This window comes from Melospiza georgiana, chromosome W (genome assembly GCF_028018845.1).
Source record: "Melospiza georgiana isolate bMelGeo1 chromosome W, bMelGeo1.pri, whole genome shotgun sequence".
NCBI classification, from domain to species: domain Eukaryota; kingdom Metazoa; phylum Chordata; class Aves; order Passeriformes; family Passerellidae; genus Melospiza; species Melospiza georgiana.
Genome location: NC_080464.1, coordinates 3,668,386 through 3,740,044, shown reverse-complemented (window position 1 = coordinate 3,740,044; position 71,659 = coordinate 3,668,386). Strand labels below are relative to the sequence as shown.

The 71,659-nt window shown below is 44.8% G+C and overlaps 1 protein-coding gene across 2 annotated transcripts; it reads left to right on the top strand.

Annotated features, from left to right (window-relative positions):
• The first annotated feature begins 29,250 nt into the window (after positions 1–29,250).
• On the top strand, positions 29,251–58,928 carry LOC131095388 (zinc finger protein 131-like). Of its 2 annotated transcripts, XM_058043082.1 has the most exons (7): positions 29,254–29,377; positions 33,811–33,912; positions 35,559–35,703; positions 39,361–39,718; positions 39,821–40,043; positions 55,377–55,507; positions 58,266–58,928. In XM_058043082.1, the coding sequence occupies exons 1-7, from the start codon at positions 29,254–29,256 to the stop codon at positions 58,926–58,928; spliced, it is 1,746 nt and encodes a 581-aa protein (XP_057899065.1). The 2 variants fall into 2 exon arrangements, with proteins under 2 accessions (XP_057899066.1, XP_057899065.1); XM_058043083.1 differs by having other exon boundaries at positions 29,251–29,377; positions 39,361–40,043.
• The last annotated feature ends 12,731 nt before the right edge of the window (positions 58,929–71,659 follow it).

Genomic DNA, 71,659 nt, shown 5'->3' with positions numbered 1-71,659 from the left:
CCTTTGGCGGTTGGGTCTCACCCGTGCGGGTCTCTCGGGTGCTGCCTGACGGCTTGGTGGTCTGTCGCTTTCGTCTGGAACCAGGATGTACGCGTCACGAGGACGTCCCACGAGCAGGTCCTGTAAACAAAGACTCGCAATTCTCGTCAGTCTCATTCTGCTCGCTATGAAGGTCCGGTTTAATCGACTTAAGTGGACACCACCTGATTTTGCCGTCCTTTTTGACAGCTGCGTACCCTCTCCCCGTGAGCATCAGCCTCCAACCCCGTTCTCACTCGCCTAGCTCGTTTCTGATCACCACCTGTGGGCCCTCTTCTAGCGCTCGAGTGGCCCACTGTTTTTGGACGGGACTGTTTGTTTCGTCTCCCCTAGGGAATTGATTCAGTGCCAGCAAAGCGGTTGCCAGCATACGTGCCTGATCTCCTGGGGGAATGGCATTGGCAAAGCCCTCTTCATCAGTTCGCACCAGGTGAAGTCTGACTGCCAGATTTCTGAGGGCTTGAGACCTCTCGGGTTGACCCCGTAGGTCCAAAGGGGTGACTTCTGGCAGTAAGGGCAAGTGGCTACCACATGTTTCGCGTCCGCTGTCGGGATTCCGCATCTCTTCGCCAGTGCTTTGACTCCGATGTGGAGCGACTCGTGCAGTTGACGAGCTCTTTGCAGGGTCCAAACGCCTTTCGCTGCGGCGTCCGCTTTATCGTTGCTGGTCTGGAAGTAGCCTTTGACTGGGTCATGGCTGTTGATGTGGATGACTGACACGGTGCCCTGTCGCGAGGAAAGTGCTTCTTCCAGCATTAGGGCTGCTGCTGATGTCGACACTCCTGGTCCTGCCATGGACAGGCAGAGCCTTGCTACGAATATAGAGTCCGTTACGATGTTGAGGTGTTCGTCTTGGAAGAGTCCGCACGCCAAAACCACTGCTGCTGCCTCCAGCTGTTGCACTGACAGTGTGGGGTCACACGCTTTGACGCAGTGCCATTGCTCTCCTGCCTGCCACACTGCTGCTGCGGTTGAAGTCGTGGAGGAAGCGTCTGTGAAGACCGTTGGTCCTGGCTGCGGTCTGTCCTTGACCTTCGGTGGCACGTCCATGTCAACTACGGTCAGCAGCTTCGTACAGGGTGGCTTGGAGGAGTAGGAGATTTCTCCTCCGAAACCGGAGAGAGCAAGGGCCAGGTACTCTGATATTGTGGCTGACTCCGAGGTCGGCTGCTTGCGAAACGGAAGGTGGATGCTTGTCGGCTCTGTCCCTAGGTGTTTCAAGGCGAGTCTCCTGCCTTTCATGATGAGACTGGCGATGCATTCGATTCCTGGGGAAAATGCACGAGCGGGTCTTCCGAGGACCACCCATTGGATCGGTCGGGCCTTTTCAGTGAGTCCTTGAGCCAGTGCTCCCACTCCCCCCTTCGGTGTAAAGTGGACGTACAAGTCCAGTGGCATGGCTGGGTTCCACCTGGCAAGCGTGCCAGTGGACATCTGGTTTTCGATGAAGTCGAGGGAGCTCGTTGCTTGTGGTGTCAGCTCCTTGGGATCCCAGGGGTTCTTCCCTTTCAGGAGTTCGTACAGAGGGTCCATGACTTCGGGAGGAATCAGGACAACGTTGCGAAGCCACTGCAGCGATCCCACCAGGCGTTGCACGTCGTGGAGCGTCTTGACGTCTCGGTTGACTTTCATCTCGGGGGGTGTCACGTAGGAGCTTGTGATTCCTACTCCCAGGAAGGTCACGCAGGGTCCTCTCTTGATCTTTGCGCTCGCGATCTCGAAGCCGTTGGCCTGAAGGGTCTCTGTGATTGTGGTCACCAGGTCATCTACTTGGCTTGTTGATGGTGCTGCAACCAGGATGTCGTCCATGTACTGGATGATGGTTGCGGTGGGATTGGAGTGTCGGACCGGCGTCAGTGCTTTGTCCACGGTGATCTGGCATATGGTCGGGCTGTCGACTAGGCCTTGTGGAAGCACTCTCCATTGGAAGCGAAGGTTGGGCCGCTCGCCGTTCCGAAACGCCACGGAAAAGGCAAATCGTTCTCTGTCCTCAGGGTGCAGGGGTATTGAAAAGAAGCAGTCCTTGATATCCAGTACTGCGCACGGCTGCCCTTCGGGGATGGCTGAATTCGCGGGTAGCAGTGTCTGGACTGGACCCAGGGGTCGGATTGTCTTGTTCACCTCTCTCAGGTCGTGGACGAGACGATAGCCTTGTCCGGACCTCTTGGGGATCACGAATACAGGGGTGTTCCATGGGCTGGTGGAGGGTTCTATGTGACCCTTTTGCAGTTCGCGGTCGACCAGTTCCAGCAAGGCTGCCATTCGAGGCTCTATCAGGGGCCACTGCTCAACCCATACAGGGTCTGATGATTTCCAAGTCAATTTGATTGGCAGCAGAGGGTCTACGGCAGTGGCCTTCAGGATAGGTTTGTAATCCGAAATCCGAGCATGGAAAGGACGTCCCGTTTCCCCGGGGCCGGGATGCTTGGAGTGAGGGTGCTGGCAGGGAAAGCTGTGCCGGCTGGGGACAGCTCGCTGAGTTGCTGCCCTTCCCCGGAAGCCTGGACTAACGCGGTCGTCCTGCCATTCCTGCTTAAATACAGTCCGCCCCGACCCATCAAAAAGCATGCGGCTTATTTGCATAATATCAAAAGTGAGCAGATCGTTATTGCTAGAAAGGTCATCCTCAAGAGTGTGTACTACAGCTGAGTTGATCCCTATTTCTGAAATCGCTTTGGCTTCTTTTGGGTTAACCGGAGTATATGCCCTTTGTTGGTTCCCCCGCGCTCCGGCAACCCCCCCTGGGAAAGTGTGCATGGAGGCTGCCGGTGCCCGGTCCCCACAGGCTGCTTTTATTTTTCCCCAATCGCTGAGTTTGTGTTGCGATTGTTTCTCGATACTGTTTAAATCTTTATTCGGTTTCGCTCGAAACCGCATTAATTCTGCTCTCTCGGTTTCCGAGTCCCAGCCGGGCTCGGTCGGCTCTTCCGAGCTGTCTGAGCAGCTGTTACTTGACTCTGAGGCGGAAGCTGACTGCCGGTACACTTCCGGCGCTCCGTGCCGTTTTGTGCGGCTTCGACCTCGCTCCTCCCTTCGGGGGTGGTGTCGTTCCCTCCCCCTGGGGTCCCCCCGCCTCCTGCCGGGGGAGGTCCTTACCCTACAAGGACCTAATTTGAATAGAGCGCTCTGGTTGGTCTTACGCGCCTCCGCGGGGGCCGCCCCGTCTCCCCGCTCGCCCGCGCATGCGTTGTTAAGCAGGCTGACTCCGTTTCCGCCCCCCGCCTCCTCCCTTCCGCCCTCGCCATGTGGTTCGGCGCCATTTTTAAACGCACATGGCGGGGGCGAGTTTTTACCGATCCCGGTGGGGTCCGACAATCCGGCCTTGTTCCGCGCCTCCTCCGCGAGTCCCTGCCAGAAGCATCGCGCGCGCTGCTCTGCTTCTTGCGCTGGACCGGCGGCCGGCGGGGAAGAGACGGATAGAGAAACCGCGGCTTTTTCGGACGGTTCCGCGGGGGGGCTAGGACCCGGCGGGCTCCGCGGGAAGGTCGGGGGGTCCCCTGGGGGTTCCGGGGGGTCTCCTGGGGGCTCTGGGGGGTCTGGGCTCGGGCTCGGGAAGGGGTGGAACGCGCCCGGCCCCCGAGTATTCCTGCCTTCAATCCGATCGCTCTCAGAGGCGGTTTGCGTCGCGGCCCCCACCCCCGGCTTTGGTGTAGCTAATAAACGTATACGCGCGGCTTCCCGCGTCTCCTGTTCTTCTAACGTCTTGCGTGGGGCCTCTTCTACTTTCCCCCACGCTTTGAGGTTTTTACCACTGCCTGCGGACTTTGAGTCCTCTGCTGAGACGGCAGTGCACTTCTCCCGCGCTTCCCAATATAATATATTTACCGGACGTTCGATCGTCCCCAGCTCTAGGAGCCTTGCAATAGCAAGATTAGAGTTCCTGAGCTCACCTTTAATTCCCCATTGCTCATGAGCCTGACTTACGACCTTCGCTGTGGATTCCATGGTCCAAGCTGGTCCGGGAGGCGTCCCCCCCCCGCTGTGGTCAGTCCCGCTGCCACAGCCGCTGTCCTTTTTCCAGGAGTGTTCCCATTTCCCGGGCGCAAGCCGCTGTCCCGGGTTTCGGCACCAAATGTTGCCTTTTGGACCAAGGCAGGCGACCTGGTTCTGAGGTACAGCTCGACAGCCCTCTCTCTAGGGCCGTTCGGGCCAATGACATACGCAGACACCAATGTGGTGGACGGTCAAAGGCATTTATTACTTCTTCTCATGGGGTCTTATAGTCTTAGGGGTCTCTACGTCAAAAAGGGGTTTGTCCTTCTTACCTATGGTTAGTAGGGGATGGAAAAGTACTGGGTAAGGGATGGAAAGTTACTGGCTTCAGTGGGGCAACATTCCTATTGTTAGTGGGACCACATTCCTATGTTAATTTCTTATCTATGAGTACCTGAGGGTCTTATCTATGGGGAACCGAAGGTCCTAGCTTCCCGTGACATCGCGAAATCTTCCGCAGCGCCTCTTCCCTAGCTACCACAGTAATAGCAGTCAATTTTCTTGCATTGTCTGAGTGTACATATATTAAATGTAATTGCATAGAAAAGTTAGCACAAGGTAAAAAGGTACTTGTTTGATTCCATGTTAAGCATATAGGCAGTAGATCAGTAACAAAAGTAGTGTTAGTTCTATATGTATCTACAATATCCTGATCCAGGGGAGGAAGCCAAGTTCCTCTTACCCATTCCATTCTCATTGTTGGTGAGGGGTGGGTCTGGATCCCACCAAGTCAGAGGCTGAAACAGTGGAGGTTGAATGATGTGGGCCCAGTAGATTCTCCCTTCCACCATTTGATGACAGTACAGCAGAAGAAAGACAACAAGGTTCATTGTTGTCATCCTTGGCTGGGTTTGATGTATCTCGCTGGGCGCCAATATGGTCCTGTAGGTAACGAAACACATCCATAACCTCTCCTCCAAGCTAACAGTAGAACTGGACCTTTCCACTGACCACCATGTACATCCTTGTATGTAACTTCTGGGTAAACTCCTTCTCCATCAGCAGTCTGACCCAAGAGCCTTTTATGTGCAGTTAAGTCATCTCTACTGGAGAGACTAAAAAATTTAAAATACGCATTGCTTTGTCAAGCTGCTCTTGAGGGAGCATGCTTATTGGATTTCCTCTCTTTTGTTTTTGTAGCATGCTTTCCAACATGTAATGTGCCCTTTTAACTATAGCTTGCCCTGTTGGGAAATAGGCAATACCTGTGACGTGTTTGATACCCCAAGAGTGTAAGAATTCTTGTGTTTTATGAGATGTATATGAGGGTCCATTATCTGTTGGGACACTTCCATTGTGCTGAAGATACGGAGCCAATGTTGGGTGGCATCTCTTGATTTCTCACCCTTGTGTGTTGTTGCTACTATGAATCCTGAAAAGGTATCAATAGAAACATGGACATATTTAAAAGTCCCAAACCTCAATGTGTGTTATATCTGTTTGCCAAATGTCATTAGGTTTCAATCCTCATGGGTTTGTACCTAATGTTTGTGGCAAAGAAAGAGTCTGCTGACGTTGTGAGCAAGTATTCACTACATCCTGTGCTTGTGGCAAAGTCAGAGCAAATTGTTTTGCCAGTGCTCAGGCATTTTGATGGTAAAAATCATGAGAAAGTTTTTCCTGCCCTAACTTTTGTGGTATAGTGACTGTCATGGTGAGGGCATCTGCCCTTGCATTACCTTCCACTATAGGTCCAGGCAGAGTGGTGTGTGACCTAAGGTGCAGAATGTAATATTCATGAGACCTGTGAAGTAAAAAGTTGTACAGAGTGGTTAATAACACAAAAATACCTTTGTTAGAGACTTCCCTCAGGAATGAGTGCTCAATTCTCTCGACAATTCCTGTAACATAAAGAGAATCACAAACAATGTTGATAAGTTCCTGTGCAAAAAGGTGAAATGCTTCTACCACAGCTGCCAGTTCTACTACCTGGGTAGATCCAGGTTGAAAGGTTATCAAATGTTCCCACTATCCCTTATCATTTCTCCACAGGGTGACAGCTTTTTGTGTCTTTGCTGATCTCTCAGTGAAAATAGTTTTTGCATCAAGGATTGGAGTTTTCGCTTGCAGTCGTCATTGTTGAAAGTGGAGTTCCTTGAAGGATTGTAGCAGGGTATGTTGAGGCATTGCATGAAAAAATTGTCCATTATAGTCTGCAAGAGCAATTTGAAATGACAGTGAATCCCTGAAAAGATTCTCTAATTCTGCTGCAGTGATATGGAGATGTGTGACTGCAAAATCATATCCTGTTGGGTTCTGGCCACTTCCAGCTGCTGGGCTATTGCAGCAGCAATCAGTTCTGCTTTGAATTTTCCTGAGCCAATATCAGCACATTTTGATATAATGAGAAAGTTCCACATCAGCATGATTATGAATTGGATCCAGGGCTTTTTTACAGTCACTGTTAGCATTTTCATAAGCAAGAGATTTTAAGACAGCATAAGCTGCTTCCTGCATATCAATTTGCCATCTAACAGTAGATTGTAATCAATCAATAAAGGTAATATATAGTTCATGAGGCCCCTGCCTCACAGCAGCAAAACCAGACTCCAACTTTTTTTTTATCAGGTATCTTTTGTAGTGCCCTCACGGCAATAACAGTAGACTGATCCCACACTTGGGGGGAAAGTCTTAACTGAGCCTGAGCACTAGCAAATGCGTCTGTGCCAGAGAGTTGTGACACAGTGATATTAATGGATGGTCACTGATTACCATTATTCAATGCCTGAGTCTGAGCCAAATCTACAAATTCCGTCCACCAGACAGAGTATTGTCCTCATGTCAAAATTGTCTTATAAAGAGATTTCCAATCCACTGATAACATAGTATGTCCTTCTGCAATTGCCTCCAATAAATTCATAGTAAAAGAGGAATGAAAACCATTTTCTTTCACCGATCTCCTCAATTCCTTTACCATCTCATATAACAATTGTTTGTAATGTGGGTTTTGATTATGATATACAACAGGCATTGCTTGAAAAAATTCAATATCACCCTCCTCCAGCGCTCACCTCCAGCATCTTTGTATAAACCTTTCTGGTTTAGGTCCTATAGGTGGTATTCTTTCATCACCATAGTCACTAGAGGAATGAGGCAAGGTATAAGAAGGTGGTCAAATTTGTGAAATATTTACTGCAGCCTTTTTGCATGCTGTTTGTAGTATTTCTTCTGTGCCAGGAGCAGCTGCTGCCATAGCACATGCTGGGGCTAAAGGAGGATATAGATCTGGTTTTTGTCCACATTCAATAGGACCCAGATCAAACGAATTCTTTTTCTCTGGATCGTTATCCTCAGGTGATGTTTCATTAATAAAAATATCAGAATCTGACAGCGATGCAGGTGGAGCATCTGCAAGGACGCGACCCGCTTCCTTAAATTGTTGCAAAGCTGAGTATACCACGCGCCAAGTACTAATGTCACCAGGGTGGACATTGTGATGAGAAATTTGTCAGGTGTGTAAACTTTCGCCAACCTTTTGCCAGTAAGATCACAGGAACCATCTGATGGATACCAGGGACAAAGAAGTTTGACCCATATAAGTAATTGGATGAGGCTTTCGGGTTGGAGTTTATAACTCTGTCCCCTGGTGATGCGCAACAGACAGTCTTTATGCGGTTTTTGGAATTTCGTTGCACTTTGCCCCATTATAAAAATGCTGCCCGACCATTCGCAAAAAGCTAACCTGTTCTATAGCTAGCAATGAGAGGAGCTCCTTTGAGATCAGCTGAACACACACATGCCTAATTTGGTCAGGGTATGCCACCGGACTGGATCACATCAGTAGTAATGAAGGCCCTGTAGAATCAGGAGACATTTGTGGCATATGAATGCAAGACTCACAAGAAGAGAGCAAAATGAATCTGTTTATTGCAGAGTTAAGACAGTACTTATACACTTAGTACAAGAATCTTTGTTCAGTCCTTTGCACGCAACCCGGTTGCGGGCCTGTAATAAATCCATCAGCCTGACAGTTTGTTTTCTCAAGGTTTGCAGGCTTTCAAAGAAACAGGATGCCTTTCCTGTTCTCAGATAGTGTGTTATTGAAGTTCTTCCATGCTTCTCAGGAATTTTCCCAGGCTTTGCTGTTTCCTCACATCTCTCCTCTCATTCCTAACACTTACAGAATCCTTTCTTATTTTTCATATCCCTTGCCAAGTCCCATTCCATCCATGCTTTAGCTGTCCTGATCCCATCCCTATAAATGCAGACTGCTTTCCTGTACTCTTCCCAGGACACATGTTCCTGCTTCCACTGGCTGTTTATCTCCTTCTTACTCCTCAGTTTGAGGAGCAAGTCTTTGCTCAGCCATGCTGGTTTCCTGCCTGCCTTGCCTGATTTCTTACACACCAGGATGGAGAACTCTTGCAGTCTAGGAAAAGTATCCTTAAAGAGTTGCCAGTTCTAGTCAGCTCCTCTGTCCCTAAGGACAGTTTCCCAGGGCATCTCATTCACTAACTCATAAACATCTGGAAGGAGACTCTTCCAAAGTTCAGGGTCCTGACCTTGCTCTTTGCGAGGGTCCCATTCCTCAAGACCACAAACTCAAACAGGGCATCGTCACAACAGCCCAGGCTGCCTCCAATCTTAACCTCCTTAATGAGTTGTCCTAGGTTACAATATAAAGATGTATTCTATCGCCATCTTCAAGAGCTGTTGAAACCAGGAGGTGCGTTGTTTTTCCTTATCTCCTGTTGGACCTTGCCACATGACTCAGAGATAACTCCCTCCAGGAACCATTTCTGTTTAATGGGCAATCAAGGACCCACCGCATGACTCATAGAATGATATCCGCCCATTGTGAGATGCTCTGCCTGGGGGGAGCTAAGCATCTCCACCTGGATATAATCTGGGGTTTGGGACAGAGCAAGCTGCCCTTACCCACTGGTTTCCAGAGCAGAGGACAAGAGCTACCAGATCTTTTCTATGGGATCACCACTTCAACAAGACGATTTCATCTGGACTGCTACCACCACCCTATCTAGCAGGGTGTCAGGTTGTATTCTGACTTTGTCAGTGGTTTTTCTTTTGTATTAGTGCATGTATTTTGGTGGGGGTTTTTTCCCCCCTTTTCTTACTCTCACTGGTTTTGCTTTCAAACCAGAACACCCTTTCCTGGTGAGTTTGTGTGTGTGTACTTTCTAGGTGCAGGGAACAGTATTCCCTGTGAAACCTGGTGTTTGAGTATAACCAGTCTCTCGTCAACACTTTGTGTTTGGGTATTAACTGATGCTTTGCCTGCGAGACTTGGGAGGCAAGGGACAGACGCTGTAACACGGTGCCTTTGTGATCCTTCTCCTTGTGGAGCTTGCAAAGTTGCTCTGTTAGAGCTGTAATAGAGACATCTTGCTATAGTTGACTCTCATGAATTTGAGATGGGGGTGGGTCTGTGTTTGGGGGCATATCAGAGTTTTTACTGTAACAAGGACAGCCTTTTGCAAGGCAGCAAAGTGAGTGTCAGTGGAAACAATGCTTTAATTGAAGACTGGATTGTGCGGGAAGAGAACTGGAGAAGACTGAGATTTTATACAGCAGAGTTTAGGTGGAGGAGACCAAGACAGGCACTTTGCCATTTGTGTTATTCTAAGGAAACATAGGCTACTCAGAAAGCTATAAAGATTTTAGTAGCAACTGGTCACGAGAAGCAAAGAAGTAATAGGGTGTTTGAATTATTAGAAAAGAGAGTTTCAAGTAATTTAAGAAACCCAGCAGAAGTAATTAAAGCTGAGTGTGCTCAGCCTATTTTTTATACCTCAAGACTTTTGAATTAAGACAAAGAGTTGGGATGGAGTAGAAAAATGGGGACTAAGAAAATGGAATTTTTAGTAGACACAGGGGCAACATACTCAGTGTTAATCATCTGTTATAGCCATCAAGACTTTATGTTATGGTAAGGAGGCAACTAGCCAATCTGAAAAACATACTTTGCAAACCATCAAAATATTCAGAGGTTTTTGTATCTGCCCAACTCTACAAAGGCACTGTGGGGTAGGGATTTGTTGGAGCAGCTGGAAGCAAAGATCACATTTAAAGATGGGGAGATTATTTTGGAGGTAAAGGATCAAAACTATGTAGACATACTAAGCTTAATTGTGACAATTAGTGAGACCAAAATTGAAAATAAGAATGAAATTAATGGATCAAGTGTTTTCTGGGGTATGGGCCTCTAACATACCAGGGAGGGCAAAGAACGCACCTCCTGTGCAAGTTAAGGAAAACAACCAGTTAGGGTCAGACAGTAAAAGCCTGATCTGCACCCAGTGGTGGCAAATCCATGCACATTGCTAACATGTTTGACACCTGAACTAACCTGGTTTAACGTTTTAGATTTGAAGGATGCCTTCTTTTGCCTCCCTGTCCATGAAGCCAGACAGAAGATTTTTGCCTTCGAATGGGAGAATCCCAAGAGTGGGCATAAGACTCAGCTCACATAGATGGTATTGCCCCAAAGTTTAACAACAGCCCCAAGATATTCAGAGAACAACCTGCAAGAGATCTATAGTCCTGGGAAGCTCCATCAGAGGAAGGACACCTGCTGCAGTTACAGACAATGTCCTGATAACTACCTGAACCCAAGAGGCATGTGTGGATTAGACGGTAAGCCTCCTGAGCTTTTTTTGGGTTTACAAGGGTATAGAGTACCTCAGAAAAAGGCTCAGACAGTGAAGCCAACAATCACCTATCTGGGTTATGAGATCAATGCTAGGCAAAGGATTCTAAGGCAAGACCAAAATGAAGGACACAAGTTCACCCTAGGCCAGAAGATGACTCTGCTAGGGTCTGTCAGGGTCCGTCCTAGTGGACAGATGACCTGATGGTTCATAGGAATGATCTCAGAGTGCAAAAACCAACATGGTACAAGGGGGTTTGCAGTGATAATAAAATCAAATGCAGTTTTATTAAAATAATCACAGCAAAAATGTGATAGAGGGATTAAGGGAAAGGAAAAGAGAGAGAAAGAGAGAGAGAGAGAGAGGGAGAGGGGATATAGCTACCAACATAGTGACAAAGTCCTTTGGTGCAGTCCAGCCGAGGGTCCGCCTGCTACGCTGGGGAGATCTCAAAGGCTCTAGCTAACTCAGAGGTTTTTATTACTGAAAATTGTGGAGGGGGGGAAACAGATACAATAGGGAACAGATGTAACAGGTAGTCTATGTTCTCAGCAGTAAATGAGAGCCATTGTTTTCTCGGTCCAGTGGTCACAATCTACAGGCAAACATCTCGCTTTGGTCAGCTTGCCTTCCCCACACACCTCCCCCGGGCTGGGGGTTTCAGTCCCAGTCCTTGGAAGGAGCAGAGGGGCCTTTTAGGAGTTTCATGTCTCAGCCATTGATGGAGAATCTTCTTACATCTCAGTCTGTCTGTCACAGTGGTTGTAAAACAGATGAGGGTCTTCTGTGGGAGACCACCTGAAACTCAGGAGAAGTCCAGCCAGGCCAAGAGGTGGGACAGCTTCCAAAGCTGCTATTGTTGCAAACGGAGCATGGTGCCCTCTTCTTAGCATACAGCAAACACACTTTTGAAAACAATAGCTTAACACTGAGCTTTCAGGTCTCAGGGCCCATGGTGTGTGACTTTTCTCCTTCAGAGCCAGATATAGACAGGGGGGGTCTTCTCTTCAATGGTCTCCCAAGGATGATCATGAGGCAGATGAGGGAAAATTTGGACAGACTCTCACAGGGTCCCATACAGTGTCTGCAGTGCTGGAAGTAAAAGGCGGACACTGGCTTTCCCCACAAAGGTTCCTGAAGTACCAATGGTAGAACAAGATGATGTAGAGATTGTAGTCACTAACTTTGTGAACCCAACTTCTTTTCTCACTGGGATACAGGAGAACCAGTGATTCATGATTGCCTGGAAGCTATCAAGGCCGCCTAATCCAACCGTCTGGATTTGAAGGATACCCCCTTTGATAATGCAGAGACCTGGTTCACTGATGGGAGTAGTTATGTCATCAGCGGAAAGAGACATGCTAGGTATGCTGTCACCACTTGCAGAGAGGTAACAGAGTCTAGACTGCTATCAACAAACACCTCTGCACAAAAGACGGAGAACTGGCAAACTCAAAGTGTGCATTTGAGGTTGTACATGCACACGGAGCAATTTGGATGCACAAGAAAGAATGAAACTGTTAGAAGCTGTCCAGCTACCTGAGAATGCATATCAAGGCATACCAGAAAGTGATCTCGGAATTGGAGGAAGGAAATGGTCTGGTGGACAGAGAGGCAAAAGAAGCAGCAAAAGGTGAGATTTCCACTGAGGGAGCCCTAATTCCAGATGACCCTTGAAGGTAAGCTAGAATAAAAACAGAAAGTTAATCCAAGATCAAGAAGGGATAAATGACAAAGAGGGGTGGGCTACTATTAACAAGAAGCTAGTAATCCCTTCCCATTTGTTGTGGTCACTAAGAAGGGAGAAGCACCAGAAAGTACACTGGGGAGTTGATGCCCTGAACACCTATCTGATTGAAAGAAGTGTTACCAGGAATTTATATGCCACTATTACTCAAGTGACCCAACAGTGTGATCTTGGCCTCCAGACTAACCCCAAAAATACCCCCACGCCAAAACTTGGTCAGATTGGGAAGGGCCATGGACTGGGACAGCAGTGGCAAATTGACTTTCCAGAACTCTGAAGGAAAGGGGGGTATCGGTATTTATTGGAATTGACAGATACATTTTCAGGGTGGCCAGAAGCATTCCCCACCAGGACTACCAAGGCTCGGGAGGTGACCAGGGTATTATTACAAGAAATAATACCACACTTTGGAGTTCCAGCCATGATGTCCTCAGACAGAGGATCACCTTTTGTTTCCAGGGTAGTGTAACAAATTAGAAGGCATCTAGGCATGGATTGAGAACTTCAAACTCCATACCACCCCCAATCGAGTGGCCAGGTGGAAAAAATGAACCATTTGATAAAGCAAGAAATTGGCCCCAAGCTCTTCCACTGTCATTGCTGCAAATTCAAACTAAACCTAGAGCCAAAGAAAGGTTGAGTCCCTTTAAAATGCTTTATGGAAGACCATATGGTATACAAAAGGGGATGTCTACACACATCAAAAAGGTGACATTTGAGACAGAGTAAAGATCCATTCTGAATTAGGTGAAGTGTCTAAGAAAGGTGAAAAGTCTGTGAGGCCAAAGCTGAAGGAAGAACTCGCATGCCGAGACAGCAAGGAGACAGAGAAAGAAAAACAGAAAAGACCACAAGGTCGATTTGCCCCCGACTTAGAAATTCCTTTGATAAAGAAGAACTGGTGCTAAATGTCACGCGGAATGAATATGTATGAACTTATTGTGAGACTGTATGCATATGCATTTGGAAGGGGGATAAAAGAAGACCCGAGGTCTTCAGAAGTACGCATGCCTTGTTGGGGGACTTGCGTCCGGCGCGCGTCGTAAATAAACATACCGGGCTTTACAACTTTTATAAAGTTGTGAGGTTTCTTCTTTTCTCCGCAAAACACATTGGCCACATACATGGTGGCTTTAAGTAAAATTGAAAAACATGTGGCTGGAACTCGGAGCAGGGAGCTAGTATGTAACATAGAACCTGATGATTATGTATATGCTAAATTTCTAACAGAAAAGACTTTGGAACCACAGTGGGAAGGGCCATTCCAGGTGCTTCTCACCATTTTCACCACGATTAAGATCAAGGAGCAGACTGCCTGGATCCACTACTCTCGAGTGAAGAAGGCCCCAGAAGCCCCTTGGAAAGTGACGCTGGGAGACAATGTCCTGGGTTGACTATATGATGCTTGTATTCCCAATCGTCTCATTCTGTTTATGTTGAATAATAAGTTTTGTACCTTTAAGAGTGTTCCAGAGAGTGAAGGGGGGGAGAGAAGAAGCGTGCAGTTTGTTTTCAGACACTGCACTCCTCCTCCACATTCCTGCTCCTGGACTGTGTTGTCTGTGGATGAACAGACAGCGAGACAGAGCTCTTCTTTTGCTTTTTAGTTAGTTTTAGCTAGCTGAGGCAAAGAAGTTCCCTGGACTGTTTTTTTTCCTTTTTCTTTGGACCTCTTGAAACTGCTCTGGACTGAACACCCAGGAGAGCACCGGCAGCTGCAGCTGTGGCCCACCAGGCCGGGCCTGGCCTGCAACAATTCCAGCACCGGAGGGACTGATCAGAGACTGAGTGAGCTGAGCTTCAACTCGGGGTTTTCTCAGTTTGTCATCTCTTTTAGAGTGGCAAGGGGTCTCATTGTTTGATATTGTTTTGGTTTTATTGTTTAATAAACAGGTTTTTTCCACCTTTCTCCAAGGAGGTATTTTTTCCCTCCCGGACCAGTTGGGGGGAGGGGCCGATTGGATCTGCTTTTCCCACCGGAGCTCCTTTGGGGGATTCTTCCCCAAATTTGCTCTAAACCTGGACAAATACATAAGACTAAAACTTACTTGTGCAAAATGAGTATATTGCAGCCGGGAGTAGTTAGTAATTTCATTTGCAGAATTGTTCTGTGTGTAATTGCAATTGAAGTCTTAGAATTAGAAGGTACCTCTATCCAAAACAATGTTGAATAGTCTTGGTTCCAAGCTTTTATTTGGTACAGTAGATCCATGGGAAAACATTCTGATGTAAAAGATTTAAACCTATCAACTGTGGTAATGCATGGGAATCGGGTATATGGGAAGCAGGAGTAGCAAGAATGGAGACTGTGAACACTTCAAGGGGTCAAAGGAAAAGAAATCAGGGTAGGATGCCAGATGATCAATGGGACCATAAGAGAGCAAATCAAATTAGTGTTTCAGCTTTTCCTACATGCATACATAAACCAAGAGGTTTATAATGGCCCAAGTAAATCAGGCTGTTGGTATAATTTCACATTAATACAGCCTGTAGAGGTGACCTGCCTCTGGGCTCATAATATTATTGGGCTCTCGTTCAAATTTAAAATAGATGAGATTAAAAATAGATTAAGATCTCTTACAACAACAGAACCTCATATAACTCACACCAGTATTCAAGTAACTCAAATGTTGCCTTTTGGACCAAGGCAGGCGACCTGGTTCTGAGGTACAGCTCGACAGCCCTCTCTCTAGGGCCGTTCGGGCCAATGACATACGCAGACACCAATGTGGTGGACGGTCAAAAGGCGTTTATTACTTCTTCTCATGGGGTCTTATAGTCTTAGGGGTCTCTACGTCAAAAAGGGGTTTGTCCTTCTTACCTATGGTTAGTAGGGAATGGAAAAGTACTGGGTAAGGGATGGAAAGTTACTGGCTTCAGTGGGGCAACATTCCTATTGTTAGTGGGACCACATTCCTATGTTAATTTCTTATCTATGAGTACCTGAGGGTCTTATCTATGGGGAACCGAAGGTCCTAGCTTCCCGTGACATCGCGAAATCTTCCGCAGCGCCTCTTCCCTAGCTACCACACTCAAACCCAAAGCAAACTTGAAACTAAGGTCTATGAAATAGGCCCATACATAATAAAGAATATGGGTCAACAACAACTGTTGTTTAATCCAGAGTGGTCTCTCAAACATGTCGAATTACTGATACAAATCAACATATGAGAAATCCAACCATCCTGTTCCTCTTTCCTGAGGACATCCTTCGAGGGCTGGACAATGTGGTTACAAAGACAAATACCCCTCAAAAACAGAATAAGAAGGGATTTAACTGGGATATTAGAGACAGGATTGGGAGTTTTAAACAGAATTTACTCAGAAATATTAATGAACAAGCTGGCCACTGCAACAAGTGATCTAACAAAACTAAAACAGCCCCTGCAGTCATCTTTATTGGCATTAGGAACTAGTCAGTGGCAAATTTCAAAAGTGCTACTAAAATGAGAAAAGGATGGGGACCAAGACCACAAGTAGATAGTAGAGGTACTTAGTATAGTTCAAGTTAACGTGTCTTTAGCTTTCAGTTGTATACAAGCACAATTATGGATGCAGGCAACAGCAGCCTTGATCATACAGAAAGAGGGTGAAGGTAATTTTCCAGTTGAGATCTGAAATATTGTTTGGGATAATGTGATTAATTTTGAAAGAAAGTTCCAATCTTGGTAGACTATGGTAAATTTTACCTACGATTCTGCTTCTAATGTGGCCACTGCCTTTGTACTTACTCTACATAATGCCACTGTTTATGTTATTCACCCCATCGTTGCACTAGGATTAAACCATGCGAAAATGGTGATTTATAATTCGGAACATAGTGTGGGCACGAAAGATGAATAAGAAGTGGCAAACAGTAAACTTAGAATCTTGTGTTACCCGGGAACAACTAGGATTCATCTGTGAAAGCAACACTATTGATGCTCAAGATGTGTGTCTTGACACTGAACAAAGTATTTGCCACTTCAAGATTCATCCAGTCACTAATCAGAAAACTGTGTTTGTATACACTGGTAAAAGTTGTATATGCGTAAGGACTGCTTGTACTTTTGTAGCAATTGATAACAACAGTGTAGTTTTACCTAGTAAAAATAATTCTAGTTTTTGTATTTGTAATTTTGTTAAGATTATCGGGTGTGATTTTTCATATTTGGCACCAGTGAAATCCCACCAGCTGATCAGAAACAATTACACAATGTATCACAGGCTATCACCTACTCCTATTGGAATGGACCTTACATTAGTAAGACAATTAATTAAACACCAAGACCTAATTGAGATTTTGAAGAAGATCCAGAAAAGCAGAGAAAATACTCTAATTACGGTCCATCATAATGCAAAAGAAAAAAGCAGAATTCTGCAAAAAATAAAACAAGATGGAGATCATAATTGGTGGGATGTAATCTTTGGATGGTCATCAACTGCAACTGGGATTTTCAATACATTGTGCCACCCCATTGTAGTTTTATTGATATTAGCTGGGGTGAGTTTATAGTGCTAATTTGGAATTGGAGAATACTACAACAAATAGCGGTGTTGACCTCCTTATCAAATGCACATGGAAAAGCATTAAGAGACATCTATTATCGTAGAAATTTGTACTAAGTAAATTTTGGGGTTTTTTTGTTTAGTCTTTTACCTTGGGTGCTCACAAAAAGGCCTGCAGAGAGAACAAAGGAGATGCAAGGCTACTTGAAAGGAATGCAACCATCCAAGCTGAAGAGAGATAAGAAGGCCCACCCCCTTGCCTCTCGCTGACCTTGAGACTGAAGCAGACAGAAAAACTGAATCTGGGTTATAAACACCACATTACAACTACGTGACTGAAGAACTGCACAGGCTCATAAAATTTATAAGACAGTTTAATGCATATGCATATGTCTTTTATGCATATGCAACAGGTTAGAGGATAAAGTAGTGTCACAATCTGTCCTTACAAACAGGTTTCGTGATGGTTCGTGGGGTGATCTCAGGGTGCAAAACAACTGACACGGTACAAGGGGGTTTGCAGTGATAATCAAAACAAATGCACCTTTATTGAAATAACCACAGCAAAAATGTGTTGGGGAGGAATCAGGGAAAAAGGAAGAAAATAAGGGAAAAGAGGGAGGAAAAAGAACGGGTATATAGCTACCAAACGTAGTACGCTGGAGTCCTTCGGTGTTCAGCCAATGGAGTTCACCAGGCCACGTCCAGGGAGATCTCAGAGGCGCAGTTCATCTGGACCCCAATTATACTCTTTTTCGATGGGGGAAGGGGAAATGGATTTTGCAACCGAATTAAAGGTAGTTTATTGTATCTTCGGGGGGAAAGAATGGTGTTTGGAAAAGGGGTACACGCAGTCCATGTTTGGCAGTGGGTGAGAGCTTTAGGTCTGGGACTGTGCGAAATAACAGTCGGAGCCACTAGTTCCCGCAGCTACCCCACCCTGCGTGGGCACTGTGAAAAATGTTTTTGTGATTCGTGTCACTTGGCAATGGAATCAGCAAATGCTTGTATCTGTTGTGTCGAAAGTGGACACGGTCCCTGGGATAACTACAAAGAACAGTTTTGAAACTTTCTGACCGAATAGCCAAATAAAGCATTGAACAAAAAAAAAAAAAAAAAAAAAGTATAATAGAGTCAAGAGATGAGGTGGCAAAAATGACTGATGCTTAGAATAAAATAGAGGAAGTTGTGGTAAAGCTAAGGGATATTGCAACAAAGTGACTAAATGCTTATGTATAACAAAAAGCTTGATGCACTTGTACGAGACTAAAATTATTTAGCAGACACTGGTGAAGGGCCTCCCTCCAGACTACGAGCAGGACCAGAAGCCAACAACCACCTGGAAAGATTATGAAATTGCTGATCCCAGCTTATTGATATTTGCTGATTTGTGTTATGAACAAAAACTCGGTTAATATTTTTTATGAGAAAAAGTTTCAAAAAGGCAGCCAGACCACTGGCTCTGCCCAAGTTCTGTGTGTTTTGTTATTGTAATCACGGGTCGTTGTCGTTAATGGTTGTTTTTGTATTAGTAAAAGCCCTGGCTGGGGCGAGGTAATGGCCCTTCTCCTGGGTGGGGACCTTGCCCGAAGCTAAGTTGTACCTTTCCCAGAATAGTGAAGACACCTGAGAAGGTGGGGGGAGTTATGCAAAGTGACTCGCAAGACCAGAATGCTTTGTGGGAGCCCCATCTCCAAACTCATGGAGAAACCCCAAAAACAACGAGCCACCTAAGAGTTGAGAGACTAGAGTGATGTCTGGATGTGAGGAGCTGAGTGCTGAGCCTGCAGAGACGCGGAACACCTTCGGACCCTCTCGCCCTGACCATGGGAGTTGACCCCGGAGCTGAGACCAGGCCGACTGAGTGGGAGAAACCAACATCTGACACCATCTTATGGGATCAGGAGACCCAAAAAGGCTCCCAGAGAGGATCTGATCCCCAGCTCTGCCCCTGGTGGACAGAGCTGCGCATATCCTCCTCCTCTGAGTCGCCCTGGGAGACGACGGACGCTGCAGACCCGTCGAGCCGCCCAATCCTGAGCTGATCACTTTTTAATAAAGGCATTACACAGGAGAAGAAGTCTCCTGGCCCTGTTTATTTCAGCTGGGGGCTCTCGTCCGGGATAGCCACGCCGCAAGAGGACTCAGGACTGGCCATCTTGGATCTTCAGAGGACAGCTGGCTACCAGGACCAGAGGGACCGGCTCAGGACAGCGACGCAGAGGAGCACCGGAGCACCGGACTGGTGAGAAACTCGGTGGCGGGAGCGGGAGACGTGCGCATGTGTGTGTGAGTGAGACGAGGGCCGGCAGCCGGACCTTCGAAGCGAGAGTGGACCCCTTAGTACTGCGGTTCCGTTTTTTCGCGAGAAAAGCGGCCAGGAACAGGGGGACGCGAGTGGAATTAGTGTGAGTGAGTCGTCTCCCAAGGGGGAATAAAGGGCCCCCCCCACTCCGGGCGTGCGGAGTGAATTACTGTGTATGAGTGGCACGCACCCCAAAGTCCTGACAAAGCGAGGTCAGGCACTTTTGTAAGTCTCGAGAAGGATTCGAGTAAGATTTGTCAGTCCCGAGAAGGATTTGGGTGGTTCACAAGCCCTGCAGGCAAAGTAAGTCCTGACGAAGGGAGGTCAGGCACTTTTGTAAGTCTCGAGAAGGATTCGAGTAAGATTTGTCAGTCCCGAGAAGGATTCGGGTGGTTCACAAGCCCTGCAGGCAAAGTAAGTCCTGACAAAGGAGTCAGGCACAAACCCCAGCGAAGGAGGCTGCGGTTTGCTTTTAAGTCCTGATACGGTGAAGCCTAAAAATTGGCAGGTTAGGCAAACTAAAAATCAGGCAGTTGTTTCTCCTGACTGAGGGTGTCAGGCACGACCCGGATTCTTGGCCGTGGCTTCGTGTGTTTAAGTCCCGATAGATGTAAGACCTGACGCTGGGAAGTTGGGCAATCAAGAGATTGGGCAGTTGTTTCAGTATAAAGTCCTGAGCATCAGGCAGTAAATTTGAAGTTCAGTAGAGGAGGCTGGAGCTCCTCAAGGAAGGTTTTTTTTTGAAATTCCCAGTCAGTAGAGGCACCTTCGAGATATTTTTTATTGAGACTTGAAAAATGGGATGTTGTAGTAGTAAAAAGACCGGCAAGAGACTGAGGTATATACATCCCAATAGTCCCTTAGGAGAACTGTTAGTAAAATGGGATTCTATAGAGGCCACGGAGGGATTAGATAAAGTGAAAATGATCCATTATTGTATAGAAGTCTGGCCAGAATTAGAGGTGCAAGGAGGATGGCCTTGGTGTGGGACAAAGGATAAGTGGATGTGCCAACAATTAAATAATTATCTGACAGCTCGAGGGGATACTGATCCTGAGCAATTATTGTATGTAGCTTGCTGGTTAAAGAGTGCTGTTAGGGATGAAGGGGTGCGAATTTGTAAGGTACAGAGGAAGAAAGAGGGGAATGAAGGAGGGGATGATAGGACTAGTAAAAGATGGGACCCCCTGGATTATTTGCCTCCTTCTGCCCCTCCACCTTATAATCCTCTTCTTCAAGCACCTCAAATGGCAGGTCCGGTTCCTCCCCCGGCTGCCATCTCATTACCACCTGCTCAAATTCCTCCTTCTACCTCTTCAGCTTCAGCTATGATAAACCCAGTATCTCCTCCAGTTCCTTCTGCACCACCACAAGTGCCTACTCCACCTGCTGCATTCTCCACGCCTTCTCCAGCTCCACTTAATATCTACTCAGGCTCTTCTCCCCCTCCTATTGCTGTCCCTTTACCTCCTTCTACCTGGGACACAAATGCCTCCTCGCCCGATAGACAGCTATCAGCAAATACACCTGCTGATGGGCAGAACATTCAGGGTAACCCAGAAAACCCACAAAGTAGTTTGGCATCTGAAGATGGGCCGTACTGTAGCACCAGATCCAAGACCTCCAAGGCAGAGAGACTCTTTCCCCTCAGAGAGGTTCCTATGGGAGGAGTGGCGGGAGGTGTTGGCTTTGTGAATGCTCCCCTAACTGCTTCTGAGGTGAGGGGATTCAAGAAAGAGTTGGGGCATTTAGTTGAGGACCCAGTGGGCATAGCCAAACAAGTGGATCAATTTCTAGGTCCAAATATCTACACTTGGGGGGAAATGAATTCCATCCTGAGTATATTATTTTCCCCAGAAGAGGTCCAGATGATAAGGGCGGCTGGCATAAAAATTTGGGAGAAAGATAACAGTCCAGGACCCCAGGTGCCATCAGGTGAACAGAAATTGCCACTAACGGAGCCCAACTGGAACCCTAACCAGGAGGAGGGGAGGAAGGCCATGAGGGAATATAGGTCTTTGATAATACGGGGGATCAAAGAAGAGAAGGACATTAATGAGTTATTAAAAGAGGCACTGAAGGTGTATTTAAGGAGGGAGGAAGATAAAGCAAAGGCCAAGGATAAGATCATGGTTGCTGTAGCTAGAGAAAGTGCAGGGTGGGCGGGTCCACCACCAGGAGGAGGCAAGGATAGGTCAGTACTGTCAGGTGCAAGAGGGATGGAGACACCTCAAAGCCCTTTGAGAGAGCGACATTGCTCTTACTGTGGAAAGGCAGGACACGTCAGGAGATTTTGTAGAAAACTCAGTCTTGATGAGGCAATAGCCAGGGAACAAGATAATTTAGGGAAGATCCTTAAAGGTGACGATTAGAGGGTCAGGGGCTTTACACTATAGGGGACCTGATGTAACATCTAGAAGAGCCCTTGGTAAACTTTGAAGTGGGACCCCTAAATGAAGAATTAGAATTTTTGAGTAGATACAGGAGCAGATAAGTCCTGTCTCAACAAAGTACTAAGAAGTATAGTATAGTATAGTATAGTATAGTATAGTATAGTATAGTATAGTATAGTATAGTGAAAAACATCTGAAGTTAGAAAAAAAACAGCTAGGTAGAAAGGATATCCAATAGCACCAAAAACTGGCCAGTAATACTTAACTTGTAATAGGTGATGTGAAAAAGGTACCTTATTGTTGTCTTGTTGTGTGCGTGAGAGTGAGTCACAAAGTCAGCCTCAACTTCCCGGGCACGTGGGAAGGGGGCAGTGGAAGTGTGTGTATGTGTGACCTGCAAACCAGGCTTGTGTCCCCCAGGCGGGTGGGGGCTGTGGCCAAAGAGTGTGTGTGACCTGCAAACCAGACTAGTGCTCCCCAGATGTGTGAGGGAGCCATAGCTGTAAGAGCGTGAGTGACACGCAGACAGCCTCACAGGTGAATATGCACCAGAGGCAACCAGAGCCAGGGCCCTTCCAAGAGGCCTAGAGATACTGAGACCTGTGGGCCAACCCCAAGGTGAGGGGAGCCACAGTGATTTTCTAGCAATAATGATCCAGTTTGTGTCTTGAGGGTGTGAAGGAATGTGTGAGAATAAATATAGACAAATTAGAATAGAGGTAATGTAGATTGTGCATTATAAGTTTTACCACATCTCCTTAGAGGGAAGTGTATTGTGTAGAAGAATGGCGTAAGAAAAAAAAAGAAAAAAAAAATTCAAGTGTAAGGGGTTGAAAGAAGTATTTAAGCTGTAAGTGAAAGTGAGAAACAGAAGCAAGAGATAAATAGATAAGATCTTGAAAAATAGAACAGAAAAACTAGTGAATTAAATACACAGAAAAATAGGGGAATAAAAATACTTTGGGAGTTAAGTTAGCTGAGAAATACAACTCCTTGCAAAATAGAGAATATGTAGAAGTTGATGAGAGAAACATGCGAGCTATGGAAAAAGAGAAATTAACCAATAACATTAAACAGAGAAACTGAGTTTTGATAAAATCATTAAATTGCAGACCATTAATGCCTGTGTTTGAAAGCCCGTTTCAGGTACTCTTCATTACTAATTCGACTGTGCAGACCAAAAGAAAAAGGTTGGACTCACATCACTCTCACCCCCTGGCATTGGACCAGGATTCAACACCAGTTTTTTTTTTTCCCTCTGGCATTCTAGCATTGGATCGGACTCCACCCCTTTGTCCTTCTGGCATTGGGCCAGAGTCCCAGTTTTTCCCTCTGGCATTGGACCAGAGTCCACATCACTCTCACCCCCCGGCGCTGGACAAGATTCATCTGCTTCACAAGTTAATTCACCTGAGTATACTGTGATTTAAAGATGACTCTCAGAAGGAAGAGTCAAAAAGACTGAACTGTGTGGAAAAAAAAAAAATGGTATCAGAGTTCTAATATTGCTTAAAATGTTTTAAGACTGTTCTGTGTAAATTATGTTGGAAAAAAGTTTAGGACTGTAAATAAGTAATTCTGGTTAAGTTCCCCAATTTATCTCTAAAGACTCCAGGTTAATCCTCTACAGAACACTCCCCTGGGAGGGGAAACCAAAATTGGTAAGGAACAGACCGAGAGAGGTTTAACCAGAGAAACGGGTAGAAGGGACTCTAAAGAGCTTGGAAGCTTTTCCTCAGTAAAGTTCCCCAAGAGGCAAGGCCGGGTGGGCAGGCTGTGTGAGATGACCCATACCGGACTCTTGGGAAGGGTAGTGCTGATGGCTCTGATTGCTGGTGGTGCTCAGGGGAGCCCAGCCGAGCCGTGCAATGAATGCTACCAACCCCTCTGTGAGGAGGAAGTGAGCTCCTTGTCGAGAGTCCACATCAGTTCTAACCCTGATTGTGTTAACCTCTCCCAATTGGTCTTTTATCAAAAAAAAATAAGAGAGTGTATTGGATAATATACAATACTGCCACTTTTAGGCAGCCACTCCTAGGAGAGTGCCCTATAGGGGAAGCCTGGTTGTGCTTTAAATGGGATGCTGCTGAAACAAGCTCAGCAGATATAGTAAAAAGCAAAGAAATGGTGAAAATGGTAAGAAAAATTGTTTGTTACAAGTATTTATATGAGTGTACTGGAAAAGAGATAAACCCCTTTAGGAACACATTTCAGGGGAGCCTTAAACCCCTAGATTTGATCTCGTCTGGCAGCTGCACCGCTAGAGTGATAAAACCAATTTTCTTATTACCCAAAGAAACTGGATCAAGTTTGGGAGTTCCTATATATAATGATTTGGGAGAAATTAAACAGAACAGGCACAGTGAAATAGAAATTGAGAAAATCCAAAATTGTAAAAGCCAAATTCGGATCCCAATATCTATGTTAAACAAAGTTATCCGGCTCCAGGCAGTATTGAAAATTAAGAATTCAATTATTAGGAACATTTCAAACGAAATAAAAAGGTTAGCATGTGTAAATAATGAAGATCAAACTCCTACACTTGATCCCAGTGGGTGGGAGAACCTGGAGATTTTCAAAAAGGATGTGTGGGAAAAGGTAGTTTTTCTCGCTGTGTGTGCACTTGGAGGATTGCTCTTTTTACTATGCTTATTTATCTGTTTCAGTAAAATAGTGTTTGCCGTGAAGACAAACCTGAAGAAACCAAGGAAAGTAACATGGTTAAGTAACCGTGATTACCAAAGTGCACAAGAGATTTATAGTAGATTCAAAACAAAAATCGGGAGTTGATGCGAGCTTAGAGTTTAAGCTCGATCAAAGAAAAAGAGGGGGGACTGTTATGAACAAAAACTCGGTTAATATTTTTTATGAGAAAAAGTTTCAAAAAGGCAGCCAGACCACTGGCTCTGCCCAAGTTCTGTGTGTTTTGTTATTGTAATCACGGGTCGTTGTCGTTAATGGTTGTTTTTGTATTAGTAAAAGCCCTGGCTGGGGCGAGGTAATGGCCCTTCTCCTGGGTGGGGACCTTGCCCGAAGCTAAGTTGTACCTTTCCCAGAATAGTGAAGACACCTGAGAAGGTGGGGGGAGTTATGCAAAGTGACTCGCAAGACCAGAATGCTTTGTGGGAGCCCCATCTCCAAACTCATGGAGAAACCCCAAAAACAACGAGCCACCTAAGAGTTGAGAGACTAGAGTGATGTCTGGATGTGAGGAGCTGAGTGCTGAGCCTGCAGAGACGCGGAACACCTTCGGACCCTCTCGCCCTGACCATGGGAGTTGACCCCGGAGCTGAGACCAGGCCGACTGAGTGGGAGAAACCAACATCTGACACCATCTTATGGGATCAGGAGACCCAAAAAGGCTCCCAGAGAGGATCTGATCCCCAGCTCTGCCCCTGGTGGACAGAGCTGCGCATATCCTCCTCCTCTGAGTCGCCCTGGGAGACGACGGACGCTGCAGACCCGTCGAGCCGCCCAATCCTGAGCTGATCACTTTTTAATAAAGGCATTACACAGGAGAAGAAGTCTCCTGGCCCTGTTTATTTCAATTTGGACTAACACAAGCACACTGGAAAATGCTTTGTAGGCTTAAAAACAGTATATATACCTTACCGAACTTGTAAGTGGTGTGTGCCGTGAGTGGAGCGGTGACTCCCCGGCCACCCAGCGCTGTTTGCTTGCTTTCTTTAAAATAAAAGATATAGAAATAAAATTCGGTTTGGCTATTGAAATTTTATTATCAGCACTACCTGCTCCCCTGCGAAGAGAGCTAGCGACACGGAAGCGGGACAATCCTAGGGGAAGTAGCCCCCCTGCCCCCTCCCCCCGCCGTTCCCAGGCTCTACCCGGCCGGCTGCGGCGCCTCACGGCAACGTCACCCACCCCCAACGGCGGCTACCCACCCGCAGCCATACGGTGCTGACACACGCACACATCCCATACTACAACTCTCAGGATGCTCCGATCAGTCGAACCACGTCCCCCACTACCTGCGCACCCTGTCGTGTGAAAGGTGACCCTACCGTCACTTCCGCACGCTGTGCAAGCCGGGAATGCGAGTAGCGATTGGCCGGCGCCTGCCCTGCTTTTCACCGTGTAGGGGAGCAGGAAGCGGTAACGGCAAAGCGAGCGCGGCAGGGTGAGGGGCTCCTTACGGTGAGTTACCCAGCAGAACTGCCTCCAGAGTGTGACCCAGCCGGGAATTGAAAAGGAATCGATTTAATGCGCCCTTTGATGACGTAATAACGACTAATGAGGTGGCGGTGTGCTAAACGCATGGTTCGGGCCGGCACTGGTTGGGTCCCTTCCTCAGGGGAGCCCTTGTGGGATACTTGTGCCTGCCGGTGGTTGCGCACACCTCTCTCTGAATGCCCGTGCCCGTGCCCGGCAGGCACTTAGCACTGATTAGGCCTTCTGCCGCTTCTGAGACTCGGCGGACGCACATTTGCTTCCCCGCCTGAGGCGGGCTCTGCTGCCGCCTTACGATTGGCGGGGTTCGCGCAGACTACTGTCAGCGCCCGCCAGTGGGGCTGCGGCGGTCCGCGGGGCTGTGAGGGGCTTTGACAGGGCTGGGCCTCGGCCTCGCTTTCGAGAGCTTCGCGCTGACTCGAGCCAGCGGGAACTACAAGGGGTTTTGGCGGCGGGTCGCAGTTCTGCCTCTCAGCTGCTATGGACAACGTGAGGCTTCTGCCCCTTGAAAGCGCGACACCCCAATGTATGCCCTGCCCTACTTGTCAGGGCGTGGGTGCCTTGGTCACCTCTGTCTTAGCGATAGCGAGGCCTTGTATGTGATTGAGAGGGAACTGAGGGGCTGGCTTGTGTCCTTGCTCTGTGGTTGCTATCTTTGAAGAAAAATAAATAGAAAAGCGCACAAGAAATTCTCATGTCTGCGTTATTTTCAAGCAACTACTGCTGTTACCCACCAAACACCCCTCATTTTCTTTTCCTGATGTGGCTACAATGAGATGGCAGGGGTTTGGCCAGTGCTCAGTCTGCTGTTCTGTGTTGTCTGCTTTGCCTGCGTGCATTTAGATACAATACATATAGACAAAGAAAACAAATATCTTGTGCCTGGAATAAGAGGAATTCCTGTTGAAGTGCAGGAGGGTGGAAGTAATAAAATGGCTTTATTGAGGTAGATTTATAAGAAAAAAATTGCTAATTGTGTGCATATTGTGAGATGCATCTAGTATCAGAAGTTAATAAGGTTAAGTCAGTAGTCAACTGGGTCTACTGAAAAATCCACGTAAATAATGGAATTAATCCAGTTTTCATCACTCATAAATGAGTCTGCATCTAAGTGTCTATTTGGATCGCTTCTGTCTGCCTTCCTTGGTATCTTGGTTTTTCTCTGAGGACTGCATTTCATTTCTTGCTCCAAAGTAGTCATGCTCTCATTGAACATATGCTGTTCTGTTGGGCTTTCTTCTGCAATACCAGAGTTTGAAATGAGAAGATTCAATGAATGCTGCAACTATATTTAGATGGGCGATAAATTAACTTTTTTTACTAGTCTTGTGTTAATTCAGAACAAATTATCTATCATAAGTTGTTTTTTATTTGTGATTTTTAGTGTTCTGAGAGACTGAAACTTTTAAAAATTTCTTGAATTGGGGGCTTGCTCTGTTATTTTGGGGGTGTAAGATCTCCCTATAAACAATTTGGAAGTAAATTCTGGATAGGTGGAAAAAATGAGATTTGAGCTTGAAATTTTGTTTGGTTTAACTTTTAGGGAATTACACTTTTAACTGCAAGTCATCTATCAATGTACAATATGTCAAAAGTGGGCAAGAAAATTAAACAGTGAAGTAAATGGCTGACAACTTTCTACATGAAACTTTATGGAATGATGGATGGAAGAAAGATGCTGATCATCTGTCTTAGAGCCATCATTAAAGATGAGGTGAAGGCAGCAGCATTCTTTTCCTTCAGCCTCACTTTCTCTTTTGCCCCCACAAGATCCTGATATGTATTTCAGCATCTGCTTGGCAAAGCAGTGATAGCAGATAAAACTAGACTTCCATAAGCTGTTGCTTCTGCTCTTTTCCGTCTCTTGGCAAAATGATTTCTCCATGGGACAGTTTTTCTGAGATGCAAGAAAGTGTGTTTTGTGGTGCAAATAGGAATTCCACAATTTATTTTACCTGATGTCGTACAATAACTTTGCTTTTATCATAACCAGGTAATTCCTCTTCAGTATGTGTTGGAAGCAAGGTAGAATTTACATATCTGCTCAGGGGTGTTATCAAGCATGGTGGCACCAGCTCAGGACTTTTCAATTCCAGTCACATACAAAAAATCTGCATAAGTTAGGGAACACTTGCTATCTAGTTTCTTCTACCAGTCTAAAGAAAACTGCTTCTTAGCCACACCTAATTTTCCATCTCTATATTCAATTTTTGGTTTGATACTAGCAGCTCTCCTAACTTTCTTCCTTTTGTCCATACTAAGTACAAAAATAAGGGAATTTGAGACATACCCTTCACTATAAAAGTCATTCAAGCCTAATGACCATCTTCTTTCAGAAACCATATGTTCTTCAAAGTGAGTTAGACTATGACAAGAAACAAATTTCTGCATTAATGTGACTTTGAAATATCTTTGCTTTTTCTGTGGCATTCTCAGTGTGAGCCATGTGAATGTGGAAATTGAAGATGAGTGCTGCTGCACAGATCTGAAGTAATTTTTCCCAGAGTTAATTTGTAAAATGCTTTCATTGAACCATTTGAACTCTCTCCAGAGATTCTTTTGCATCAGCAGCACACCCTCTGTGTCTCATCCACAGGCACAGACTTCTGCTAAACTTTTTGAAGTTTGAGGATCTCTGCAACTCCCACCTCCAGCTATGTTTGTTGTATAAGTAAGGGAGAAATAGCCATGAGATTACAAGCCCATATGTCTCTTTTAAAAGTTGGCAAAGAATATTTCACCTTGTAGGGGGAGAAATGTAAGAAGCCTGGGTGAATAAGAAGCTCTTTGCTCCTGGGTGTGACAACACATTAAATCCCTGGACACTCCTCTGTACCCAGAAGCTGAAAAGTGTTGTTTTATTACATCCTTATTTAAAGGAAGTAAACATCTTGTGTTTACTAGATACAAAATGTGACTTAAGTATGAAAAATTTTAGAACCATTCTTTCACAAAGAGGATTGATAAAATTGCAAGAAGTAACTATAAAGATTATGACATTATGTTGCCAAGATGGAGAATAGTTAGCTGTGGAGATGTTACACCCCTGCAGTATTTGCTTTGAGGGAGGTGGGTCCTTGCTGAATTTGTAGAATAAAGAAATGCATTTACGAACTTTGACTGTTTTTTCATGCTGTCGTGGTTTGAGACAAGTTAGGAGGAAACATTCTGAAATTGTCTCCTCTGAAGAAGGCAGGTCTTGGCACTCCCTCCCCCCAACGAAAGGAATTTCTTGGAGGAAAGTGAAAAAAAACTGTTTATAAACTGTGTATAAATAAAGCCATACTTCATTAACCCTCATGTTTCCTACCTGACAGCTAAAATCAGGTAAACCTGTTACCAAGACAGTTTGATGTTTCCATTGTTTTTTTAGTTTCTGAAAAGTGCTAGTTAGTTCATGTCTGTATAATAAGCTGACTGTGCATAGTACTTTCTAAGTGGCGCAGTATTCTTACTGTCCTACCACATCTTTTGCAGACTAATCCTTTTGCCATGGAAGCTGAAGAAATTATGGAATGTATCCAGGAATTCCCTGAACACTATAAAGTTATTTTGGATAGACTCAATGAACAACGTGAGCAGGACCAGTTTACAGATATCACACTGATTGTTGATGGTATGTATACACTTGAGAACCAGTTGGTACCCACAGAATTATGAAAGCTGTGCTGGCAAGCTGTTGGGTTTGTCGTGGGTCAACTGTCAAACTGGGCTGCTAACATTCTTGGGCTGTATTGGTGTGTTAGTTGCTTGCAGTTTCAGTTATTAATCTTGGGCTGAACAGTCTCCAGCAGAGATTAATAATTTTGTTTCTGCTTTTAATAGAATCCCAGAATGGCCTGGGCTAAAAGGGACCTTAAAGCTCATCTGGTTCTTACCCCCTGCCATGGGCAGGGACACCTTCCATTAGACCAGGTTGCTTCCAGCCCCATCCAACCTAGCCTTGAACACTTCAGGGATGGGACAGCCACAGTTTCTCTGGTCAACCTGTGCCAGGGCCTCACCACTCTTGCAAGGAAGAATTTCTTCTTGACATCTAATCTAAATCTCCCCTCTTTTAGTTTAAAACCATTCCCACTTGTCCTATCACTATCTGCCCATGTAAAAAGTCACTCTTTTTTTAAGCCCCCTTTAGGCATTGGAAGGTGCTCTAAGGTCTCCTCAAAGCACTTTCTTCTCCAGGCTGAATAGCTCCAATTCTCTCTGCCTGTCTTCATAGGAGAGGTGTTTCAACCCTGTGAGCATCTTTGTGGCCTCCTCTGGACCCGCTATTACAAGTCCACATTATTCTTGTGCTGAGGACTCTAGACCTGGATGCAGTGCTCCAGGTGGGGTTTCATGAGAGCAGAGTAGAGGGGGAGAGGAGGGAGCCCCTTCTGAACAAGGGGCTGAAGTTGTACAAATATTGGTTGATTATTTAAAAAGAAAAAAAAAAAAAGAAAAACCAGCTTGAAATAAGGTCAACTTCTTGCTTCTTGGGTATCTGCCTACTATTTTAATCTATAGTTAAAATAGGGTAGAACAACTCACTTATCTTTTTCTATGTGTTCTAAAGACATAAGTATTAGTTTAAAGGGAAGATGGAGATGCAAATGCTTATTATCTCATTAGAAAAGGTGGTGTCTGATGGGTCTCCCAAGATTGCTTCTTATCCCAAGCATGTTTTAGAACGGATGAGCACTTCAGTGAAGATAGGCAGTGTCTACTAGGACAGACCTAGCTAAAGGAGTACCACCTGATCCTTACAAGGATAGCAAGAATTCACTTGAAAGAAAAGGGACCTACAGAGCCTGGATTAGAAAAAAGTAAGCAAATGAAGAAAAAAAATCATTATTTGGAATCACCATAGTGTCACTGACAGCACTTGCACAAAACTTATCCTGAATGTTTGTTCCTGCTCTAGTATAACCAAATCCATGTATTGAGCTCAAAACTGTTTTCTTGTGCAGCTGTGTAGTTCTAATACATGTTGGTTCTCCTTCCTCCGTCCCATGGAGCCTTCTGGATGTTCATGCCTGGACCAGGGAGAAGGCAACACCATGATGGGAATACACAGTCTGGAAAACAGGAAGAATAGAGCTAAACCAATTTTGTTTTGCAGGGATCTTTATGATGGCAGAAATGATGATTAAATACATCCATATGTAAGAGCAGCAAAATCTGAGGAGAGCTTTGTGTTGATTTTGCACAGCCTAGATTTTGGTAGCAGAGGAGGGCCACAGAAGTAGCTTCCGTGAGAAGCTGCTAGAAGCTTCCACCATGTCCGACAGAGCCAATCTCTGATGGCTCTGAAGATGGACATGCTGCTGGCCCAATTAGAGAGGTTGGTAATGCCTCTGTGATGACATATTCGTGAAGAAAATCAAAACAGTGTGTGTGCAGTTTTTCCAGGGGTGGTGAGGTGCCGTGGCCGCTGCCATCTTGGTGCAGCCTGTGGTGAGACTTGCCTGCCTGGCTGCTCCTAGCTGGCCCCCTGTAGCTAGCTGTGCCGTGAGAAGAAGGGCAGGAGTGGTGGCAGTGGCTTCTCCTTCCCAGTGCCCCGCATGAAGAGAGGTGTTAAATAGCGCCAGTGCCAGCAGCTGCCACTGCCCACATACTGGCAGCAGAGCCTCCTGGCCGCAAGCATGGCGAGCAACTCACCCGTGCAGAACCTAAACAAGATTGACCTTTTGGCGCTGTGGGATCCTGCAGGAATCTTTGAATTGGTGGAACTTGTTGGCAATGGTACTTACGGACAGCAGTTTTTCTTCTAGTCAAAGAAGAGGAGGAAGTGAGGACATGTGAGGGAAAACAATATGGCGGTACCAAGGTCAGTGGAAAAAAAGAGGGGGAGGAGGTGCTCCAAGCCCCAGAGCCAAGATTCCTCTGCAGGCCGTGGTGAGGACTGGTAAAGTAATCTGTTCCTCTGCAGCCCATGAAGTACACGGGGGATGCAGAGATCCACTCACAGCCCATGAAAGAAGTACTCACGCTGGAGCGGGTGGATGCTGGAGAAAGCTGTGATCTAGTAGGAGACCTGAATAGAGTGGGCCGTGCTTCCACAGATAAAGAGAGAGAAGGCTCTTGCTTCCAAACTAGAGCAGCCTATCCTTAGAAGACTGAACCCTGTGAATTAGTGACCCATGCTGCAGCAGTTTCAGAAAGACTGTTTGCCTGTGACAGGGACTAAAATTGCAGCAATTTTGGCAGGACTGCTGCTCATGAGATTGGAGCCATGCTGGAGAAGTTCACAGAGAACTGTCTCCCGTGGTAGGGACCCCACGGCATAGCAGAGGAAAGACTCCTCTCCCCGAGTGAACAGAAAAAGGTCTTGGGTGACAAACTGACCAAAATCCCCACGCCCTGTCTCCCTGCACTGTTGGTGGGAAAGAGGGAGGGGCTGGGAGGGAAAAAAGGTGTTTCAAAGTCTTATTTCACTTCTCATTATCCTCCTCTGACTGTTAATAATAATTTTACCTTATACCTTTAAATTTGAATCTGTTTTGCCCTTGGAATGTTTTCTCCCAATTCTCATCTGTAGTGGATTGACATTGGCCCAACACCAGGCAACCATGAGAGTCACTCACTCACCCTCTGCTGCCACAGCTGAGCAGAGGAGAGAAAAAAAATTAATGAAGGGTTCATGAGTTGAGATAAGGACTAGGAGAAAAACACTTCAAGGGCAAAACAGGCTCAGCTTAGAGGTACAAAGTGAATTTATTGCTAACAGAATCAGAGGAGGATAATGAGAAGTAAAATAAGCCCTTAAAACACCTTTTCCCCCCAGCCCCTACTGACAGTGCAGACAGACAGGGCATGGGGGTTTTTGGGTCAGTTCATTACAGAGACTTTCTCCTGCTGCTCCGGGAGAGGAGTCCTTCCCCTGTGAGATCATGGGGTCCCTCCCACAGGAGACAGTTCCCCATTAACTTCTCCAGCATGGGTCCACTCTAATGGGCAGCAGTCTTACTGCACCTACTGCAATGTGAATCCCCCCGACGGGCAATCAATCCTCCCAAAACTGCTGTGACGTGGGTCACTCTTCACAGGGTGCAGTCCTCCAAAGACAGGCTGCTCCAGCCTGGAAGCAAGGGCCCTCTCTCTCCACTGGGTCTTCCACTGGATCACGGCCTCCTCCAAGCATCCACCACTCTGGTGTGAGCACCTCCCCCATGGGCTGCGGGTGAATCTCTGCATCCCCCATGGACCCATGGGCTGCAGGGGGACAGCCTGCGTCACCATGGTCTCCACCACGGCCTGCAGAGGAATCTTGGCTCCAGCACCTGGAGCACCTCCTCCCTCTCCTTCTCCACTGACCTTGGTGTCGCCATGTTGTTTTCCCTCACATGTTCTCACCTCCTCCTCTTCTCTGACTAGAAGAAAACTGTGTGACTTCGCTTTTTCTTCTTCAATATGTCATCATAGAGGCATTACCAACCTCTCACATTGGCCCAGTTTTGGCCAGCAGCATGTCCATCTTCAGAGCTATCAGGGATTGGTTCTGCTGGACATGGTGAGAGCTTCCAGCAGCTTCCCACTGGAGCCACCTCTGTGGCCCCCCTGCTACCAAAAACCAGGTCATGCAAAACCAATACATCATCTCAGCTCATGAGCCCTTTGTTAATTTTTTCCCCTCTTCTCTGCCCAACTGAGAACAAGAGAAGATGAGCAAACAGCTTTCATGGGTGCTTGGCATTTGGCCCGTGTCAAACCACAACAAGCTTGGATAAAATCTGAGAACTGAGCCCAAGACACACAGGAAAAAGTTTGAACAGGAATTTCCCACAGCTTAAATATTTTAAAAGAGAAGCACTCTTGCGTGAGTCCTTTAGCTGACTGAATTGAAGAGCTTCAACAAGGTCACTGATGTCTGCAAGGATCTGCATAAGATAGGACAGGCTAGCTGCAGTGGTATCCCATGTTACAAAGAGACATGCTAAGTAACTATGAGCTGCTGGAATAGATTTGTAGACTGGGTGATTCTGCAGCTGTTCTCTGCATCTGCACTTATTCTGCACTATGAGTGAAGAAGGTGTTATCCTAAACCAAATTTTTTCTCTCTCTTTGTAGGTCACCATTTCAAAGCTCATAAGGCTGTTCTTGCTGCCTGTAGCCAGTTCTTCTACAAATTCTTCCAAGATTTCACTCAGGAGCCCTTGGTGGAGATTGAAGGTAGTCTGATTCATGCAAATTAAAACCTTCAGAGTTGTGTGCTCATGCTCAAAATGAATGTAGTATCACTGGTATGGGCTTAAATGCATGCTTGATCATATTGATTAGTTTTCTAGATATCAGCTCTTGAGTTGTGAGGTAATGTTGTGGTTTAACCCTGACTGGCAACTAAGCACCACAGAGCCAGGCTGGCTCATTTTCCACCAGTGGGATGGGGGGGAGAATCAGAAGTGTAAAAGTGAGAAAGGAACTTGTGGATTGAGATAAAACCAGTTTAATAATTAAAAATAAATAGTAATTTTGTGAAAATTATAAGTGAAAGAGAAAAAAAGAGGGGAGAAACCCAAGGAAGACAAGTGATGCAAATTAAAAGAGTTGCTTGCCACCAACTGACCAATGCCCAGCCAATCCCCTAGCAGTGGCCCCTCTACCTGCCTCCCACACACATTTTATATACTGAGCATGATGTCATATGTTTTGGAATATTCCTTTGGTCAGTTGGAGTCACCTGTCCTGGCTGTGTCTCCTACCAACTGCCCACACACCCCCAGTCTGCTCACTGTCAGGCCAGTGTGAGAAGCAGAAAAGGCCTTGGATCTGTGTAAGCGTTGCTCAGCAGTAACTGAAACAGCAGTGTGTTATCAACACTGTTTCAGCACAGGAAGGACATCGACCTCTTGGAGCAAGTCCAGAGGAGGCCACCAAGATGATCAGAGGGCTGGAGAACCTCTGCTATGAGGAAAGGCGAGGAGAATTGGGATTGTTCAGCCTGGAGAAGAAAAGCTTCAGGGTGACCTAATTGGGGCTTCCACTACCTGAAGGGAGTCTACGGGAAAGATGGAGAGAGACTATTTACAAAGGTCTGGAGTGAAAAGACAAGAAGGAATGGCTTCACACTGGCAGACAGTAGGTTTAGATTAGATATTAGGAAAAAATTCTTTCCTGTGAGGGTAACGAGACCCTGCGCAGGTTGCCCAGAGAAGTTGTGGATTTTTTCATCCCTGGAAGTGTTCAAGCCCAGGCTGGATGGAGTTTGGAACAACCTGGTTTAGTGGAAGGTATCTCTGCCCATGGCAGAGGGTTGAAACAAGATGATCTTTAAGGTCCCTTCCAACCCAAACCATTCTATGATTGAGCACAGATCCAAAACATAGCCCCATGCTAGCTACAATGAAGAAATTTAAATCTGTCCCAACCAAAACCAGTACAGGTAGCTATTGCCACTGAAAAAAAAAAAACTTCCCCTGAAGAAAAATTAAAAATAAAAAACATACCTTTGCTGGGATGGAAGAACAGGATAGATGTGGAGCAATACCTTCCTAGTAGGTAAAAAATTTCCTGGAGAAATGCAGCTTCTAATAACTTGCTGCTCAGAGATCTCTTGAGAGAGATCATATTTTTATGTTTAAATTTGAACTTTTTTATTTTATACAAGTAGCTTTTTGTCCATCTTATCCTTTTTATCTTTGTCATGGAATGACTGTAGTTGTTCCACATTCACCTGTTTTTATAGTAGACTTTTTATTCCAATGTGAGCCTTTCAAGGGTGGCATCTTCTTGAAACTGGGTATTGGAGTACTGTGAGCAGGCAAGTTTGAAAGACTGAGGAAGTGTTAAAAGAGACTGTTTTTCTTGCTTGTAAACAGGTGTAAGTAACATGGCATTTCGTCACCTAATTGAGTTCACCTATACAGCAAAACTAATGGTCCAAGGTGAGGAAGAAGCAAATGATGTTTGGAAAGCAGCTGAGTATCTACAGATGTTAGAAGCTATCAAAGCACTTGAAATCAGGTAAACACATAAGCCTTTTTCTTCCCAACACTGAAATGTAGAGTCTTAAGAATCCTTGTATGAGAGCTGCCAGTATTTTCCAGTGCTCTTCTTTATCCTGAAACCTCCTAAACTCATGTGGTATTGTATACTCTTCTACTATAAGATAGGGGTCAGAATTATACAAGCTAAACAAATAAATGTCACATTCTTTGGGCTAGAACTTGATGACAAGTGACATGGCTGGTAAATGTTGCAGACATTTTAGGGCTGTGACTTTGTGATAACTAATACCAGGCTTCTATACTGACTGCCCACACCTGATTGACAGCTGGCTGTACAGTGATGATATCTTTCAGGTAATTAGACCACATTAACAAGTTTGAAATACTCCTTTGATTTCATGCAGCTTTCTGCTTTCAAGAGAATAGGCAGTGATTTTAAAGGTTATTGCTGCAAATTTAGTCTCAAACTTCTTGAACAAATGTAGTTGTTATAATTGGTTTTATATGGGATCAGTACTTAATCAAATATTGTTCTAGCACCTTTTATCCAGTACAAGGAACTGTAATTCATTACCAAACTCCAACCTGAGAAAAGCAGGTGCCATTCCCATCATGCTATTTTTCTTCCCCTTCCTTCTCTTTCACAAAGTGCTGTCACGTTCTCATTTCTTCTGTATGCTATACTGTTCTTCTGTCATGAAGCAGGGGGAGTGGCAATAAATAACTCCCAGCATTACAGTTATCCTTGCTTTCTCTTCTAGAATGCTGAAAGGTCTTTGTGTTCAGGCTAAGGAAAGACTGTTGTTTCTTCTTTATCTACCCATAGACACACTAAGCTAAGGAGAATGGCTCTGACACGGAGTTCCTCTAGTAGCCAAACAAACAAAACCTCCATGACATGGTACCCTGGAAACTTGTTTTTCAACATCAGTGTTTTTTTTAGTTTTTGGAATCAAGTTATTCTGTTGATTGGTAGCAGAGCTGAATAACTATGTTGGGGTTTTTTTTGATAGAAAATATAGGATTGTGCATTTCTAGTTCTACTCTCCAACCCCAACAATACCCTTTTTTGACATTATTGAGATTAAACATGGTATCACCAAAAGAACTTTTTTTTTCATTTAGGGAAAAGCAGATCATTGCTGTCTGTTTGAGAAATTTAAGACACTTGAAATCGAAAAACTGTGTTTTAATTGGTATCACTTAGAGTCCCTGTACACTGGTAGAGCTGTTTAACCAGGATTCAGATCAGTCCGTCAAGCTAAACTGTCTAGTCTGTAATTAATTCCCACTAATGTAAAATGTTTGTTGGTTATGCATCACTAGTAAATGCTGTAATTCTTATGTTACAAGGAAATAAATATTTGGCTTAACACACACATGGTGCAAGCCAGTCTATTCTTAGAATTATTTCCATTGTTCATAGATTTTTGGGTGGGCGTTTTCAGTTAGAAAAACAAACTTGAGTACCACTCAGTCTCAGTTCTCTCCTTCATAGTAGGAAGGGGACAAATTGCAATACAGTGCCTCTAGCTGAGCTTTGATTAAAAGGGGCAAGCATCAGAAACTTCAACTAAAGTAGAGGTTATTATAAAACTAACCATTTGTGTAATGCATCGAAGAGTTGCACAGCACATAATCCAGACTTGAAAGAAAACAACTAGCTGTTATTCCTTGAGGTACAGTGTATTCTATGTGTGTATCCTCATTCAGTTCCACACCTGAGCCACACAGTGTACTCAAGGACAGTAGTCTCCTCTTTGCTGAGCAGATTATTATTTTTGTATGTGTTCCTGGAGCTCCTTGCAGTAATGTGCAAAGTAACTGTCACATTCTAGGCATCAGAAATATGTCCTAGATGAAACTTAAGTTTAGCTGCTGTGTCTTCCTGTGTCTGAATATAGTAAAGTGCAGTTTAATAAGCTGTATCCTGCATTAGGTCATTAGCCACACATTTCTACTCTATGACAAACCAAAACTGGAGAAAAACCTTATCACCCCTATTACTAGAAAACCTGAAAGTGATAGGGAGTAGGTTACATAAAAGGATTTATCAGGATGAAAAGGAAGGTAAAGGTACAAAGTACTCTGATTGCAGTCTGATTTGAGGGGAAGATAGCCACTCATTTTCAAAACTGATAATCAGTATTTAAACCTCCAGCATGTAAGTGCTGTGGATAATCATGAGTGTGTGACTTGAAAGCATTGCCCCAGTGTATTGGGGTGATTTTATGATGATGCTTTATTCCCTATCTGCTTTATGCCCAGAAAACAACTTCTGTAGTTTTAAGATGGACCCGGAGGGTGGGGCAGGGAGCCTTGGATTCATGCGTGGCGCTCTGTTCAAGCTATCTCTCTCAGAAGTGGTTGGTGCCTATACGGATTGTTACTTAATTGACTTGTTTGCTGGATTAATTTTCGCCAACTTAGGCAAGAAGCTTCTGGGGTTTTTTCTGGTTTTTCCCCTTCCTCTGGCCTGGAGGCTTTTCACTCGCAAATCCTTTCGGCAGGTTTTTTTTGGGTTTGTGGTTTGGTTTTTTTTCTCCTGCCTGAGGAGCCTGTGGGGTGGCCCTGGCTGGTCTGAACCCCGGAAAGACCGAGACAGCCAAAGAAGGGACATTAAACTCCACCAACTTCGCCGGCTGAGAGGAGAAGACCCACACCAGAAATCTAGCAGGTTCCCTGCTGCTTTGTGAACTCTTTTCTCCTCCACTGACAAAGGGCAGTCGCCATCTTTGCCTCTCAGCCACGCAGCAAGGTGGAAGTGGGGTGTAAAGTTCAATTTTCTTTTTTTTCCTGTGCTTTGTGGGTATCTTGCTTTGTTAATAAACAGTTTTCCAGGTTTGTTTCACTTTCATCCCCTGGTATCCATTTCTCTCATTGGCAGAAGAAATGGGAGTTATTGAAGCCCTCTCTTTTTAGAGAGAAAACTCATTTTACAGCATTTTTCTCCTAGAATTTGTCTCCAAACTGAGACACCCAGTCAGCTCTGTCCATGTTTGAGATGGGATGCTATCTCTGACATCTTGGAGGAAGGGGGTTTTGGATTTATGGTGCAAGGAAAAGAAGAACAGAGCTGGAAGCTGTGCTTAAGCCCAGATAAATTAAATTAAAATACTCTTTTCACATCCCAGTGACGTTTTTCTTTTTTACTTCAACTGTTAGCTGTGTGTTTTCCTAAATTACAAGGTGTTATAATAATCATTGTGTGAAGTCACAGCTGTAGTGTTTTGTAAGAAGCTCTAAGTGCTGCAGGCAGTTTCATGCACTCCAGAGCTTGAGAGGTGAATAGTGTAGGAAGAACTTGAATCTTATTTCTGAGTAGGCAGGCCAAAATACAGCATTTTGCATTTCTTGTATAAACCTATGCCATTAGGCTAACTGGCCTTTCTTCTTGATAGGTGCTTTGTATCATTTAAATTGAGCCATTTAAAACACTTTAATAACCTTATGTTAAAGGCTCCACAACTTTAACTGTGCTGTTTTACAGCTCTAAGGAGTATAGATTAAGGACAAATTAACATCTGAAATAGGTGCAGGTTATGTGGCCACTCATCATTCACCTTCTTTGAGAAACATCTAGCTAGTGTTTAATGCAGAAGCTCAGCGTCAGGCAGGAATTGTTATGTAAGTGCTTATGGATCCTAACTATGTTTATGTAAATGTTTTGCAGGAACAAAGAAAATTCATCACCCTTAGAATCAAATCAAAGACAAGGTAAAAATAAAGCAAAAAAGAGGAAGATTGCTGAAACATCTAATGTTATCACAGAAGCACTGCCATCTGCAGAATCAGAGCCTGTTGAAATTGAGGTTGAGATTGCTGAAGGGACGATTGAAGTGGAAGATGACAGCATCAAAACACTTGAAGTAGCTTCTGCAGAGCAATCTATAAAGTACATACATAAAACAGGTACATCAGATGAATCTGCTTTGGCTCTTTTAGCAGATATCACCAGTAAGTATCGTCAAGGAGAGACAAAATGCCAGATTCAAGAAGAAGGTGGTGCAACTGATCCCTCATGCAAACAGGTAGAAGATATTGAACTTGTGGAACTTCAAGTGTCGCATGTGAAGAATCTATTCCACTGTGAAAAATGTAACCGTTCATTTAAATTGTTTTACCATTTTAAGGAACACATGAAAACACACTCTGCTGAGAGTTACAAGTGTGATCTATGCAATAAAAGCTACCTACGAGAGAGTGCTTTGAAACAACACCTCACCTGTCACCACCTTGATGAAGGTGGTGCTAGCAAGAAGCAAAGACCTGGCAAGAAAATACATATATGCCAATACTGTGATAAGCAGTTTGATCACTTTGGACATTTTAAAGAGCACCTCCGAAAGCACACAGGTAAGAACACTGATATAGTCCTGTTCTTGTGGCTTTGGGTCTAGCATTTTGAGGTTTTACATATTTTGGGGAAATAGAAAATATGCTGAAGAAAATGCATGAGTCCTGAGTGCTAGAAATACTTTGCTTGCAGTTGCAACTAAAATGCTGGTTTGTTGTTTTTTTTTTTTTGTTTGTTTGTTTTACATTGATATAAACTTTGAGGGATTGAGGTGGTTAAAAATAGATGCCTAAAACCAGAAAGCTTCTCTTTTCAGTCTATTAAATCCTAAAATATTACTTTCAAAATAATTTCTTAAAGCATGTTTTTTTCTTGGAAAGTACCAAACTGAGGAGCTGCCATGACATGCTCTTGTTTTCACAATTCTGCTAGTAAATGTTTCTGTTGAAATATGATCTAAACCATGAGCTTCTCAGTGAAATATATATTTTAAAGAGTTTCTTTTACTAACAGAACATATGAGCGAATGCCTAATAATGCATTAGGCATAAAGTACCCCCTTCCTCTTGACATCTCATCTGATTTCATTTTTTTTGTTAATTAGCTCAGCAAAACATTTCTTGTGACTATAGTAGACTTGTTACTGTAAAATCTGCCTCTTTGAACAGTATCTTTTGAGTCCAAAATTGCTTGTGTTTCTTCTGTGTAATATGGGAGGTTAAGATGCTATTTCTTCATGTCACTGAAAAGTCTGTACTATCTGAATAGGCACTGAATATTATATAGATAGCTCTCTGAATGTAAAATATATGTTGTCCTGATCTTTCATACATTTTTATTTGATATATCAGTCATGAATCATCAGTAAGAATTTATTTATTTTCCAGCTTGCTGTTGCAAAAGCCTTTTAATTGGAACTTCTTTGTATCTGTATATGACACTGCATCAAATGTACTCCAAATAGCCCCTTAAAAGTTGCATTTATGAAAACTCTTTGGCAAATCCTTCTTCCCTGTGAAGCCTGGAGTGTTTCTCTATTATGACCAAGCCAAATGCAAGCTACCTAACAAAAGTCTTTTCAGAGAAGTTTGTGGAGGATTGGATTAACAGAATAAGCCAAATATAACAGTATATTCACTGCTGTTGTGACAGAAGGATTTTGGGGATGAAGCAACTTAGCATATCACAAGAGGTGCAGAGTACATTCTAAATATGTATTGATGCAAGTACCACACATGGAATCTAATTACTTCCTGTTCCAGTGATGGGCTTGAAGCAGCCAAATTAATCAGCCCATGTCTGAAAACTCTGTAATTGAAGTAATTTGCATGTGGATTATACAAACTTCTTGAGAAAAATTCATCAAGATCTTTGTCATTCCTCATGAATGCAAAATATGTTTCACAGGTAGTGTACTTTGAACTGCAAATAACATCTTCCATGGGAGTGAATAAATGGACTCTATCTACATACCATGAATAAATGATCCCAAGAAGTTCATTTGATAAATGCCTGCCTTTGTGTTTCTGGGGAGAAAAAAAGAAAGACACCCAAACAAAAAATCCCAACAACCTTACTATATCTCTCTAAACCCAATCTAAACAATGATATGGCAGCTTTATGGTTATGGGTGAATTCCCTGGTATTTCTTACATACTGGGCAAATAGAAGTCACTGTGTTATTATGAGTGTCTTTGGGTTAAAAAATATTTATTTTGGGCAATCCCCTTCCTGTGGCTGCAGGATTATAAAGGTCCAACAAAATATTGGACTCTCTTAGATCAGAATTTCTGTCCTGTGAGTTACTTATGATTGGCAAGTGAAATCTGGCCTGTTCTCGTAAATGGAAAAAAATTAATTGTTAGATCAGGTCAAGAACCCTCCCTCTTTAGTCTTATTTAAGTGAGATTTCATAAACTCATAGTTTAATGACACCCCAGGGGAAGAGAAGCAAGTTGTCACCTTTAGCAGAGGAGTTCAGTTACCAGCTCACCAGTGTACTTCTGAAGCTAGAGGCAGGCTGATACGCTCTCTGTTTTCCATTGCTGCTGCTGCTGAAGTCACTGCATTGATTTGCACTGTGCAAGAAGTCACTCAATGTCTTTTTGGCCTTTGGATATTGCCACTGCTGTCTTTGAATTATCAGTTTCAGATACTTTAGGCAGAATATGAAGATTGTTGAAGAATTTGGGTAAAAATAGAATAAATCTGTCCTTAACTGGGCAGTGCCTTGCTTCAAGTAACTCTTTAAATGTGATGAGATTGCAGAGCAGGTGAAGGTTTGTGGTGTGAGTTTTGTTCTGTAATATTCATAAAATCATAGAATGGCCTGGATTGGAAGAGACCTTGAAGCTCATCTCATTCCAGCCCTTCCTGCCATGAGTGCCTTCCATTAGACCAGGTTGTTCCAAGCCCTGTCCAACCTGGCCTTGAACACTTCCAGGGATGGGACAGCCACAGCTTCTCTGGGCAACCTGTGCCAGGGCCTCACCCTCCTTACAGCAAAGAGTTTTTCCTAATATCTAATCTAAACCTACTTATTTTCAATTTTAAGCCATTCCCCTTTGTCCTCTCACTCCAGGCCCTTTAAAATAGTCTCTCTCCATCTTTCTTGTCAGCTCCCTTTAGGACCTGGAAGGTCACAATTAGGTCATGCTGGAGCCTCTCTTCTCCAGGCTGAACAATCCCAATTCTCTCTGCTTTTCATAGCCAAGTGTCTCAGTTTAAAAGACAGATGTCTGCCAAGGAAGGTGGGAATCTTCAGGGAATGGAAAAGATGATCCCCTCCCTCCAAATTATTGCTTCAAAATTACAGGGTTTCCAGGCAAAATTATGGGGAAAGGAATAACATTTCTTTACTGGCAAATTAACTATAAATATAAATCAGAACAAACAACAAAAACAATAACAAGTTTTCCTGCCTGTTAATTTTTCCCTTGGGTGTAGTTACAACCACAACCGGCAGGGGGCACTGTTTGCTCCTAGCAGGGCAGAGAGGCTGCCCTCTGTGGCTTCAGGGGGCGCTCTGACACAAGCTTGGCAACATCTTCAGGTGGTGGTGGTGGGAGCTCGAGCAAAGAGGAGGACAGGAGATTGCTCCTTTTGCAAAGCTCACGGGCAGCAGTTGGTTCTGGTACCCCCACTGTGAGCTGGCACATTCTGGGGCAGTGGGCAGGGCTTGGTAGCAATGTCGGGCTACTGTGCAGAGAAGTGGCCCGGTGGGTGCAGCCCCAGTCCTGGCAGCACCCCACACGTTGGCTCTGGACCCCTAAATGGCTGAGAAACAGGGAAAAAACGAGCAGACTCACAGTGTAGAATCTGCAGCAAAACGAAGTCCTGAAGCCTAACACACAGGAGTAGCCACGGCCACCACACTGCAGGCCAGGGTCCGGTGAGGCATGGTGCTAGTCCCATGTGGCACCACACGCGCTGGCTCTGGGCTCCCGAACAACAGGGAAGTGGTGCCAGGAAGAAAAACAGAGGGCAACAATATTTCAAGTCAGATGTACTCACTGTGTCTCCTTGTGGCCACCACCTCAATCCCGAACCAGAAGAGAGCGAGAGAGCCCCAAGCCCCACCCCCCACCCCCCTAGGTCCCAGGCCAAGCTTACACCTCTCACAATATCCCCTGAGCCATGGAAAACCTGGTCAGCAAGGCTTTTAAAAAAGCCTGCACTGAAACAGGGGCTCTCCCCACCCCCAGCCCCACACACATCCAGTCCCTTGCCTTAAAGATACAGCAACCATTTTTTGGGCACAAAGCAGAGGATCAGGAAATATACTATCGTAATAATTCACTCCAAGACAGAAAGATGCTCCATCCCTCTGATCATCTTGGTGCCTCCTCTGAACTTGCTCTAACAGGTCTATGTCCTTTCTGTGCTGGGGACCCTAGAGCTGGAGGCAGAACTGCAGGTAGCGTCTTACCAGAGCAGAGGGGAAGAATTCCCTCCTCCCCTGCTGCCCACACTGTGGAATCAGCCCAGCACACAGGATTTCTGGGTGCCAGTGCACACAGCCAGGGCATGTCCATATAGCTTATATATCTGAGCTGATGTCATATGGTATGGAATATCCCTTTGGCCAATTTGGGTTAGCTGGCCTGGTTGTGTCCCCTCCCAGGATCTTGCCCACTCCCATCCCCTTTGATGGGGGAAGGAATATCAGAGGGACAGTGCTGCTCAGCAGTAGCCAAAACACTGGTCTGTTATCAGCACCCTTCCAGCTACCAATGCAAAGCATAGCACTGTAAGGGCTATGAACTTTACCTTGGTCAGACCCAATACAATCTCTACCCCTTATTCCATACCATTTGCGTCATCCTCAGATCCCATATAATATATATGATCTCATTACTAGGATGCTTAAACTATCTCTATACCAAACATACATTTTATTAACAACTATTGCCTATCCTTTCACATCCCTCCAGGTGGTCTCCATTCCATCAAGATGTGGGGTCAAGACAGGAAAAATAGTACACTTGATGGTTCATGGTTAGACACTGCCACCATCCCTGTTCATCATCGCATTCTTCTTGCTCCTTGCAAAATTCATTCTTTGTCAGTTCATGTCCCTCCTGCTGCTTTACCTTCTGTAACATGCAACTTACACTATAGGTTATTCTTACTCAAAGGTTGAATCTCCTTGAGGTACACACCGAGTCTTCCCATCCTCCCGCATCACCCACCAAGTACACCCAGGTCCTTGGGCAAAGACAATCCCACAAATGGGTTTGCCTTTTCCCATGGGGGAAGAAATCCACACTGACTTCCCCAGCCACTTCCCTGTGTGTAGTGCAGGGACTTTGTCTCCTCCCACAGTGTCTAAGGGCTTAGTTTGGGCAGGATGAGGGCAGTTAGCAGATCCCCTAGTGTTGACCAACCAAGTGGCTTCTGCCAAGTTTGCATCTCAGTGCTTCCATGTCCTCATTACCTAACACCCTTAACACAGTTTTTAGCGGCCCGTTATAGCTTTCAATCTTCCCAGAGGCCTGTGGATGATAGGGAATGTTATATATCCACTTAATTCCATGTCTCTTTGCCTAGGAGTTTATAAGATTATTTTGAAAATGAGTCCCATTGTCTGACCAAATTCTGTCTGGGGTTCCATGTCACCACAAAATGTGTCTTTCAAGACCTGAAATCATGTTCTGGGTGGTGGCATGGTTTACTGGGTACATTTCCAGCCAGCCAGTTGTGGCCTCTACCATGGTGAGGATATAACTCTTGCCTTGGTGTGTCCGTGGCAATGGCCCAATGTAATCAATTTGCCAGGCTTCGCCATACTGGAAGCCCAGCCAACGCACTCCACTCCAAGACGACTTCACTTGTGTGGCTCGCTTGACGGCAGCATGTTTCACACTGATGGATAACCTGTGAAATAGCCTCCATGGTCAGGTCTACCCCTTGATCACGAGCTCATCTATGTTGCATCCCTTCCAAGATGCCCTGATGTTTCAGAGGCCCATAGGGCTATAAATAGTTCACCCTTTCTTTCCAAATCTAGGTCCACCTGAGCTATTCTGATTTTGGTGGCCTTATCTACCCGTTTGTTGTTTTGATGCTCCTCAGTGGCACAACTTCTGAGCATCTACATGATGTACTTTCAGAGTTATGTTTTCTATTCGTGCAGCAATGTCCTGCCATAATGCAGCAGCTCAGATGGGTTTACCCCTGCATTGCCAATTGCTTTTCTTCCACTGCTGCAGCCATCTCCATAGGGCATTAACCACCATCCAGGAGTCTGTATAAAGTATGGCCCACTTTTCTACTTTTCTCTCTCAGCAATCTCTCGGGTTAGTTGAATGGCTTTCACCTCTGCAAATGGTCTTGATTTACCTTCCCCTTCAGCAGCCTAAATGACTTGTTGTGTACAACTCCACACAGCGGTTTTCCACTTCTGATAGTTTTCTATCACTCGGCAGGATCCATCAGTAAATAAAGCATAGCTTCTTTTGCTTTCTGGTAACTCATTAAATGGTGGTGCTTCTTGGGCACAAGTCACCTTCTCAGGCAATGCTCCAAAATGTCTGGCTTCTGGCCAATCCAAAATCTCTTCTAGGATTCCTGGGAAATTGGGTTTTCCCATTCGGGCTCATTGTGTAATTAATGCTACCCACTTACTCCATGTAACGCTGGTTGCATGATGTCTTGAGGGAATGTTTCCTTTGAACATCCAGTGTAGCATGGGCAATTGTGATGCCAAGAGGAGACACACTTCTGTCCAAACAACTTCTGTGGCAGCTTGAACCCCCTCGTAAGCTGCTATTATCTCTTTTTCAGTTGGAGTATAGTGGGCTTCTGATCCTTGATAATTCCAGCTCCAAAACCCTAGTGGTCAACTTCAGGTTTCTCCTGCGGTTCTTTGCCAGAGGCTTCAGGTGAGGCCCTGCTCCCCAGCTGCAGTGGAGAGTATATTTTGCTCATCTGGTTCTGTCCGAACAGGCCCAAGAGCTACTGCACAAGCTATTTCCTGTCTGATCTGCTCAAAAGCCTGTTGTTGGTCAAGGCCCCACTCGAAGTGGTTCTTCTTCTGGGTCACTTGATAGAGGGGGCCCACAAGCTGACTATAACCTGGAATGTGCATTCTCCAGAACCCCACAAAGCCCAGGAAAGCTTGTGTTTCCTTGTTATTAGCTGGTGGAGACATAGTTGCAATTTTGTCAACCACCTCTCTAGGCACATGGCAGCATCCATCCTGCCATTTTGTTCCCAAGAACTGCATCTCCTGTGCAGGTTCCTTTGCCTTACTTTGTTTTATGGCAAGATCAGCTTTAAAAAGAATTTGGATCATTTTATTTCCTTTCTCAAAAACTTCTGCTATATCACCCCACACAATGATATCATCAATATATTGTAGGTGCTCTTGAGCTCCACCCTGTTCCAGGGCAATCTGGATCAGGCCATGGCAGATGATGGGACTGTGTTTCTACCCCTGGGACAGTCAGTTCCAGGTGTATTGGACACCCCTCCAGGTAAAAGCAAATTGTGGTCTGCACTCTGACATCAGAGGGACTGAGAAAAATGCATTAGCAATGTCAGTTGTGGCATACCATTTGGCTGGTTTTGACTCCACCTCATATTAGAGTTCCAACATGTCTGGTAGAACAGCACTTAGAGGTGGCGTGACTTTGTTCAGACCCCAATAGTCTACTGTGAGCCTCCATTCCCCATTTGACTTCTGCACAGGCCATATGGGGCTGTTGAAGGGTGAGCAGGTTCTGCTGATTACTCCTTGGCTCTCCAGTCGACAAATTAGTTCATGGATAGGAGTTATAGAGTCTCAGTTTGTGCGATATTGCCACTGATGCACTGTCCTGGTAGCAATTGGTACTTGTTGACCTTCCACCTGCAGCAATCCTACAGTGAAGGGATCTTCTGAGAGGGCAGACAGGGTAGATAACTGTTTCATCTTCTCTGTATTCACTGTAGCTATACCAAAAGCCCATCAATAGCCTTTTGGATCCTTGAAGTACCCTCTCCTGAGGTAATCGATGCCAAGGATACAAGGGGCCTCTGGGCCAGTCACAATGGGATGCTTTTGCCATCTGTCCCCTGTTAAGCTCACCTCAGCCTCTATTACAGACAACTCTTGGCATCCCCCTGTCATTCCAGAGATCCAGATAGGTTCTGCACTCTTGTGCCTTGATGGCATCAGTGCACCAGTATCTACTAAAGCTTTATACTTCTGTGGATCAGATGTGCCAGGCCATCAAATCCACAAAGTCCAGCATACCCAGTCATCTCTTTCTGCCTCCTGGCCGAAGGCAGGGACCCTCTATTCCTGTTCCTGGTCAGAGTATTCACTATCTGACCTTTACAATGCTAGATCAGAAGTGCCCTCATCAGGGCTGTAGGAAATGGTTTTAGTTCTCTTATATCTGGGAGATGGCTGATTGTCTTCTGGTCTCTCTGTGTCAACTACACTGACTGTCTTCTTGGGTGGCCCCTTCTTAACAGGTCTTTTCCCTCTCAGTTCATGGACACGGGCTTTCAGCTTAAAGGTGGGTTCACCATCCCACTTCCTCATGTCCTCCCCCTGGTCACGCAGAAAGAACCAGAGTTCATTACGTGGCCTGTTCTTGGGGCTTCCCTTCGTTCTCACCGGGGTTGGAGAGGCGCAATCTCTTGGGCTGCCCCTAAATTTGGGGTACTGGCTCATCGGGATGAGGGAGTAGCCAGAGTTTCTTCTACATTTCGGAGCCAGGAGGACGCCACCTCTACAGTTGGTGTATCCATTTGCGGATAATACAGTGATACCAATCTGCTGGAATATGATGCTGGGGCACCTTGAACCACCTTCCTCCACATGGCCAGTGTTCAAGGGACATCCTCTGGATCTTTAGAAACACTGTCATTCTTTAGATCACTATAGATGATTTCCAGCACTGCTAGTTCTCTCAAGTACTGGCTATCTTCATCTGTAGTGGTCCACTTCCCTGGGGATTTCACAAGTTCTTCCTTACATGGATATCTTGCCCTCACACTTGAGAAAAGCCATTTCCAAAAGCTGCAAATGGCTCCTTCCTTTCCAATTCATCTTTCAATTTCTCGCGGGCAAAACGACAGGGGCGGTAGCTTCTCCTTCCTGGTGCCCCACCTGAAGAAAGGCATTAAATAGTGCCAGCGCTGCAGCGGCTGCCACTGCCCATGTGGTGTCAGCGGGGTCACGTGGCCGACGGCAAAAACATGGTGGACGACTCCCTGATGCAGAACCTGGACGAAATCAACTTCTTGGCACTGCAGGATCCTGCAGGAATCTTTGAATTAGTGAAACTTGTTGGTAATGGTACCCACAAGCAGCAATTTTTCTTCTAGTCAGAGAAGAGGAGGAAGTGAGGACATATGAGGAAGAAACATGGCAGCACCAAGGTTAATGGAAAAGAAAGAGGGGGAGGAGGTGCTCCAAGCATCGGAGCCGAAATTCCTCTACAAGCCATAGTGAGGACTGTGGTGAAACAAACTGTCTCCCTGTAATGCATGTCGTCCATGGGAGATGCAGAATCCACTCGCAGCTCATGAGAAAAGTGCTCACGCTGGAGTGGGTGGATACCAGAGAAAGCTGTTATCTAGTAAGAAACCTGAATAAAGAGAGAGGGCCCCTGCTTCCAGAGATAGAGTAAAAAGACCCTTGCTTCCAAACTAGAGCAACCTAGCCTTAAAAGACTGCACCCCATGGACAAGTGACCCACACCACAACAGTTTTGGGAAGACAGTTTGCCCACAGGAGGGGCCCCATGGCATAGCAGAGAAAAGACTCGTCTCCCTGAGTGAACAAAAAAAAGATCTCAAATGACAAACTGACCAAGACCGCCATGCCCTGTCTTCCTGCGCTATTGGTGGAAAAGAGAGAAGGACTAGGGGGAAAAAGTGTTTTAAAGGCTTATTTTACATCTCATTATCCTCCTCTGACTGTTAATAATAAATTTACTTCATACTTTTAAATTTGAACCTGTGTTGCCCTTAGAGTGTTTTTCTCCCAGTCCTTATCTCAACTCATGAACCCTTCATTAATTTTTTTCCCTCTCCTCTGCCCAACTGTACCAAGAAAAGGTAAGTGAATGACTTTCGTGGGTACCTGGTGTTTGGCCAGTGTCAAACCACAACCATCCAACCACTTTGTTACCCATCTAAGAGTCCACCCATTGAATCTCTCTCTCCAATTTACAAAGAAAGATGTTGTGGGGGCTCCATTTCAAATGCTTTACAGAAGTCCACAGAAAGGACATCTCTAGCCTTTCCCTTGTCCAGTGATGGAGTCACTCCATCAGAGGAGGCCACTGGGTTGGTCAGGCAGAACTTGCCCTTGGTGAAGCCATGCTGGTTGTCCTGATCACCTCCCTGCCCTCCATGTGCCTTTGCAGAACTTTCCTGGAGGATCTGTTCCATGATTTTCCCAGGCACAGAGGTAAAGCTGACAGAGCGGTGATTCCCAGGGTCCTTTCCAGATGGGCTCCATCTCTCTGTTAAGGGTAGAAGGTTTTTAGCTTGTGAACTGGCAGAACTTGTGTAGAGGGCTTTAAAATAGGTTTGAAGGAGGAAGGGGATGCTGTTGGGCTGTCTGGAAGCAGGCCCAAGGGTGGTAAGCCTGAGATAGTGAAATCAGCAGCCCAGCTGAGGTGTATGTATACTAATGCACACAGCATGGGTAACAAACAAGAAGAGCTGGAGGCCATGGTGCAACAGCAGAGCTATGATGTAATTGCCATCATGGAAACGTGGTGGAGTGACTTGCATGGCTGGAGTGATGCACTGGATGGCTACAAGCTCTTCAGAAGAGATAGGAAAGGGAGAAGAGGTGGAGGGGTGGCCCTTTATATTAGGGAGGCTGTGGATGCCATAGGTATTGAAACTAATAATGATGAAGTTGAATGCCTATGGGTAAGAATTAGGGGGAAGGCCAATAAGGCTGACATCCTACTGGGAGTCTGTTATCATCCACCCAACCAGGAAGACGTGGTGGACAATTCATTCTATAAGCAGCTAGAGAATGTTTCTGGATCATCAGCCCTTGTTCTTCTTGGCAATTTCAACCTGCCAGACATTTGCTGGGAACTCAATATAGCTGAAAAAAGGCAGTCCAGGAAATTTTTGGAGTTTGCGGAGGACAACTTTTTGTTGCAGCTGGTGGGTGAGCCCACCAGGGGAGGGACTATGTTAGATCTGCTATTTGCAAATAGAGATGGGTTGGTGGGAAATGTGATGGTTGAGGCTGCTAGGGGCATAGTGACCATGAAATTATAAAATTCTCAATATTTGATGAAGTCAAGAGGAACATTATTAAGACTTTTACATTGGACTTTTGGAGGACAGACTTTGGCCTGTTCAGGAGACTTATTCAGAGAGTTCCTTGGGAAGTAGTCCTTAAAAACAAAGGAGTTCAGGAAGGGTGGGCATGCTTCAAAATGGAGCTCTTGAGGGTACAGGAACAGACTGTCCCTGTGTGCCAAAAGATGAGTCAACAAGGCAAATGTCCAGCCTGGGTAGGCAAGGAGATTTTGGAGGAACTCAGGAATAAAAAACCCTATTATCTTTGGAAGGAGGGTCAGGTCTCTCAGGTAGTATTTCAGAGAGTTGCTAGAGTATGTAAAAAAAATTAGGGAGGCTAAACCTCAGTTTCAACTTAAAATTTTGACTTTTGTAAAGGATAATAAAAAAATGTTTTTATAAATATATTAATGGTAAAAGGAAGAGAAATACTTACCTTTGTTCTTTATTAGATACAGAAGGGAACTTTGTAACTGCAGATGAGGAGAAGGCAGAGGTGCTTAACGCCTTCTTTAACTCAGTTTTTAGTGAGAAGACTTGCCTTTACAGGATAACTGTCCTCTTGGGTTGTTCGATGACATCAGGGAGCAGAATGGTCCCCCCATTATCCAAGAGGAGGCAGCCAGAGAACTGCTGAGCTGCTTGGACATTCATAAATCCTTGGGGCCAGATGGGATCCATCCCAGGGTGATGAGGGAGCTGGCAGATGAGCTTGCGAAGCCACTCTCCATCATTTACCAGCAGTTCTGGCTCACTGGTGAGGTTCCAGATGACTGGAAGCTGGCCAATGTGACGCCCATTCATAAAAAGGGTGGGAAGGAGGATCCTGGCAATTATAGGCCAGTTAGCCTGACCTCTATACCAGGTAACGCTATGGAATGGTTTATATTGTGTCATCACACAGAACTTACAGGATGGCCAGGGTATCAGACCCAGTCAGCATGGGTTTCGGAGGGGTAGGTCATGTTAGACCAACCTGATCTCCTTTTATGAACAAGTGACCCGCCTGGTGGATGCAGGAAAGGCTGTTGATTTTGTGTACCTGGACTTCAGCAAGGCCTTTGATACTGTCTCCAACAGCATACTCCTGGAGAAGCTGGCAGCCCACGGCTAGGACAGGAGCACTCTTCAATGGGTTAGGTGTCCCGTCTCGGCTGTTCTAATGGCCTGGTAAGGCTCTGGATGGCCTTGAGGCAGCCCGCGCTCCAAAGGACGGAAGGAGTCTTCAGGTTTTTTGATTCTTCAGTGTTGTTTATTAGTTCTTATCTACAATATTTTCTCCCGGCCCGACAGAGGTCCGCACAGCAAGCCAGCCATGAGCACACTGACCTCCCCCGGGGCGGCCGCCTATTTTTATACCAAAAACTACGTGTAAGATATTTACCTTTTCTCTCCAATACCTTTCACCCTTATTGACAAGTGCACATTCAGTAAGAGCCACCATCACCATCGAAGATGGATGACAAGAAGAAGAAGAAGAAGGACTGGACACGCCCTAATTCCTCCATCTTGTCTCCTAGAACCCCCCTGTACCGAGATTCTAAAACCTGTGTTTTCACTCTATAATTAATCTATCCCTTCACCACTTATCCCTGTGTGATCCTCCCATCCTCATACAGGTGTTGCGTCCTGTGCAGGATCAAAGTCTAGCCACCAAACACTTCTGGCAACGTTCCAGGACTTCCAAGCCCCCCAAGGGTTGTCTCGGTGACTCTGCACATCAGGAATGATGTGCTGAGTTCCCACAGTTAGGAACTGGCTGGGTGGCCAGGCCCAGAGAGTGCTGGTGAACGGTGCTGCATCCAGCTGGCAGCCAGTCACCAGTAGTGTCCTTCAGGAGTCTGTGTTGGGACCAATTCTGTTTAATATCTTCATTGATTACATGGATGAAGGGATTGAGTCTTTCATTAGTAAGTTTGCGAGTGACACTAAGCTGGGATCATGTCTCAATCTGTTGGAGGGTAGGAGGGCTCTGCAGAGAGACGTGAAATGGTTGAATGGATGGGCAGAGTCTAACAGGATGAAGTTTAATAAATCCAAGTGCTGAGTCCTGCATTTTGGCCACAATAACCCCCTGCAACACTATAGGCTGGGGACAGTGTGGCTGGACAGTGCTCAGGCGGAAAAGGACCTGGGGGCACTGGTCGACAGCTGGCTGAACAAGAGCCAGCAGTGTGTCCTGGCTGCCAAGAAGGCCAATGGCATCCTGGCCTGTATCAGGAATAGTGTGGCCAGCAGGACCAGGGAGGTCATCCTTCCCCTATATTTGGCACTGGTGAGGTCACACCTTGAGTACTGTGTCCAGTTCTGGGCCCCTCTGTTTAGGAAGGATGTTGAGATGCTTGAGCACATCCAGAGGAGGGCAACGAGGTTGGTGAGGGGCTTGGAACACAAGCCCTGTGAGGAACGACTGAGGGAGCTGGGGTCGTTTAGCCTGGATAAAAGGAGACTCAGAGGTGACCTTATCACTCTCTACAACTTCCTGAAAGGTGGTTGTAGTCAGGTGGGGGTTGGTCTCTTTCACCAGGCAGCAACTGACAGAACCAGAGGACACAATCTCAAGCTGCGTCAAGGGAAATATAGGTTGGATATTAGGAAAAATTTTTTTACAGAAAGGGTGATAAAGTTCTGGAATGGTCTGCCCGGAGAGGTGGTGGAGTCACTATCCATGAATGTGTTTTAAAAAAGAGTGGATGTGGCACTTGGTGCCATTCTTTAGTTGAGGTGTTAGGGCATGGGTTGGACTCAATGATCTTGAAGGTCATTTCCAACCTAGTCATTCGGTGAATTCTGTGATTTCTACCCTTTTTAAAGATGGGGACAATGTTTCTCTTTTTCCAGTCACCTGAGACTTCACCTGACTGCCATGGCTTTTCAAATATCGTGGAGAGTTGCTTGGCAACTACATCAGCCAATTCTCTCAGGACTCTGGGATGCATTTTATCAGGTCCCGTGGACTTATGTGCATTCAGGTTCCTCAGGTGGTCATGAGCCTGATCTTAGAATGGGAAGGACTTCGCTCCCCCAGTCCCCATCCTGCTGTCCATCCATTCGACAGGTGTGGGAAGAGAGGTTGGCATTGAAGATTGAGTCAAAATAGTTGAGTACCTCAACCTTCTCTTTGTCTATTGTTACCAGTTTTCCAGCCCTGTTTATCAGGGGGTAATACTTTATTTGAACTTCCTTTTCTGGCTGACAGACCTGTAGAAGCCCTTCCTGTTATTCTTTGTGTCCCTTGCCAGGTTCAGTTCAAGTTTCACCTTGGCCTTCCTCATCTCATCTCTACCACAACCAAACTCCATCTCTATACTTTTCTCAGGATAGCTGTCCTTGTTCCCACTACCTGTGCATTTCCTTCTTTCCCTTTAGTTTGACCAGCAGTTCCCCACTCAGCCATGCCAGTCTCTTGCCTTCCTTGTCCTGTTTTTTACTCCTGGAGATCATCTCCTGGGTCATTCTTTAGGCTCACCAATGTATTTGGTTGCTCGTGCAATGTCTGTGATTTTTGATCTGCGAGACAGATGGTAGTTCAGCATACTCTGCATTACCTGTATGAAAGTTTCCAGAAGTGTAGCCTCTTTTAAGCATTAAGGGGAATGTTCCCTCCATTTAATGTTTTTTTTGTGGTCTTTGAGTGTATAAGTGAGAATTATAGGCGACTTATGGATTTCCTTTGAAAAGTTAGATGGTGCTGAATATCTTTATTTCTCAAAATACAGGTTTATTTGCTTTCCGTCTCAGTTGTCAATAATTACTATATCCCTGAAAATGAAGGCTTTTAAACTGAATTGAGCTAGAATAGATTCTTATGTTACTCAGTGAAATGTCTCAGCATCTTTTGGAGTTCATTAAATAGTTTGTTTCATTAGTGATGTTGGTATCAGTACCTCCACAGATTAATTATCAGACTTAGAAGAAACACACTGATACTATTTTTTTGTACTTTAATTTCCTTGAATTTCATTGTATTTCTGCATGATGAAATTAGTAAACAGAGACAGCAGCTGCTCTTTGTTACTATTTGAAATGGTAATAACAGTATACTACTTTGAATTAAAATTTCTGGGCTTGGTTTGTTTTAATACCAATGCATTTTTACTTCATGGTCATTCTGTGCCAACTTCTTTTTCTGGAGCTTAGTTTCAGCTCTCAAGCATAAGTTGTCATTGTTCTTGAAAATAAAACTTTGTATTATTTAAATACCTCCTTCTTTAATGTGTCACTTTGTATATACCAATGTTGAGTCTTTAGCTGTTATTATCAGGTGAAAAGAGAGAAAAAGCTCCTATTTCTTTAAGATATTTCATCAGAATAGTAGCCTAACTTTCATAAAAACCTGCATATACCTTAAATGACACTGGGAATTGTGTTACTTTATCATGTCTGTGGGTTTTATTTTGTTTTGTCCAGTTTGTTTTGTTTTTATAAATGAGAGTTATGACTCCACATTAGGTTTTTGCAATTTTATTTACATAAAGTTTACATAGAATGTCTTTTTCTTCTGTAGAATAGTCTAGTTGGCCACATCTTTACAGCATATTTATCAACCTACACAAAAGGAAGAGCTGACCAAAAACTGGCTGGTTTTATACACTTACAAATCCCCGTGTTTGTCTTAACAGGTGAAAAACCATTTGAATGTCCAAACTGCCATGAGCATTTTGCTAGGAATAGTACACTCAAATGTCATCTGACAGCCTGTCAGTCTGGAGCTGGAGCTAAAAAGGGAAGAAAGAAGCTTTACGAATGTCAGGTGGGTAATAGAAGTAGCAGAGTTTGAGGCTAGACACCTTCCTGTGCTGAGGGAGGGAGTGTGAGAGTACTGAGCAGGAAAGGCATAGAGAGCGGACTTTTGTATCCAAGAACTATTTTTAGCAAAATAAATTATAAAGGCTGCATTCAACCATGACATGAAGGTAAATTCTTATATCTAAGTAGTTCCATTTAAAATATTAAATTACTGATATGGAGCTTCATAATAGTTAATCAGTTAGATTCTTGTGAGTAGGTAAGTGTTCATCTGCATCTTACTAATCTTTCTGCTTCTTGATGCACAGACCTAGGCCTTTCCTGCTTGTGAGCATGCTTCACTAAAATCCAAAATACAAAGTACTATTTTATTTCCTGTGATGGTAGCTCTGTAGTCAGAGAGAGAGAAAGCTATAGCTAAGTTTTCCTAGAATCAGCCTGAGAAGCTTTAGGGAGCTGGAGATAAACATTGATAGCAAAATATTAAAACAACCTGCAGGTGGTGTTTTTCTCATAAGATTGTTTACAAATGGGGGTGTCCTGTTAATTAGCCAAACAGGTGAAATGTATTGATTAAATGACCAATCAGGTCCACCCATAGCGAACTAAGCTATAAAAGAAGAGAGGATGAAATAAACAAGGCGTTTGCTACTTTGCCTTCTGATTGAACTGTGTGTCATCTCTGACTCAATGGTGACAATTTCCTAATTTTTTTTCTGTTTAATACTAATATACTGACTGGCTAGAAAGTCATTTCAACTTATGATGACAATCCGTAATGTCTTTTAAGCAAATATAAATGCTGTAGATGGATAGCTAGGGTACTTGGTTACTATGCAACTGACATGTGAAAAGCTGTTCAGAAGACTATTACTTAGCTTTTAAAAGTTGATTCTGAAAAGCTAGAAAATATGAGAGCTGAGGTTGGTTGTAGCATTTTTATTTGCCATTTTGCTGCCCCACTGCTGTGACAGTCTCAAATAAGGCTCTCACCTCATTCAGCTCACAGAATTGCTGTGTTTTGAGGTTAAATTGCATCATATAGTAAAGAAAATTGTTGGATATTTGCTTTATTTTGAAAAAAAAAAAGAGTGATGTTATTCAAAGAAAGCAGCAAATACTGCAGGAGGTGAATAAATTCCTCATTTAATCCAAGTTTCACTGATGCTGTGGCATTGCTTAGTTGTTATACTTGACTAAAGTTAATTCTTGGGAGCATGCCTTTATCTTAAAAGATAAGTTTGTTTTGAACATGAGAACTAGTATATAATGCAAATTTGTACCTAGTAGCTTCACTGAAGATACTATTTTGTCTTGGTGAGCCTTTGGTTTAATTACTTCACCTTGTAGCTTTCTCTTACAGATAACTGTGAATGTGGGTTAGTGCTATTTCAGCCCTCAGCAACTACAAGAATTCTTGCATAAATTCTTGATTTATTTTTCTGTTTAAAACTGAATTTGAATGGTGTTCAATAAATAAAATCTTGGCTCACTGAACAAGAAGGAAAAAACAAAATTGCACTTGCTTGATGAGCACTTTGGATGCTCTTCAGTGAATGCCGTGAGAACTGAATTAGGCGCCACATGGCAAGAACAGTAATTATGTGCTTGGGCATTACTGATAATCATTACCTTTATGTATGACTAATTAATTTTGAGTACTTATCTATAAGGGTAGTATTTTAAGAAGTCTGTGTGTGCAACTTCTTTCTAAAGCATGAGTCATGGTGACACACATATGCAAAAAGCATGTTGCTAGCATCACAAATGTGATTTTAAGATTTCAACAGCAAAATGGAAATATTCAGCTCCATTACACAGACCCGTTCCTTGAGTTAATCCCTGTCAGATACTCCATTATTCTTTTGTGCTGTTGCTGTACATTGAGGAGATGGAACATTCTGTTTCCAAATTATTTGCCAACAGTGAAGGGGTTCCAACAGTGAAATGCATGTTCTTTGCTTCTTTCTGAAGCCAAGAGCACTTGTATGGACAGAAACTCCTGACCCCGTTTCTTTACTCCAAGCCTGATTCTACCCCACTCTTCTCTCTTCTACCCTGGCACCTCATTCATTTCTGCAGTCTTTGTGTATTTTTTTCAAGCTACTTACCTCACTGCCAGCTGTGCTCATGTGCTTTATGAAAATACTATGTCTGCAGTCAAAGCAGTACTTTTAGCTGGAAGAAACTTAAAAAGATGGAGTTTTAAGAGATTTTTATCTGCTAAAATCACTCAAATATTGTTTTTTGAAATGGCAAAATGTGAGAGTTTAGACTATCCAGCTAAATCTTACAATGCCATGAACAAATGAAAGCTGATAAATAAAAGTAGGCTATTAGTACTGCATCTAGAACTTCAGTAAAAGGACAGTTTGAATTGCACTTTGATCATATGATATTACATAAATAGATTTCCACTCAAAATTCTAGCATCAGACATTTATTGGGGTGTGAATCTGTATGTGAATTTCACATAAAGTTAAAATAGGAAAGCTTTTACATGCTGTACTGGCTGATTAATTTTGTAGGTATCCTCTGTATGCACAACTCAAAACAGCACACTGTATCTTAAAAATAAATAAATACCAGGTCTTCTGTTCATTTGAAGCTGATTTCTCTGCTTTTACCTCTAACATACATGGTGGAGTTTTTTAATCCAAGTAGCAAGAAGCTATGCTATGTGAAGCCATGATCTGAAATAGGCACTATACTTTGTTATATTTCTGTTGGCACTGTTTAACACACTGTATCTTTTGTTTCAGGTTTGTAACAGTGTGTTTAACAGCTGGGATCAATTTAAAAATCATTTGGTAATACATACAGGTGTCAAACCTAACCACTGTACCTTATGTGATTTGTGGTTTATGCAAGGCAGTGAGCTAAGAAGGCATCTCAAAGACATGCACAATATTTCAGAACAAATAGTGACAGAAGAGATTCTTCCAGTGGAAGCTATGGAAGCTGAACCAGTAACATCAATGACTATAATAGAACAAGTGGAGCAAGTCCATGTCCTACCAGTAATTCAGGTACAAGTGGATCCTGCACAGGTAACTGTGGAACAGATGCACCAGGATCTCATACAGGAAAATCAAGTGAAAGGCACACAGATGGAGGAACTGCAAGAACAGGTGCAAATTAGTTATTTAGAAGTTGAACACATTCAGACTGAACAAGGTGCTGAAGTGCATGTGGAGCAATTACACGTTGGGCGTGTAAGTCGAATACAGGTGGAAGAAGTACAGGCAGAACTTAGAGATGGAACAGACCTTGAACAAGTAGAATATGAAAGTGTTGATCAAGGAGAAGCAGAAGAAAATGAAACCAGTCAAGTAGATGATGCAGATATGGAAGATCATGAACAAGCTGAAGACTTAAAAACTCAACAATTAGTGGACACACAGAATGAAAAGGTGGATAACTAGGACAAATGACCACACTGTGCAGCTTTAGGAATTAAGTACCCAATTATTTTTGCTAGCTTTTACATTGGTTTTTGAACCAATGGTCTGTGGTCACCTTTCCAATATCCTGTCCTTAGGAAGCTGGACAAGTGGACCAAAGTTAGTTTTCTTAATGTAGAACTAAACCTCTCCTATGTGAAAAATAACTTTACCATTCATGTAGTGCCATGGAACAGAAAACACCACAGCTTTGTTAGGATTTTAATAATGAACAGCTTGTATCATTTACATCATCCCTAGGTATATGTAAGAGTAACTTTGCCTCTTCTTGCTATAGAAGCAAACTCTTGTTATGGATTTGCAGGGTGTCTTTGGCAGAAGAATCAGTAACATCTGGTGGGTTCTAATGTAAGTGGATAATCAGGTACCTGTGAATTTTCTGGGCAGACTGTTTGTTTGCTGTTTCCTAACAGCAGTCCCTAACTTTCAGGCTGGGGAAAAACCATTGTTCCTGGATGTCTCAGAGCACAAAAATACTGTGCCTTTTCAACAGGAGTGAAATTTCCACAAAGCTCCTAGAGAGAATGTTCAACCTAGTTCAATAAAAGGCAATGCGGATAATGTTATATTGCGCTTTATATTTTTGCTTAAAATTGTCAGCTGCTGATTTAGGGTTTTTTCATTAAATTTAGGAGGAGATGAGGGAGGAAACATTCCATGTGGAGGCAGCAGGACACTCTAAAAGGGACACTTTAAATTAGAAAAAGCTCAGTAGAATCTGTGGTAAACGTGAGCTGGAAGAAAGCTACCAGCAGACACTTCTTTTATAAATTGTCGTTTTTGAAAAGGAATATTTTTAAACATATAGAGAAGGCTTGTCTATACGGTATCAGGTTCCTAACTTCTTTTAATGAAATTCTGACATGTGACACAAAGACATTGTACTAAAAGTAAAAGCCATAGGTATGAATGCTAAAATGTTAATTGAAAAGTAGGAGTGCAAATATTTAATCAGTATTAGACAACAAAACAATAGCATCTATGAAATATTGCATTATTTTTGTAATCCAATAAATTAGGAACAACTGAGTGACTGTCAATTACAGTGCCAGATCCCAGTGGCAAGAATCAATATAATTTTAATAACTTTACAGTAATGACCTATTAATCTTAAGTTGGTTCAGAAAATATTGTCTGGGTCTATGTTTAAGGATGATAAAGACTTCCAATTCTCAATTATTGCCTTGAGATTAGAAGTGCCTCCCTATTTCTGAAAAACTTTGTTTTCATAGCCCTAAGTAAAGGGAGGAATTTTTGCAAGGATTTTCCCTAATGCTCTTGGTATTCCTGTAGATCTTGCTTAAAATCAGGCTTTTCTATTCAGTCTTCTCCAAATGCAAAATTATTTCTTGAGATTTTTGCTTTTATTTAGTATCGTTCAAAATTATTCTTGTGTTTCATCGTAAATAGCCTTGGAGAAACTGTTGCAAAACAAACATGAATCTCAATTAAAATTTCAAACAATTTAATTAATGTAATTTGCATTCTTTTTTTATGATGTTTTGTGTCATGGTGTGTTGGGAGACTGAGAGATGACACGACATTGGGGTTTCATGCATCAGAGAGGCTTTATTGGTGTACACAGCCCTTTTTATAGGCTATTCAAAAGACTCCAAGTTCGACTCTGGTTACAAGCCAGCTATTGACCAATAGCTACCTGCTTGCGTTCATATCATGGACTGGCTCTCTGTGGCCAAATCCCTCCTCCTCTTATGAGGCATATAGTCCATCTTATGCCATGATAGTTTTGTGTGGTGTTACATTTTAGTTAAATTGTATGCTCTGTCTCACCCCTCGAAAATGTACGGTTTATTCCAAGCCTGTGATCCTCCCCTGAAGTATCATGTATCTGTAATCCCATTGGCCCAAGTCTTATTCCGTGCCCACTTTGAATCTCCCTGTTAAGCTGTGAGAGGGAGACTAAATGTTCTCTTGACCCTTTGCTCTCTCTTAGCCCTTCTCTCCCTAGGCTCCCTCTCTCCCCCTCCTCCTCCCTCCCCCCTTCTCCCTCAGAAACTATGCTGCTCCCAGGGGTGGGACCCCCAATAAACCCTCATCTAATTAGCACCCTCAGAAGCCGTGTGGAGTCTCCTTGCCTGCCTGCTGCTACCAGTGAACATACAGCTTAGGGGGCCCCCCAGGGACTCCTCAGGGAGCCTCCCCCGAAATGAACGGCAACAGTTTTGTATATTCTGAGATGCAAATATGGGATGAGATTCTGTGCAGAGAAAAGAATGGCCTGATGTTAATCAGGAAAGTAAAAGATAGCTATTGGATTTATACCTGGCTTCTGATAAGAAGACTGTCTTTTTAAACATGGAGGGAGTGTAATATGCTTAGCTGCATAACACTAAATTTTTAGGCATTTATGCATATAGACACCAGATCTGTATCAGTGGAATTAAAGGAACAATCTGGTTGTGTCTAATTAATGAAACTAACTTAAGCAATTTAAATCCAATGTAAATTGAGCAGTTAGGTGATATTGATAGCAGGGCTATAATTTGGTAAGCACAGTTGGGCTATTTTTTTGTTCTGTTTGATCTCCTTTTTAAGAACAGCCTGCAAATTTTGTAGGAGAAAAATGATGCTTTGTTGTTGTGCCCAGTGCTGCCTCTATACAGACTTGTGTTGAGCCTGGGTGGAAATGCAGTGGAGGCATGACCAAACCTCTCCTCACCGAGGGACAGGGTGAAAGGCTCTTAAGTAATAACTCCACTGGAAAGTGTTTCCCTTTGCAACCCCCTCTTCCCTAGAATTTCCTTCTCAAATTGCTTCTACCAGTGGAGTCCCCCATGCCTCCTTACTGCAACTGCAGGAGTGATGATTGACTTGGAGAGTCAAGTTCTGGATGCCCTCTATAACAGCCACCTTGCCATCCTCTTTCTGCCACAAATGTCTGTATAGACCTACAGACCTCTCCAAACTATATACCTATGCACCACTGGAGGAGTTATTTCCTTTAAATAAGTATATACTGCTGGTTCCCAGAGTGCCCTGTGTTATGCAGGTACTGGTCTGTAGCTTGCAATGAGGCAGCATGCAGCTGCACTTTTTGCCTGGTGCCTGCAGTGGGCTGTGTCACATGAAGGGAATGCTTGAATTTATGCTGAATGAAACTAATTGGCCTAAAGCACTGAGGTCTAGGCAGTGAGAAATGGAAAAGGTGCAATGAACAAAAACCTGTGAGGTGTGTCTGGATACAAAATAAAAAGTGAACATTAAATTGAGACTTGTGGATTTATATACAATATTCATGAGAGGCCACTGTAGCAGGCACAGGGCCTGCAATGCCTCCATGGCGTTCAGCAGCCTAAGAAATGCCATGTCATGATGACTGGACCTAAGAAGCCCCTCCTCCGCCTTTGGACCATTGCTTATCTCTCTGTAAGACTATAGGTCACATTCGCCTCGACTCTTACTATTGGACAATTTCTAAAACTCCTGTATACTGTAAAAACCCCTACTTTTGCCCAGTTTGACAGAAGAGCTGTCCCTGAGAACCTTTGCAGAAGACTTCAATAAAGACATCTCTGTGGAACCTTACACAGCCTTTTCCTCTCTCTCCTTGCATCTGCCTAAGGCACTTAGCAAGCTAAAGAGCTGGAATCACAAATGAGATGATAATCACTAAAGAGCAGATCTCACTTAAGAGCTGAGCTTGCTAAGGTAGCCTGCAGCTGGGAGCTGCCTGGGAGCCCAGACAGGCTGTGCTGAACAGGACTGCGCTATCCAGACCTGCAACAGCCAGCCGGGGATACCCTGAAACCCGGCCAAGGCGCGCATTAAGTCAGCCACAAGCTACTTCTGAAAGAAGGGCAGGGAGAGGAAAGGGTGCTGATCAATAGTTTGAGATTTGCCAAGTTATTCACACAATATTAGAAAGGATTAGCTGCTTTTTTTGAAAACAGTTGCAAAAGCATGTTTCATCTGCAGACTTATGAGGATGGAATTGGATGTCAGTCCTGTGTGAGATGGTCACTAGAGGAGGAGCATGCAGCTTCTACTGTTTCATGCTTGCAGTGGAAATTTTAATTAGCTAATGGTGCAGAATATGGTAGTCTCTTACACCAATTCTGTAACTCAATATTATTTCGAATGAGGAAACATTTAAATAGATATTTAATTTGGTTGTTTACTTTTAAGGACCAAAGTATGTGTTCTGTAGGGACTATTGTGAAAATGTAACAAGCAGTTTGTCACAGACATCTTTTGTGAAAAATCCTTTCTTTAGGATTTTTCCTTCTGGGAAGCTGAGGCCCCAGAAAAAGAATGTAATCAATGGTTATCTGCTGCTGTGGAATGCAACAGGTGCACCTGTGATTGGCCCATGTTGCATGTGTACAATTAAGGGCCAATCAAAGACCGAGCTCTCTCTGGGAGAATCAGAGAGAGCTCCTTTGTTGATTCATTCTTTTTCTATTCTTAGCATAGCAAGCTTCTGAACTTTTCTCTCTATTCCTTTTAGTATAGTCTTAATGTAATATATATCATAAATTAATAAATCCAGCCTTCTGATCATGGAGTCAAGATTCTCGTCTATCTCTTCACCCCTGGAAAACCCTTGCAAGCCCGGTAATATCTGGTGAACCCCGACTGAGGACAAAAATCAATTTGATGAGACCAGAATGAGCAAATTGCTGCACTGGGTGAACCTGAATGTGTAGCATGTGATGGTTGCTTCACAAGTGACCACAGAAGTGGATTTTAGCCAGGAGCTGAAGAACTGAAGATCCTGACTTGGACAGAGTTCACAGCAAGGCTGACCACAAAGTGAACCTTCTGAAAAAACTCCAGGAAGATGTTCGGAAAGAGCAGCAGCACCGTGGAGCTGGCCAGAGCATGCTGGACTATTTCAAAAGGTACTGTTGGCTTTTCCCTTCCTGAAGATGCAGCCTTTCGCAGTTTGTGGCTGTTCATATGGGGGACGCCTCCCTTAGAGGATGAGGTTCGTTTTTCTCCTTCAGAGGAGAAACTTATTGCCCTCTGGCAAAAATGGGGTGAAGAGGATGGACTTTTCCTGTCAGAAACAGATTTCTATGAGGTTTTTCGCTGGGCAAAGCTTTTTGGGTTCTTTACTAATGTGCTATATGCCCTGGATGTTTTCATATGGGAGTGCATGGAATCCATTTTCCAATTTGTTTGGGACTGTGGTGTGGGATTCCCTCCTGTCTAACCGGTCTCTTTCTGTGTACTCGTTTCTATTTTGAAACGGAGAGCAGCTGTTTTTCCCTGGATTGCTAACTGCAACGGGCTTGCTCCATTTCCCCCAAATTCAGCGGGAGAAGACTCTTTGGGGGATGAGTTGCTGCTTCCCAGCCCCCCCTGCTTCCTGGCAGGGGAGGGTGAAACTTTGCCGCGAGAAGAAGTTTTTTTTACTCTGTGTCCGGAGCATGCTCAGATGGAGCAGTCCTTCCCGCCCCCTTCTCCCTCTCTGGGGGTTTAGGAGTGGGCGGCCCCGTCACAGCCGGCCTCTTGGACCCCATCCCGCTCAGAGATGGAGGTGGTACTGGCCCCCGAGGTCCCCCCGCTTGCTGGGGCCCTGCGGCAGCCTCCCAGACCCGCCCCGCGCGTGCGGCCGTCTCCCCGGGAGATCCCGCCCCCGCCTCCGCCGGCTTCCCCACTTGCGAGCTCAGAAACATCGCTCCCTGCACCTGCGCCGATGTTGCTAAGCAACAGCGATCTTCCACCGCTGCCTCTCCCGGCGGCTCCGGCGCTTCCTGTGCCAGATCCGCCGCTGTCCGTGTGCACTCCGCCGGAGACTGCGACTGCGCCTCCGCAGCTGACCCCAGAGCCAGCGGCAGAAGATGCTGCCGACCCCGTCCCGTGCCTGCCGCCACTTTCAGAGCCAAGGGACACAGCAGCGGCGTGTTCCCGCGCATCCCCGCCGCCTCAAACCAAGCCAGTCCCTGTTCAGGACGATGCTGACAATGCTGCCAACCCCGCGCCGTGCCCAGCAGGCTCTCCCGCAGAGGCAGAGCGGCCTGCGGTCCCGCCGCTTCCGGCAGCAGCTGTCGCGGCAGTTCCTGCAACGAGTGCGATTTCCCCCCCGAGTTTTTTGGATTGTCCTGGGGCTGCCCCTGCGGGGGGAGCTGGGACAGGGGAAGAGGGCGTCAGCCGCTCCTTCTGTGGAGCCGGCACGGCCCGACAGCTGGGGGCGGGGGCAGCCCATCTGCCTGCGTTCAAGATCAACATTCTCAGTGGGTTGGGGAGTGTTTGGTCGGGTGCTGGCCTTTGGAGGTTGCCATCTCTGCCGCCCCTCTTGTGCCCTAGCGGCGAGGGGCAGGTTCTGCCAAAAGTTCTGCCTTTGGTCCCCAGCCCAGAGGGGGTGGTGCTGTGAGGCAGATGGGAGACACACCTGTTGCATTTGCATTGCAGAGCCAGAGGGCACAGCGAGAAGCGATCCTGGCTTGTTTGCTCTGGGGAACAAATATATCCAGACCCGAGATGGGATTTCTGGGGAAGTCTTCTATTTCCCTGCTGCTGGCATGCCTCAGTGGTTTTGGGGAAAAGAAGCGTCTCACCAACCGTGCTGCCATTGTACTGGCAGCAGAGTGCAGGCCTGTGGGAATGCAGAGCCTGCCTGGTGGGTTTGGCCTGGGCTGTTGGGCTCAGGAGGTTCCTGGGCCAGGGCCACCGCCCGGCCTTCTGATGGATTTGGGGGTTTTGGTTCCTCTACTGGTTCTGGCCTGCCTTTTGTGGGCCAGCTTTGGGGTTCCTGGTCCATACATGGGCCAGGGCCCCCCAGGGCCTTTCTTCTCTGGCTGCTCTGCTGCTGCTGCTCTTTTCTATCACAAAAAAAAAAATTAAATTTAAATAAAAAAAGATTGAAATAGGTGGCAGCAGCTCTGAAGCATTGAAGGGCCAGGAAAGGACATTCCACAAATTGTTCAAAATTGTTTGAAATTGTTTGATGACTGTCAATGGTTTTTGATAACTATTGATGGATTTTTTCTACAGCAAGCCTGTTTCAGGACCAAAAAGGACATTCAGATATGTCCAGGAGGAAGATCATCAGCCCATGGACTGTTCCTGAAACTCAGCTGCTTGGACTTGAATTTTCTTTGCATTGTTTTTTGCATTTTCTTAGATTGTAAGATTGTTTTAGTGATTTGTTAGTATTGTAAGTTCTGCAGGTGAAGAAATTCCCTGTTCATTCCACACCAGCACTTGAGCGAGGTTTTGAATGACAACAGATAACCTGTTAAGTGTTTGTTCTTTCCTCTGCATGTGCCCAGCAGAGAAAATTACAAACACTTTTCTTTTTAATTAAACTAAATTAAAAAGCTGACATGTCACAGACATCTTTTGTGAAAAATCCTTTCTTTAGGATTTTTCCCTCTTCTGGAAGGCTGAGGCCCCAGAAAGAGAATGCAAACAATGGTTATCTGCTGCTGTCGAATGCAACAGGTACACCTGTGATTGGCCCATGTTCCATGTTTACAGTTAAGGGCCAGTTTACAATTAAGGGCCAATCAGAAACCAAGCTCTCTCTGGGATAGTCAGAGAGAGCTCCTTTGTTGATTCATTCTTTTTCTATTCTTAGCATAGCAAGCTTCTGAGAACTTTTTCTCTCTATTCCTTTTAGTATAGTCTTAATGTAATATATATCATAAAATAATAAATCAAGCCTTCTGAACATGAGGTCAAGATTCTTGCCTCTCTCTTCACCCTGCAACCCTTGCAAGCCCTGTAACACAGTTAGAAATTTTTTTTTGTTATTTTTAACAACTTCCTTCTTAAACTGTAGTGCTTGCTTCTAGAAAATAATTTTTAAATTAAAGCAACCTGTTTACAATGAAAATACAAATAATTTGTAGCTTGTTGAACACTTAGCAGCTCAGGCAGGTACAACAGAACCTGGAGCTCACTAGCTCAGATCTTGTAAAGCTTTAGCCATGGCTAGAGATAACTGTGGGAGCATGCCTGTGTTTGCAACCTGGCCACAGATTTGTGTGTGGCGTGAGTAATGCTCTCACAGCTCCCTCATACTTCTTTCCCTAACTGACATCTATAAACGTCTCTGCTGGGACTTGTCTTTCCGATTCCTTTGAGAGTTTGGTGGCCCGTTGAGGAAATAATTTGTACCATTAAAAGATCTGAAACTAGAAAGGGAAGTGCAGCATGTAAATCCTAGGGTAAGCGTCTCTAACATGGGAGTACAATGACCCGAAGGGTGTAAGTGGTGTGCAGGGGGCTGTGCCTGGCAGGTGATAGCCAGTCGTGGGATTGCAGCCCATCACCGCCAGAGCTGTCCAAGGTTTTGTAACAGAGATGGCTGCAGTGGCTGACTATCCTGGACTGCAAGCCCTCTCAGCTGGGGTGTTGGGAGTTGGGCAAGCAGGGGATGTGGTGAGGCAAGGAGTTCTGTCCCCATCTCATGAGAAGAGTGATGGCAGGTGGTTGGCAGGAACTGCAGCAGTGCTGAGGCCCACAATCCCAGGCAGGCCTCCTCTGCCCAGAGTTAGCCTGCTGAAAGGTTGAAAGACCCAGTGAAGCACTGCAAAGCCGAGGCTGGAGGCAATGGGGAGGGAGCCAATTTTCAGGTACAGCGGTGGAACCACAACACCAATGGTGGTGTGGTGGTTTGACCAGGAAGAAGTGGGAATTCTGGGATGTTGTGGTCAAACCAATGGGTGCTTGGATTTTGATATTGGCACCTGGTGTAGCCAGTGGGTTTTTGGACACACCTCCGAGAACACACAGGGGTTAAAAGCTGAGCTTCGGCCCTGGGAGGCTCTCTTGGGACTTCAAGGGACGGAGGTCGGATCTCCCTTCCCCCGTCCAGCCGCTGCTGCTGGGCAGGGGAGGGGCAGCCATGTGGTAGGCCTGGGCCTGGACAGAGATGGGAGGTGAGGAGGCCTTGGAGGATGGAAGGGTGGAGGAGCCCCAAGAGACATCGGGCAGCCATTCCCCCCCCCCCCCTCCCCTTGGAGACAGACAGAGAGAGAGAGTGCAGCCTGTGTCGTTATCTTGAAACTCAGTAAACATGTGCTGGCAGCAGGCAGCCCGGCTGAGGAGATGGGGGAGGTGCAGCCAGGAGTCCAGCCGCCTGGAGGAGTTTTTAACCCTTTTTGGATAATGAAAACCTTACAGAACATTAACCCTTCCTAGACGAGTGATAAGAGTGGAGGAGGACGAAGGAAATGAACGAGTGATGGAGGTCTGGACCAGAGAGAGAGAGAGAGAGTGAGAGATGTTGAAAGAATGGAGAAGATGGAGTGGCATTTTATGCTGGACTCTTTCGTGTAGCCATGGATAGAGCCATGTTTCCGTGTGATACAGAGACTGAGTCCAGGGGGAGAAATGTCCCAGTGCCAAAGAAGATTCAGTGTGGGTACCCCTCGGCCCCAGGGGGTATATAAAATATGGGGGGGACAGATGTCCCAAAGGTGGGAAGGTGAGATACTGTGCTTTTCTGGAACTGGACAAAGCATCCTTAAAAAGACAACCCTGGAAGCAGTCCTGATCCCTGTTCGGTGGTGAGAGCACCGGAACAAGGACGGAAAAGGCCACCACGACACATGGAAGGACTCCCTCTCCTCTTGAGGAACTGAAAGTTTGAGCATTCTAAAGGGTGGTGCTGGACCTAGAACTGGTGATTTTGGAGGATGTATTGTATTGGGAATTTAGGGGGGAGGAGGGAGAGAGTGTTTTTTGTGAGGTTTTCATTTTCCTCGTGTTTTCTTTTTTCTTTTGTGTGTAGTTTAGTAATTGTTTGTGTGTAGTTTAGTTAATAAACTTTTCTTTATGTTTAAGCTGGAGCCTGCTTTGCTTATTCCTGGTCACATCTCACAGCAGACACCGGGGAGGTGTACTCATGGGGGCTCTGGCTTTGCCAGGCCAAAACCATAACAGGTGGCCAGGTATGTCCCCTGCTCAGGTGGAGATCTGGCCCCTGGAGGTGGCACTGCCTCAGCCAAGTGTCCCAGGCTGCTCCTTGTCAGATTTTGCAAATGTATTTTTGTGGGAAAGGAAGGCTGAGCCACTGCATGTTTCCAGCTTGCTGTGAACATGCATGGATTCCTCACACCCGTATGAGCTGAGTTTTATAATTTTGGTGCTCTTCCAGCACAAGTGAGTCGTAAAGCTTTTGCCAAGGTGTTATGGGTTGACCCTGGCTGAACAGATGCCCAGCAAGCCACTCTATCACTCCACTCTTCAAGTGGACATGGGAGAGAAAATATAATGAAAGACACATGGGTGGAGATAAGGTCAGGGGAAGATCACTCACCAAATACCATCATGGGCAAAACAACTCAATTTGGGGAAACTAGCTTCATTTATTATCAATCAAATCAAATTAGGATAGCGAGAAAATAAAAACTAAATCTTAAAACACCTTCCCCTAACCCTTCCTTTCTTTCTGGGCCTAACTTTAAACCCAAATTATTTACCTCTTCCCCCTCATCAGTGCAAGGGGACGGGGAATGGGGCTGCAGTCAGTTCACACATTCTCTGCTGCTCCTTCTTCCTCAGGGGGAAACTCTTCCCCTACTCCAATGTGGGTCCCTTTCCACGAGGTCAGTCCTTCTCTCACAGCCTGCTCCAGCATGGGCTCCTTCAGAGCCTGAAGGTGGATCTCTGCTCCCCCATGGACTGCAGGGCCACAGCTGCCTCACCATGGACTGCACCACAGGCTGCAGGGGAATCTCAACTCTGGCACCTGAAGCACCTCCTGCCCCTCCTTCTGCACTGACCTAGGTGTCTGCAGTTGTTCCTCTCACATATTCTCACCCTGCTCTCCCAGCTGCTGTTGTTTCACAATTTTTCTTCCCTTCTTAAATATGTTATCCCAGAGGCACTGCCCCTGGAGAAGTTTTAATAATTTCAGTAGTATTTGTTGCTGCTGTTTAAATTTGTATGCTAATTTGCTTAGAGAAAGTATACTGGCTAAAGGGAACTTTTTTCTTCATAAAGTTACTGGTATAAGATCCCACATTTTTCTAATGCTGACTTTTCTTTAACATATTTTAAACAAAATTAGGTGTTTCCAATTGTTCCCTTCAGCTGGAGGTCTAATTCTGTATATCTTTTGCTGGGGCTGTAATCTGATTAATGAAAATGCTGTCATATCCTGGTGCTTTGTTCTGAAAAAGGAGCACAGAAACCCACTGGCTTTCACGGGCCATGCTGCAAGAATGGTGCTTCATGGGCAGACTTGCCTAGGGGGCACACAAATGAATTTCACAGAGGTGAGGGGAGAAGAGGGGTTTTTGCTGTTAAAATTGAATAAACAAGGCACAGTGCCAATGTGTTTTTAAATTGTTGTTTACATGCAGATTATTTGAAAGATGTGTATTTTTTCTGACACCTTCTTCTTATGCTAGGGCTAATTGGAGCCTGAAACCAAACCATTTTCAGTCTAAGAAATCCCATACTGTATTTAACATAAGAAGCATATGAGTAATTCTATGGAAGAAACCAGAACACGCTCCTGTGTTTTCTGGATTGGGTTATTATTCCTTATATTGTGTACTGTTCATATAGCTTTAGAGTGGCTGGCACAGTTATTGATAAACAGAATAGCATGTGTCACAAGAAATTTGTAGTTTCAGGGCTTTCTCCTTTAAGGATATAGACTGATGTTTCAGCTGATTCACACCAAATAGATTTGTTGAAGACATGAGTATGCATATATGTTACAGCATGTTTAGATTGCCCCCCTCCACAGTTAAGGAGGGAAATACAGTAAACTAAAAATTGGTACTGTGGCGGTTTCAGTTCAAAACCAGGCAGAAATACCAATTTCGTGTAGTGGTTTTGGTTCGCAAATTTGAAATTTCACCAATTTTGAGATTTCCTGGCCAATGCACTAAAGAGTGTGGCAGGTTCAGTGCTGGCCAATCACCAGTGCACTCACTTCCTGCTGTGAGATAGGATTAGGAGAAAGGCAAAACAGGCTCAAAACTTTAAAAGGGTGTAAAGAAAATTTTATTAACAGTAACTAAAAGGAAAAAAAGTAGTAGGAATCAAAAGAAACCCTTCAGAACACTTCTCACTCCACAACCTTTTCCACTGATAATGTAAAGAAACTGTTATAAATGATCAATCGAGAAGCCAAATTATCAAAATTGAGAAAAGATTTTATTTATTTTTTCTGTGACCAAAATACGGTCCTCAAAACCACCACAGCCAAAGAGACAGCGTTGAGCCCAAGTTCGGCGCTGGGTGAACCTGGATCCGACCTCTATCGCATCGGACCCTTCCCTGTTCACGAGAGCCGCTTCTTGTGGGGTTGTTTTATACAGTTTATTATGCCCGAGGCAGAGGAGTCCCAATTTCTTCTGTAACTCTGCATATTCATAGCTGGTTCTTTCACTGTGCAGAGCTGGACAATTGCCATTTCCTGGTCAATAGCCAGTGTTGATTGAGTCCGGGGAAGTCGTGTATTCACATGTATCTTTCTGGTGACTTCAGCTATCTTGTTCGATATTATCAACAGGGCAATGATCGCTCTTAGGCGTCTTCCAATGACTCGGGATAGTGGTGATCATTGCGCTAGGTACGTCTATTCATAAGCTAACTGCCGATTGTTCTCCTGCCACCTCCAGGAATCTCGGAATTCGAATAGATGTCTGCCTCTTGGGCTGCTTATGGTCAGAGACTCATTTGGATTTCACAATCTTTATAAAATACATTCTTTTACAGCATGAATTATTTCCCAACATATATTACAGAAACAGAACCTA

Coding starts and splice junctions, on each gene's coding strand:
- LOC131095388 (XM_058043083.1), top strand. CDS start 29,254: ATGGAAGCTGAAGAAATTATGGAATGTATCCAGGAATTCCCTGAACAC. Junction 33,913..35,558: donor GCCCTTGGTGGAGATTGAAG/GTAGTCTGATTC, acceptor GCTTGTAAACAG/GTGTAAGTAACATGGCATTT. Junction 35,704..39,360: donor ATCAAAGCACTTGAAATCAG/GTAAACACATAA, acceptor AATGTTTTGCAG/GAACAAAGAAAATTCATCAC.